Source organism: Pelobates fuscus, chromosome 5 (genome assembly GCF_036172605.1).
Source record: "Pelobates fuscus isolate aPelFus1 chromosome 5, aPelFus1.pri, whole genome shotgun sequence".
Classification (NCBI taxonomy): Eukaryota; Metazoa; Chordata; class Amphibia; order Anura; family Pelobatidae; genus Pelobates; species Pelobates fuscus.
In genome coordinates, this window is record NC_086321.1 from 136,304,517 (window position 1) to 136,371,558 (window position 67,042).

The 67,042-nt window shown below is 40.7% G+C and overlaps 1 protein-coding gene across 1 annotated transcript; it reads right to left on the minus strand.

Moving 5' to 3' along the window:
* Positions 1-25,092: 25,092 nt before the first annotated feature.
* On the minus strand, positions 25,093-60,702 carry SLC15A4 (solute carrier family 15 member 4). Its single transcript, XM_063454337.1, has 8 exons — positions 59,966-60,702; positions 48,984-49,279; positions 34,186-34,354; positions 33,834-33,905; positions 30,199-30,367; positions 29,319-29,477; positions 27,709-27,867; positions 25,093-27,082 (listed from the first exon to the last, which is right to left on the minus strand). Exons 1-8 carry the CDS (start codon positions 60,515-60,517, stop codon positions 26,949-26,951), a joined length of 1,710 nt encoding a protein of 569 aa, XP_063310407.1. The 5' UTR covers positions 60,518-60,702; the 3' UTR covers positions 25,093-26,948.
* Between the last annotated feature and the right edge of the window lie 6,340 nt (positions 60,703-67,042).

The window sequence follows — 67,042 nt, forward strand, 5'->3', positions numbered from 1 at the left end:
AGTTTTGCCATAGATCCCCCTCCGGCATGCCACAGTCCAGGTGTTAGTCCCCTTGAAACAACTTTTCCATCACTATTGTGGCCAGAAAGAGTCTCTGTGGGTTTTAAAATCCGCCTGCCTATTGAAGTCTAAGGCGGTTCGCCCGGTTCGCCCGTTCGCAAACATTTGCGGAAGTTCATGTTCGCGAACGGAAAATTTTGTTTGCGGCATCACTATTCATATATTGCTCAGCTATGTCGTCTGAGTACAACCAGGGGTGGACCGACAACTTATGGGGCCCCTGGGCAATAGGAGATCATGGGGCCCCCCGTGTACCCACCAACTTGCAAGATACACAAATATACATATTGCCCACATACATGTGTTACAGAAAGGGTTGTAATGTAGGGGGGAGGAGGGGCTTCAGTGGGGGACAGTAGTCATAGCATGTGGGACTTGGGCTGTAGTGGGAAGATAAGGGCTATAATGGGCAACAGCGGCTCTAATGGGGGAAAAGGCGCGGTAAAGTGGGTATAGGGGTTTTAATTGGAGATAGAGACTGTAGTATGAGGTTGGGTGATTAGGGGCTGTCATGGGGGATAGGGGCTGTAGTAAGGGGATAAGGTTATAACAGGAGGATTATAACATATGCAAATGGAGTGCTATATTTGTTGCATAAGTATATGGTGTAAAAAAACAAAACAAAAAAAAACAAATAAAAAACCTATGGTGTCTGGAATACAAACACATTTTAGTTCCCCAGCCCTGCTTTTCTCCCGTTATAAAGTTATTTTACTCACTTTTTTCACCTAAAGTAGAGCGGGTGCTGGTGCAAGATTTTTTATAAGTCCCCCTCGTATAGATGGAGAAAAAGGTAGATCCCCATCTTTCATACACCTACCACAATACTTTGCCAGATGGGCATCTACCATTTTCCCATCCTTGTAGGTTTGTACTTAGCCCCCAGCAGTGTTTGTATGCTTGAATGTAAGCATGTTTTGAATGGAGTATGTGTGTGTGAATGTAATGATGAATTTGAGTGTAGTGTTGGAGTTTGAATGCTGAGATGTACACACAGCTACGTACACACACACACACACATACATATCAGACACACATTGACACATACAAATACACATATAGATAAGCTAACACACATACAGATACACAGACACACACTAACACACATACAGATCACATTACATTTATTAACCACCCCCTGCTTCCATACCTTTTTGGTGCAGGAGGGTGGCTTCCCTGGTGTCAAGTGGCATCTGGCTGAATGTGATGGGAGTTTGGCTCTTTCTTCTCCGTTCCTGCCTGTTAATCTCCCTCCGCTTTCGGCTTGTTGGTAAGCAGAGATGGGTAACCTGCCTGCATCGCGGAATTACACAGTGCAGGGGCCCGGTCGCACCGAAGAGAGGTCACGGTGCCTGACCAGGCACCTGATTATTTCTATAGCGACCCGTGCAGGCAGCGCACTTCGATGCGCGTGCATGACGTCTACGTTGAGCGCTGACGCACAAAGGGATGAAATAATCCTCGGCTCCTCCGGATCCTACCTCCACTGCTGGTAACCAGTGCCGGTGTTCCACCGGGCCCAAGAACGGCGCAGCTATCGCGCGTTGCACTCGAGTGGTCGGCGCAAGTTTTGTGTCACAGACAAAGTGGCTAGGTGGTGGGACTCCTACCTCGGCCGGGCCCTCGGACCATGTCCGAAGTGCCTGACCGCTCAGTCCGCCCCCGAGTACAACAATACCCCTGTATGTACCAGGTATATGTGGATGTTGAAGCAGCACATTGAGTTTTTTTCTAACTTTGAAGTTTCACTTCGGAGTAGTTTAGCTGGTTGGTTATACAAACTTCCCCACAAACATATCCTATTTATTAAATAAAACACCCTGAATAATTAAAAAGGCATATTTTGAACCTTAGCATGGGATCATTTTTTCACTAGTTTGTTCTAGGTGTAGGAGTAATGAGCATTTTTTAATGTATTTTTTTACCTTTTAAAATTAGGTGGGGTTTTTTAATACTTTTTTTGCTTATTTTTTATTTTTTTTACTTTTTAAAACTTTTACACTTTTAACATTTTTATAAAACTTTTTTTTTTTTTTTTACCGTCAACCCCTAACTAGCAGTAAGCAGCACTAAGCATAAAATTACCAATTTTCCATAACTCACACCCACCCCAGCTAGCAAAATATATAATTTTAAAATATTTAAAATTGGTTGAAATAAATTAAACTCTGGAGGGTTAAAAAAAAAAGTTAACCCTCAGGGGTTAAAAATAAAAAAATCAGATCACAGTACAATACTGTGATCTGTATTTTGATCACAGTAGTCAGGGAAGGGGTTAATTTTTATTAAAACTGGGTAAGGGGGGGTGGGATTTTTTTTAACTTTTAAAACATTATTAAAAAACTTTTTAACTTTTACTTTTTAAAGCTTTTTTTTTTTTAAACTTTTTTTTTTTTAACGTTAACCCCTAGCTAGCCTAACACCAAATTCCCCACTAACTTCCACCCACCCCAGCTAGCTAAAAATATATTATTTTAAAATATTTAAATTAATTAATAAAATAAATTTAACCCTGTAGTCAGTGATCAATTGGCAGGGAAAGGGTTAATTTTATTAAAGCAGGGGAAAGGGGGGTTGGATTTAACTTTTACTTTATTTTTCTTTTACCCAGGAAGAAGATCAGCAGCACTTCACACTGACCGCGGAAGCACATGAAAGCGGATCAGGAGTCCCTGCAGCACATGTGCTCGCTGTGACAGCCTGTCAGAGTGATCACAACTGCATGGACAGCGCGCTCGGGTGCTACTGGTCTGCTTCGAATACCGAGGCATATCGAAGGAGCGTTAACCGTGCGATTGTGGGGATCTGGGGTTAATTTTAGCGCATGACGGCCTGGGTCCGTCGTCTGGCGTAAATGGATTAATATGCACACTAAAAAAAAATTGGCTTTTAGATGCACATTGTTTTACTTTAAAATGCCATTGTTAATACAGGAAATAAAGTAATTTAAAGAAAGTATATTAATTGTAAAAGATTCAATTTATCTATTTTGGACCACTGATCTCTCGAGTCTCAGTCTTGTGTTCAAACTGTTTTTCTTACGATACGTCATGCGTTTATAGCCACAACTGCATATTGCTTTGTGGAAAGAAATTGAAACCCTGGCATTGTAATACGTGCATGGACATGCTTATAACAAAGCTTGGTTCCTCTCCTCACATAGTTGGTCATTAGCAGGCACTTTGATGCAATGTGTCTACTAACGCTATTCTGTTAAAGTGATCACTGGATCACAAAAACATACCCGATCTCTCAGTCATAATGCAAAGTTTTTGCTTGCAAGGATAAACAGACCTAATCCACATGGTTATCCACATAAATACTCCTATGCTTTAGAGGGCTTAATTATATGATAACCATTGAGGTAATACGTTGGTTGTTCTTCCTGTAAGGGAAAGAGAGACTTGCCCTAAAAGCCTAATCATGGCTAGGACAAGCTCATATAGATAGAGGTAATGTCCTTCTAACTCTTGAAATTGAATATTGGTGGCCCAATATGGGAAATACTGTAGTTCTTCTATTTAGTAATTGTAAGCATTTGCTTATTGTTAACTAGGCCACATTACTGATGTACTGTTTATTGAAATAGTAATACCTAACGTACTTTTTGAATTACTTTATATTGGACATTTGTCAACATCTTATGGTTATAAATGTGTTTTTGTATGTGTTGATGCATGTACCAGGTTTACTTGGATATATCCTGTGCGAAGTGCAACCTCTGATACCATGTTTGGTAGTCTCTCTTCATTAGTATGCATTTGATAGTCCCAGGACCATCCACTTGGATGGTGGTCCTACAGATACTGCAAAGGAAACCCAACACTGTGCCACCACATTTGGGTTACTTTGGGAAATCAGTGCACCCAACCACCCCAACGTAGTGGAGTTGTGCAATGGAAAAATGCTGAGGCAAAATGACTATTAACCAAGTTACTAGTTGCTTGCCCCCACACAGTGGTATCTACTTATTCCTATGGTACAGATGAGCATTAACAATATACCTGATGACACAAATGGTGAGACACCATATGAAATGTTACATATTTTTCACTGACAATCATATGTATGCACCAGGGAGAGATAAGAACCATTGGTTCTATTAGAGAAATTTAGGGATTTTGTTTTTCTCCAGCCCACCTCACCAGTCACCACCACCTATTTCCTATTGTTGGCCAGTTTGTCCTGGAGAGGGTGACTCCAAGAACTTTTACTACAGAGAACAATCAGAGCCAACAGAGAACAGTAAGCTTTGATCTTTTTCAAAACTTGCTAAATACTTCCAAGATGTTCACAGAACCACTGACTGACACAATGGATGCTGTTAAAGAAGGCAAGATAAAACAGAGGACGACAGAAATGCCACCAGAACACAGCCATCAGAATCATAGCCACGTAACATACTGACATCTGAACCTGCAAATGTGAAGAAGAATGATGAACAGACAGACGTGATACATTCACAGTTAACATGGAATATATGAAAAATGAATAAACATTATTATCAGAAAGACTGAAGAAAACAGACTGTACCTGAAGCTTCTTACTTATACAGTAAGAAATAAATGCAATGATGGAAGCAAAAGGATGCTAGAAAATTGGTTATGGTGGATATATATATTTATTATACACAGTACAGATACCAACACATACAGACTCACTGACAGCATACTGACAGCCACTAGAGGCATTTCTGCAAAATAGTGAAGTAAAACTCCAATATATAATGTATACACACACACACACACACACACACACACACACACACACATACATTATATTATACAAAGTGCAGATACACAGATACCAACACATACAGACTCACTGACAGCATATGGACAGTCACACATTTCTGCAAAATAGTGAATTAAAACTCGACTATTTCTATCAGTGGGTATCAGAGTGGAAAAAAAGAGCTTTGTATTTCAATGAGCTCAGCCAAAGAGAAGGTGCTATATGCCGGACACCAGTACTATGAGGAGAAAAAAAAAAAGGCCAGTAAAACGACCCTTTTAAACCTGGCAGCGGCGGCTTGGTCACCTAAATGATCACTAGGGCACTATGGCGTTAAGAATACATATTTTAATTGCCAATGCTATAGGATTTCTTTAAACAGAAATGTTTTCTACAGCACATTAAAAGTCACAGCTTGTAACAACTTGATGCTTATAGCATCTTAAATATGAAAGTATCTAGTGGCATAACCTAATAATAAATAAATGGCAATGCCACATTATATATTATTTCAAGCAGTAATACCCTAGCATGTGACCTATGGCTTCTGAAACAGATAATACATGTCCAAACAAATAAAATCACGGGTTTAATCAACTGCCTGCTATATAAACACTCAAGAAACAAACAGCAAACAGTTTCTCAATCATGTATGAACTATGATGTATGAACATAAGTCAAGAGTAAAAAGTGATCCTGAAGAAAAAAAAAAAGGAAAAACAATTATATATATATATATATATATATATATTATAACTGATTCAAAGCAATAACAATTTCTTGGCTGCATAAACGCAGTTCAAAATGTAATTTTACTTTTTCAGCTCCCAGTGCTTATTTGGTGCACTAAATTGTCTATAGTGCCAAGACTGTCTAAAAGCGTTGAGTATTCTGCAATAGGCCCTGGAGATGGTGGGTATCTTCAACTTGCGCAAACACTGAAAATAAAATGTTGCCAGTATGTATTAACAGTGGGTGTATGAATTAATTTGCATCACAATGAAAGCAGCCTGCACTGATTCTGTCAAAGGAAATCCTGTATTGGTGCAGCACAATAGTTTAAGAGTCTATATTTTAAATAATGATTCTTTTTTACTTATATCTTTTGAGAATTAAAAAGGGTTGTAACAGGCAACACCTTGTGTTTAATTAAACGGGCCATGTATATTTTTAATACAAATTGTTTAAAGGAACACTAAAGTGTCAGGAAATTAAACATGTATTCATGACACTATACTGGTAAACTAATTATTTAGGTCCCCAGACCCCTTCAATCGCTCTGAAAAAGTGTTTAACCCCTTAAGGACCAAACTTCTGGAATAAAAGGGAATCATGACATGTCACACACGTCATGTGTCCTTAAGGGGTTAAAGTCACCTTTTCTCCCACGCTGATCATAGAAAAGCTAGCAGTCCTTGACCACTGGATAAGATTACCAGAGATCACTAAAAAACTGCCTATCCACACAGTGCTGTTGTGCATAGGCCTTAACCACCTTAGCCAGATCATCATGAAGTGGATATGAATACAGGGTCAAGAGTGGAGCTACCATCAGCCACTTACTCTACATGGATGACATCAAGCACTAAGTGGGATATTTATTTACTGATCCACCTAACTACGATATACAGCAATGACATTGGAATGTCATTCGGACTAGATAAGTGTGAATGGATGATAGTAAAAAGAGTGAAGATGATCAGGACAGATGAGGTTCAAGTGCCATGTGAGAATATTTATGTGGTGACATTAAAAATATTTTATAAAAATTATTGAAAAAATTTAAATTTCTATTATCGAAAAATCAATATTTTGGCACTGTATCCCCCTTATTAATTAAAGCTAAGAGTTACTCACTATTTTTAACTCATAGACCCTACGGCACATTTGCTAGTGATTTTACATTTCACACATCAATTCACAAAATGTATAAAAAATATAATTTATTATAAATTAATATGTAAACATGCTTGACAATAATCAGTGAAATTCAGTCCACTCAGAAATTATCTACCAGTAGGGATCAGAATACTTGGCAAGTAACAGTACAGACTTTAATACCATGAGATAATCAACTTGCTATTAGTATAACAATATTCAGCAACATAACAAATAATCAACACAGATAAGACATATTACATAAATGTTAGGGGAATTATTTTAGAGCTCAGACAGAGTACATAGCACAAAGCAATTAAGTGATGCTAGTGTTTCAGATAAAATAAACACAGTTAGTCAATTTAACTAGTTCCCTGCTGGATACATTCTCAAAGAGTAAATACAAACATTGAAAAACAGATTCAATACCCTTAAACAATTTCACACAATTAGTCACGTAAACTATTCTTTACCATCCAGTGACCAAGGAAATCTTAAGGTTTCAAAATCACGCTACTACAGTATTTAAATAACTGATGTTAACTAACTTATATTACAACAGCTTGCAATTTCTCAGTAACTAGTAACACTTAAGATTTCCTGCCTGTTCCTTCACGGTTATTATTAAGGATATGTCTAATATCTCTGGATACTGACTTGATATGCTAATCATGGCAAATTACCAGTGAATTAATATATAATTTACTCATTTCAGCTGCAGTTTGAAATCCTGAATTATATAATTTCCTGTGGCTAATTGGGATCCCAAAAATTTGGAATCTAGATCAGCATTATCCAGTGGTATTTATTTTTAGGAAAAAATAAAATAAACCATTTATATTTACCAGTCTTTTAGAGAATTATTTCGTGTCATGGAGATGTAATAATCCAATAGATACAAGAGTGGATGTGCGAGTGTGAAGTGTTCAAAGGTTTAGAGATGGAGAAATTAGGTGTAAGGGAATTCTGTAAAAAAATCCAAACATTCCTAACAAAGAAATTTTCAGAGTGTCCAAAGAATTCCAGAGGGAAAAGGCATGTCTTCAAAGAAGTGTTGAGCATTGAGAGAGACATGCAGAGCATGTATCCCCAGAGTGTATGTTGTCTTCTCCCCCAAAGTTTCTCTGTCTCCTTCAAAATAATTTTCTTAATTTTCTCAACCTTCAGTTTCACACACTACTATTTCAAATGCCCAATGGAACTGGATGGCTATGCACTGACTCTGTTTATTTGCAGATATTAAATGCCAGTGTAAGTTTGGAACTATTTAGCCATGGAATCAGCAAAATGTTGGTAACTTTTACTCACCATGCACCATAAATATTTAAAACACTTTAAACATTTTGTTAAGTGTGAAGAATAAAGAATTTATACACATTGTATTTGGCAACTTAAAATATTTCGGAAAACTCTATGAAACAGGGGTGGGGAAAAAATTGAAGACCGTAATAATTTGCTGTAATATATACAAGGAGAAGGCACACATGTGCAAGGAGACAGCCTTTAGGTGCCTCTGGAAAAGCCACACTAAAACGTAATGGTATGTAGAAAATAGAGCAGGAACTCTAACAAGAGCCATTCACAAACTTGAAAAAAGTTCTCATTGAGACTGAAAATTGAGTCCAGTAAATAGTAAAAATCCACATGGAATGAAGAGATGACCAGTTGATGTTCTATTTTTGTATGATGTATATCAAAATGCATCAATAATGCATTAATCTTCTATGATATGTGTGTGTGTGTGTGTATATATACATTACATACATACGCACGCACGCACACACACACGCCTGTCCTAACATTGCAACCTCCCTCTACAACTCCACTCTCTCCTCTCAACTAGACATCATGGCACCTACTACACTTAAAAGCACTAAGCGCCCCCAATTACAACCCTGGCACACCAAGCTCACTAGATACCTCACAAAATGTTCCAGAGCTGCTGAACGCTGCTGGAGAAAGTCTCACTCTGAATCTGACTTCCTCCACTATAAATTTATGATGCGCTCCTACAGTCTGGCTCTTTCCTCTTCACAAGAAAACTACGTAAAAACACTCAAAACCACACTTGCCTGCGAACCTACAGGACTGGTTCATGCTTTTAACTCTCTTCTTCGCCCTGTTGTGCCTCCTTCTCCTACCAACTTCACTGCCACAAACTTTGTAGAAATCTTCTCAGTGAAGTGAGTTGCAATCAGGGAAGAGATCTCTCATCTCTCTCCATCCACTACCAACTTTTCCCATAACCACACTCTCTCAAACGTCCTATGATAGAAGATAGAAAATAGTCTCTGGTGACACAAATAGCCCAGTATAAAGGGATATACCTTTAAAAAAAGTTCTCTCTTTTTAGAGGTGCCAATATTTCTGTATTGTCCCTTTAAATACAAAACATAAATATACAAATCATAGTGCAAACTGTACCATATAATTTTAATGTGAGATATAGTGCCAAGTAACAACTCACAATTTTCTGAGCTAAAACCCCCCCCCCAAAACTTAGCTCAAGTTCATGCCCTTTAGGGTCCAGTAAGAATACCCTATCCCTCCTTTGCGTCTAAATTTTTTTAGGGTTCTGTCCAAGGTGATTGGCATAGAGGAAACATATATAGTGTCAAATTGTTGATATAGGTATATATTACTAATATTAAAATGCAATTAGGTACTCACAAACCCAGAACCTTCCAATAGGTTAAATTTAAGTTGCATGTGTGGTTAAGGACCACATTCCTTCTTTATGAAAGCATAAAAAGGTAGTGCCATAAGTGTATAAAAAGTATTTACTTTATTATTCTTAAAAAACATTGAATATAAAAAAAATACACGTATTCAGCTATAGTCCAAAAAATAGAGTCTTAGTGCTCACTGTTCTCCCAGGATGCGTTTCGCCAATAGGCTTCCTCAGCTGGAAAATTCTGTGTAGGTTCTTTGGACTCCTTCCTGCTCTAAATACCCTTCTAATCAGGGAATAATGGTGTACTGGCTTTAACTTTCGCTGGCAATCTCCATGGAAACGGAGACGCCCTGTATGTCAAGCCTCCTGTTGATTCTGTTCCTTCCGTGTTGCATGCCGTTACGGTTTCGGCATATCCGTTTTTTGCAATCCATTCTGTGTTTCAGCGGCCATTAGCCTGTTCTTTTGCTGGGCGGCAGATTTTGCATAATGTTTAACAGAGGAAATACACAATATCAACATTCTTAATACTAAATATATGTCATTAAGATTGTCTTACATTATACAAGAATGGCTTGTAATTATATTTGTATTCTTACAATGCCAAATTATTTGCAAAAATACTTAATTATAAGGTAAACGTATTCTCCACACAGACTACTATTAATTATCAACCATATAAATTAAATAAAAAGCTATTAATTTATTTAATAGGATATATTTATCTCTCCAATTCACGGTGTACTAAATGTTTTTGTCTTACTGCATTTAGAGGGGAGGATTGATAGATTTACACAATTCTTGAAGCCATAAGTATACAAATTTAAAAATGTTAGTATAAAAGAAAAAGTATATAAAAAAGGAATTACATCTCTGCAAGTAGTGTTATACTGGGTAATACGTGCTTATTCTCACTGCATTTAAAGGGGTAGATTGGGAAATTTTAAAAATCCATTATACACTGCTCAAAAAAAATAAAAGGGAACACTTAAACAACACAATGTAACTCCAAGTCAATCACACTTCTGTGAAATCAAACTGTCCACTTAGGAAGCAACACTGAGTGACAATCAATTTCACATGCTGTTGTGCAAATGGGATAGACAACAGGTGGAAATTATAGGCAATTAGCAAGACACCCCTAATAAAGGAGTGGTTCTGCAGGTGGTGACCACAGACCACTTCTCAGTTCCTATGCTTCCTGGCTGATGTTTTGATCACTTTTGAATGCCGGCGGTGCTTTGCACTCTAGTGGTAGCATGAGACTGAGTCTACAACCCACACAAGTGGCTCAGGTAGTGCAGCTCATCCAGGATGGCACATCAATGCAAACTGTGGCAAGAAGGTTTGCTGTGTCTGTCAGTGTAGTGTCCAGTGCATGGAGGCACTACCAGGAGAAAGGCCAGTATATCAGGAGACATGGAGGAGGCCGTAGGAGGGCAGCAACCCAGCAGCAGGACCGCTACCTCTGCCTTTGTGCAAGGAGGAACAGGAGGAGCACTGCCAGAGCCCTGCAAAATGACCTCCAGCAGGCCACAAATGTGCATGTGTCTGCTCAAACGGTCAGAAACAGACTCCATGAGGGTGGTAGGAGTGCCCAACGTCCACAGGTGGGGGGTTGTGCTTACAGCCCAACACTGTGCAGGACGTTTGGCATTTGCCTGAGAACACCAAGATTGGCAAAATCGCCACTGGCGCCCTGTGCTCTTCACAGATGAAAGCAGGTTCACACAGAGCACATGTGACAGACGTGACGGAGTCTGGAGACGCCGTGGGGAACGTTCTGCTGCCTCCAGCATGACCGGGTAAGTGTGACTCCAAATCCAGACCTCTATGGGTTAAAAAATTTGATTTCCATTAAATGCGTGTGTGATTTTGTTGTCAGCACATTCAACTATGTAAAGAACAAAGTATTTCAGAAGAATATTTACATCATTCAGATCTAGGATGTGTTATTTTTGTGTTCTTTATTTTTTGAGCAGTGTATATAAAAAGATGAATTCATTTAAATGTATATAAAAAGGAGTATATTACTTAAAAAAAAGATTTCACATTTAAAAACGACTCATCTCAAAGTCTGAGTTTAATTCATTCATAAAGTCATTAGTGATAAGTGTGTTCAATCTGTATATCCACTCCATTTCTGTTCTGCTTAATTTTAGTTGAAAGTCCAGTCTTTAGTTATTCTATTTATCCCTTTAATTCACTTTTATGGCATTGTTTATAGTGTAAAGAGACTATGTTTCTCGAAACCTTTACGAATATTAAGGTCATGTTCTTCTATTCTTGAAGGGCTCTTGTGGTTTTACCAATATAGTTAAGACCGCACGGACACTGTATAAGAGATTACATTTTTAGAGTAACAAGTTATGAATTCTTTAATTGGGTATTCTATCCCTTCATTCGATTTAAAATTCTTTAGTTGCCATTTTTTACTTTCCGTTCTTTTACAAGCTAAACATTGACTGCAACCAAAAAATCCTTTTTCTGTATTAAAATAATAAAAAAAAAAAGGCTAGTGCTGGAATTGGGTTTTTCTTTTATAAAAGCGAAAGTGGAGGTCAGGGAATTACGTTGGTTACTTACTCCCCTATGAATGAAACAAGGTTTTTCTGGGAGGACAGTTTTAAGGGTGGGATCTTGTAAGAGAATAGGCCAATATTTAGAGACCGTTTTTCTAACTTTATAGTTATCCGAACTATAAGTGCATTTGAAAGGTACACTTATATTGTCACTTATATTGTTTTCCAATTTGACATATTTCATAATGCTTTTTTACTCTCTTTAATTTTTTGTCGCTATTTTTCGAGTCTATCTTCTTCATAGCCTTTTTCCATGAAGTCTTGTTTAATGTTTGTGGACGGTGTTTCAAATGTTTCTAGGTCTGTGCAGTTTCTTCTAATTCTTAAATATTGTCCTCTTGGAGCATTCTCTAGCCATGGTGAAAAATGGCAACTTTCCCTACCTATAAAAATATTGGCTTTCCCAGGATTACGTGTTGGAGGCGGAGCTTGAACGCTGAAGTGACTAGACGCATGCAAAGGGAGCTCTGAGCACCAAACGGCGAAAAACAAACAAATTTCCCCCCACATTTACACATACTTGCCAGCGAACACCCCAAGGCCAAATGGGGACAAAGGGGAAGAAAACGGTACCACACAAGCCCCCATCGGGTCTAACAATAGGGGAGATGTGGATGCAAGCACGCGGTGCCTCTGAAGCTAACATGGCGGCCCAACACGGCGGGTGCTCGGATTTCTCCGAGGACATATCAGATGAAGAAGGGGGATATCTACTGCCCCCAGACCCACCATGGAAGGAACAACACTGCGGCAAAGAGGCAGATGCAGAGCTGATCACGGTAGCGGTCATGAAGGCGCTCATGGCGGACCTGAAACACAGCTTCCATGAGGAAGTCAAAACGCTCCGCGCAGACCTGCAGTGCCTGACAGGCCGCATCTCCAAATTGGAGGGCTCTTCACTGTCCCACACCCAGGACGTCACCGTACTCCAACACACGGTACAAGGCCTGGAACAACAGAACCGGCAACTCGAACATCGCCTTGCGGCGCTTGAAGACGCCAGGCGGGCATCAAACATAAAAATAAGGGGAGTTCGTGAGGACATTGCCGAGGCCGACCTGCCCCAATTAATTGATCGGATGCTACTCACAATCCTACCACAAGGAAAGCACGCAACGATCACCCCAGAAGGGATCTTCAGAATCCCCAAACCACCGAACGCGCCAACCAACGCCACAAGGGATGTTATCCTGAGCCTCCGCAACAGCAGACACAGAGCGACAATTTTATCAGCCTTCCGAACCAAGACCCCCTTCCGATTCGAGAATATGGACATCTCACTCTACTCGACCCCCCAGGACACTAACGGTCACGCGGGGAAAGGACTCTCACACCATCCAGGACATCCGAGACGCCCCGGCCTTCCTCCAGCTCCTGGACTTACCTCACGAGATGCTGACCCCGGCGGAACCAGCCACTACGAACAATCGCAGCTCCCCCAACCGCACTCATGTATGGGACCCGGACAGGAGCGTCCCGTTCATCCCCCAGAGTTCCACACCGGAGACGTATGCTGCGATCACGACATAGAGACTCCGGGACTAACACGGCCTGAACCGGGCTGACCCCGCTACATAAAAGTAGCACCTAATATATCGGGCCATGGCATGTATTATTCTGCTCACCGATGGCGGGCGGTATGTTACCTTAGCATGTGCAACTTGTCCAGCTTACTATATCCTACTTTGACGGGGTACAGGATACCCAGCATGGTGCAACTTATTTTTTCCTTGTTAATGCTATACAAAATGTATGTGTTGAATTTACCGCGTAATGCAGGGCCATCACCGAACCTCACATAGTCTGGAATGTTGGCAACCAACTAGATATGAGAATTTAACGTGAGACCCAAGTATTGTTATCAGTTTTGCTGTTTATGTTAAGTTACTGTTTATTCTTGTACCTCGCTCAATGCAAATAGCTGCCTCATATTGACAATACTGACAGTTAGCATAACCGGGTCAATTAATACCAATTATTTCCCACGAGACAGATAGTAAGGTGCCCGTAAGTGACCACAGTGCATACTTATGCAGTACTTAATGCGCAAGACCCTGGTTATCGCGAGCAGTCCGCTACATATGCTAATTCAGAGAAAGAGACCTGTTTTCTGTCACGGTCCGGCCCCACAGGTTCACAGCACGAGTTACCCTCTAACACGGCTCACTCCCCTGTAACACATCGAATATTGTTATGTACTTTACTATGTGCGTTTAAATTCACATAAATGATAAAAGTCTTCCGGCCATTGGGGACAACATAAGCTCCACTACTTGAGCGAGGTTATTCCACAAGACGACCCGGTGGTCGCTGACTTTTAAAATCTCTACACTGACATGCTACACACACAGCAGACCAGCGTTCACAGTTCATAGCAATGATCTGACTGCTAACAACTTACTCCTGTTTAACCCCCCTGGTCTACACAGGCTGTAGACTTTTGATATCCTTTCTCTTAGTTAGGCTCCCTCGTAGACTCACACAGGGGACCACAGAGGGGACCAGGCTAACCTGCAGATTGCATAGGGCCAACACTGAGGGGAATTCAACTTAAACATGTATATAAGCAAATTGAAACTACTACTATTGGCCAAAACTTATGCCTGAAATATCCCACCCACAGCGGACGCAATATAACACCCTGAACACACAGCCTATACTAAACTAGTCAGCAATACAGCATCAACTGAACGAACCACGCTATAAACTTCTATATCTTAATAATTTAGTGCTACATAACTCAATGTTCAAGCTAACCAACGTACTACACTGTTGCAATTTTTTTAGGTTTTTCGTTTTAACCAAAAATGTGCCTGACCAGTGATAACCATGACTTGTGAAGTGAATGTTCCGAATTATACTCAGACGTCGCTGTTGTGGCGCACCGGGGCTTACTGTTCTTTTTGTGCACACTAAAAATAAAGAATTAAAAAAAAAAAAAAAATGATTACGTGTTTAAATAAATTAATTTTCAATATATATATATATATATATATATAGGTAAGTCTAAAAAAAATTAATGAAGATTTCCGAAGATTTAAAAGAGAAGCCGGCTGAGAAGTAGCAGCATCCACAGCTCCTGAGGAAGTCCCGAAAGGCGCGGGACGAAACGCGTTGAGCCTGTTTTTCGTTTTTACTGCAGTCCAGAGACCGCCCACTTCACCATCACGATTACACTAATAAGCAGCAAGTATATTCAGCCCATAGAGTCGCGACCTAGGGCTTTTTGGTAACATCTTTATACTTGTGAGCTAGTGGTTGGTGATTGTGGCTTTTAATATTGGTCTTGTAATTGTACTGTTTTACAATCATGAATTTTATATGAATTGTTATTAATAAATTTGTAATTTTTTTACACTATATTCTTTTTGTCCCAGTGATTAGCGCCCTCAATAGGGGAGACTGATACTCTCCCCTCCTCTATTTCCTAGTTTTTGTTTATAGGCTTTTTGGGGTGTGCCTATTATGAGTGGCAGCTTTTCTACTGTTGGATTTATCTGTAGAGCCTAGAGTCTGGATCTCCCTCTCATTTTTGTATTTGTATATGCAAACACTCCTTAGATCCAGATCTAGGTCTATCTCTTCATATATTAAGAATTGTCATATTCTCGTTACGTTCTATAGTTTTTCTAATTCATATATACTTTTTCTCTCTTTGCAATTAGAGCCAAAACCTGGATTTGGGCGTATTAATATATATCCTTTTGCTGTTCCATTAATTTTGTATATATATACTATTCCAAACCATGGCCTATTGCAGATTGATGACTACCTCTATGCGAGAAGCCAGAAACAAAAAAGCTGATAACATCTTTTTTGGAAAAAATGTGAATTCACAGTTTAACAGTACCTTCCTTTTTAATAAACTGGAAAGACTAGCCGAGAAGGAAGTTAAAAAGTGGTGGGAGGTTAAGTATTTCCAACAATATCTGAAGATAGGTATCATTCCCAGGGGATTGAGAAAAAATAAATCCCCTGCATATGGACATGAAGACAAAAGATTCATGGCTAGGTGGAATGAAATCTTAGAAAAATGTTCTTTCCAGCTAATTGAGCTACTCATAGAACATCAATCAAAAGCTCTAGCTGAGACTGAAAAGGAAATATGTACGTTAGAGGCTGATATCAATAAAGAAATCAGCGAGGAATCAGTGAGAGAGTATAATTTACAATTAAAAGCAAAGATAGAGAAATTGGAAGAATCGATCATTATTAGGAAAGACAATAAGTTAAAACGAGATAAAGAGGACTTCGAAAAGGGAGCCCATTTGGATGAAAATAAGAATCGCTTTTTTTCACATTTTCAATCCAAAAGGTTTCAATCAAATAGACCTAATGATCGTAGTCTTGATAGACGACCCCAATATAATAATTATACCAACAACCAAAGAAAACAAACTCAAAACTATAAAGAAAAGAATTTTAGAGAACAGAATATTCATAAACCTGATGACTCTTACACTACTACTTGGAGGAAAGTAGAACATGGTAAAGATAGATCTGTAAATAATAAAGTTTTTTTAGGGAAAAGAACTATACAAAAAAGTCCAACAAAATTAAGCCAGGCGAGACAACCCCCCAAATATCCAGATCCATGGGTCCGCAAAAACAGATTTGCACCCCTAGAGACACCAACCCCGATAAAAAGAAGGCGACTAATGGAACAAAGAACAGAAATAGGGGAACGAGAGGAGGGCGAAACACTGTGCTAACAAAAGAAGTTCCGAATGAAAGAGAAGTAGGAATATTTAATCTCTCAAAACATAAGCTAACAAAGGAAGAAACCAGGTTATTAGGAAAAGGCCTAAAATTTGCCCCCCAAAAAAACCCCAACCATTTTGAATTATTTATGGATATTCAGAGATTCTTTAGAAAACTGACAGTTAAACGTTTTTTTCAAAAGAAAGGGGAGGACAATACAAGGCCCAATCCTATTAGAACCAATTTGGAAAATGCTACTCTAGAGAATGTGGAGAGTGAACCTGTAATAATGAATTCCAATCTGAAAACAAAATCAAAGTTTTTTCCAAATTGGGACAAAGGGGACTATATTCCAGTTTTTTGTAGTATGGTGTTAAACGATTTTGAAAAACTCAAAAATAAAAAAGGTAAAGAAAATTTATCCCCAAATGAGAAAAAAGCAATAAAAAACCTAAAGGAGAAATTAGATATTGTCATCAAACAAGCCGATAAGGGCGGGGGGATTGTAATTATGGACAGAGAGAAATATTTAAAAGAATCGAACAAAATTTTGAGCGATATAAATACTTATAAAATTTTAAAGGAAAACCCGAGCAATATATTTAAATCAGAGTTATATGCTATATTATCCAAGGCATTAGAACATAAAGTAATTACAAAAATAGAGTTTGAATATCTTTACATCGAGTTTCCAAAATTGGCAATTTTTTATCAATTGCCTAAGATCCACAAATCCCTAGAAGATCCCCCTGGAAGGCCTATCATCAGCGGTATAGACTCCCTCACAAGCAACATCTCTGAATATGTAGACATTTATCTACAAAAATATGTAACTATGGCAGCCTCCTATGTAAAAGATTCAACCCAAATGATTAGAGAACTAGAAGGAATGGAATGGAAAGAGGACTATCTATGGGTGACTATAGACGTCACCTCATTGTATACGGTTATCGACCACACCAAAGGTATAGCTGCTGTAAAAGAGGTGTTAGATAGTGATGACAAAATGTCGGAAAAACAAAGTGATTTTATTTTACAATGTATTAATTTTATTCTGTACAAGAACTCCTTTTGGTTTGAGGGGACACATTATTTACAGGTCTGTGGTACTGCCATGGGCACCAGGTTTGCCCCAAGCTACGCGAACATCTTCGTAGCAAACTGGGAAGAACGATGCATTTGGAACAACAACCCTTTTGGGGCAAACCTGGTGCTCTGGAGAAGGTACATAGACGATGTTTTTATTATTTGGAAGGGCGATATCAGTACGTTTCACAATTTTATGTTTTATGTTAATGCAAACGACTATGGGCTAAATTTTACCCAAGAAATGGGAGAGAAACAGATCAATTTTTTGGATCTAACCTTCTTTATAGAGAAGAATAAAATTTGCAGTAAGACCTATTTCAAACCTACAGACTGCAATAGTCTGATTGAATTTTCTAGTTGCCATAACCCAACATGGCTACGTAACATCCCTAAGAGTCAACAAACTAGACTATTTAAAAATTGTACTAATCAGCAGGATTTTGACAATCAAGTTCTAGTCTTAAATAAAAGATTTTTGGATAGAAATTATCCTAAAAGACTACTTGAAAAAAGTCAAGAGGAAGTGAATTCCAAAAAAAGAGATGAGATCCTAAAAGTAAAATTAAAAACTAGTACCCAAGAAGAGAGAAATGTCTTTGATATGGCATTCATTACCAAGTATAACAATAAAGCAAATAAAATTGATAAAATTCTCAAAAAACATTGGCCGATTCTATTACAGGATATGTACCTTCATAAAACATTACCAAAAAAGCCAAAGATTGTATATAAAAAGACTGATAGTTTAAAAACTATTCTAGCCCCTAGCCTGTTGCCGAAAATTAAGTTGGAGAATAAAAAGGAGACTTTTTTAAGTAAGAGACCTATTGGTTTTCATAGGTGTGGAAATTGCAGTACCTGCAAATTCCAAAAAAGAACAACATTAAATTTCAAAAGTACAGTTACAGGTGAAAACTTTGCAATAAAACATTTTATAACTTGCAGTAGCAAGAACGTTGTTTATTTACTAGAATGTGTATGCGGAATGCAATATATAGGTCGAACTATCCGCAAATTGCATGAAAGACTCTTAGAGCACGTAAATGGTATAAAGAAAAGAAGCGAAAAACACAGTGTACCCCGACATTGTAATGTTTGTTCTGTTTTTTCTTTGAATAATTTTATCTGTATAGGTATTGACCTAGTCGTTCCACATTGGAGAGGCGGAGATACTACTAAAACTTTGGCCAGAAAAGAAACAGAGTGGATCTATAAAATGAAGTCTTCTACCCCCCTGGGTCTGAACACAGACCTAGATATTCTGGCTTTTATGTGATACACCGTACTAACAATATGATCGTTTACATTTTTTTACATTTAATTTTATTTTTATTTTTATTTATATTTATTTTTACTTCTATTTCTATTTATTTTTATTTTTTATTTTTACTTTATTTTATTTAATCACATTTTAATTTTTCATATATATTTTTTCATACACTGTTGTTTATTTTTATTTTTAATTTTCTACTTATGCATTTGTTATATGTATTCGTTATGTAAATGACGTTATTAAGATTAGTGTTTCATTAATTCACACTACGAGAAATAACCTCTCTTATAAGTACATTTATCTTTGGTCCATATTATGTTTGTGTAACCACTAAGGGGTTAACGGAATCAAAATTGTTTTATCTTACTTATTGCATCTCACAATTTGTTAGATTGATTTATGTATACCATTTCATCTAGGCTGTAAAGATTACTGCAAATGCAATATACACCCAACATCCAAATAGTCTTTGTAGTTAATGACTAAGATATTAGTCTCCCACTTTATTTGCTAAATCTATTTTATTTGTCAAATTTGTGGTAATCTCTAGGTTCCCTATAATGTTGCAAATTAGGCACACATGTGATGAGTTTAGGATCACTTGTAACTTCAGCTATGTTACATTGTGTCCGAATACTCAGTGCCAATAAAGTTTTGTGCGATCAAGATCTGCCACGCATGCGCATCGATGACTTCCCGAAAGCTACTGGTCCTCGAGGGTACCCATAGCTGAACGGAACTCCGTGTCGTTGTGCGCATGCGCGACGGCGTTTTTGGCGCGAAGATAGAAGATTTCCGAAGATTTCCGAAGATTTAAAAGAGAAGCCGGCTGAGAAGTAGCAGCATCCACAGCTCCTGAGGAAGTCCCGAAAGGCGCGGGACGAAACGCGTTGAGCCTGTTTTTCGTTTTTACTGCAGTCCAGAGACCGCCCACTTCACCATCACGATTACACTAATAAGCAGCAAGTATATTCAGCCCATAGAGTCGCGACCTAGGGCTTTTTGGTAACATCTTTATACTTGTGAGCTAGTGGTTGGTGATTGTGGCTTTTAATATTGGTCTTGTAATTGTACTGTTTTACAATCATGAATTTTATATGAATTGTTATTAATAAATTTGTAATTTTTTTACACTATATTCTTTTTGTCCCAGTGATTAGCGCCCTCAATAGGGGAGACTGATACTCTCCCCTCCTCTATTTCCTAAAAAAAATTACTTCCTGTTTACTCCAGTTGCATGTCAGCTGAATTCCCCATGTATTGGCGTTCAAGTGCTCTAGGAAGGTGGATAGATCTTTTTTTCTTCCTATATGAAGAATGTCATCTATGTATCAACCATAGGTGACCAAGTTCCCCACCCAGCCATGTCGGCCATATATAATCCACTGTTGTGTACTTTAAGTAACACCCACCGTATGTGTCCATATTAGACGATAACCTCAATAAATTAAGATAAAAGCGGGAAAGACCGGGCGCGCCCAAAATGGCGGCGGCAAGCCTACCAAGCAAGATTACATACATGAGCTGGAGGACTTCGGCGACGTACAGCAGCGCCTAAACGCAACCTTTGCCTGATTCTGAATCAAGTTCTGGAAAAGGATGCAAGCACCTCAGACAAAACCGCAAACCCTACTATACAAGGGCAAGCAGAGCCATGAGCACAGGGAGAAGAGAGAGGCATCCTTGAAGCACATAGGGGCGAAACGGCAGCATGTAGGTGAGACAACATGCGCCACCCAACACCAGGCACCCCAAGCACCACCTAGCCTCACGGAAGACCCACAGATACTCGCGCCCCAAGCAGAACCCCCGGGCTCCCCACCTGCGCACAAGCATCAGACGCCCAAACGCACAAAACAGAGCTCTCAGTCTGGGGACCTGGAAAAGACTTAACTCTGCACCGCACTTACATAAGAGCGGACAGCCGACACAACACGGAGCAATCCACGTCAGCGCCCACCTCAGAAGATCAAAGGACTTGACCCTCAATACAACCGCAACCCACAGAATGGCGGCACACACAAGCAGCAACCAGGGGCTAGAATAGAATACAGATGCCACAGCCCATATACCACGCAAGACATACACAAGAAGAACTCCCGCATCACCGGGTCGCTGACCCTCCACTCACGGGCATCGGCTGAAGGAGCCTTCCCCCAGCCATGCCTTTTTCGTTGAACTGCCTGATTTATATTTTTCTTTGGTTTGCTTCCCCCTATGTTTTGCATGTAACTACACCAACGATCAGCTAGGTCAGGGGTAGGCAACCTTCGGCTCTACAGATGTTTTGGACTACATCTCCCATAATGCTTTTACAGCCATATTGCTGGCAAAGCATCAAGGGAGATGTAGTCCACAACATCTGTAGAGCCGAAGGTTGCCTACCCCTGAGCTAGGTCCATAAAGGACTGTACCTAAACACAATCCATAGCTCAGCATAGCTAACTATACTCTAGAATCTATCCTCACCACTCCTGCTGTAGCAATATAGCACTACCTATACTGATTCATCACATCAGCACAGTGGTTCTTGCACCCCATGTATCACATACAGTTGTATTCCATAGCATTAAATCTTCCAGCTACACCTGCTGATAAAATTTGGAAGCGTCAGTTAGGCGTTATACTTTTTTAATAGCACAGTCAGTTGATAAGCCTCACAAGCATGCTAGCTTGCGCACTGACTGTCAACACACTACTGTTCATCGTCTCTTATTATAAAAACATGCACAGTTATTCATGCCATGCATATGTAATTCTTTGAATCCCAAAACTCTGGCAACTGTTATATGTACCATCTTTGCACGAAAAAATAAAGAATTTAAAAAAAATAAAAAGCGGGAGAGTGTAGAAATCCTCAGCAAAACAGAATAAATAAAATTAAGGTTGCGTCTCACCTTGTCAAGAGCCTATGACTTGGCTCTGAGTATGCAGATTAATGTGTCTTTCAGGGTGACACTACCCTTCTTTTCAGCAGCATAGATGATCCACCAGATTATATAGTAAAGTACAATTAACATTTATTTTTTTTACCCAAAATAAAAAATATTTAAATACAGACAAAATATTGCTGGTGGTGAAGTCCAAAACACGTTTCAACGATTCTGCTCAGCTTTCTCAATTGGTAATGTTCACCTGCTGATTCAAGTTTAAATAACCCAAACAGTGAGGTGATAGGTGGATGGAGATCGTGATACATCCAATCACAAGCGCTCCTATGTGGGGTACCGGCTGTTGGTAATCCATCCCTTAATAGCGACATCATGGCGCACTCCTGAACGTGCATGTGACGTCACTTCCAGGATATTGAATATTGTGCATCTCTGTAGTGGTCCTCTTTGTATTCCGGAATTAGCATGTGTGGGAATTCTTGCTTCTTCTCCCAGCATCCTTTGTGTTGCAGAACTGATGTAATGTAAAAGTCCCCACTCTCCTGTTTTCTTCCTATATGGGAGGAGTTGGCCAGTGGCAGATCTATTTTCTCCTTAGAAGTCCAGTCCTCCATTTTTCTTGCTGGTGAAGTGTTGGAAAGATCATCCCACAGTGCTAAAAGTCCATCACACAATATAAAATATTCCTAAAATGTTATGCTCAAAAATAGAGCATTAAAAGACAAAGTTGATGACACCGTGTTACTGCTCCAAATAAGGTCTTATTACAGTCAGTATACTTCTAAAGAGTGGAACAATGTTATTTCAGAAATTTAATATATTTCTCACATTGGAGTCCAGGGTTTCTAAAGTGAATTACTAAAAAAAAGGTACCAATGATGACTTAAAATAATAATTCTGTAAAAAAAAATAAAAAAATAGTATATATACATAATCTATATGTATAAAAAAATAGATTATAAGAAAACTTATGCATAAAAACCTATTAATTTTTTTTTTTTAAAAAGTTTCGGCGAATCGCGTTTTGGACTACACCACCAGCATTATTTTGTATGCATTTAAAGAAAAAAAAAAATATTTTGGTTATAAATAAATGTTAATTATACTTTACCATATAATCTGGTGGATCATCTATGCTGCTGAAAAGAAGTCACCCTGAATAAGACACATTCATCTCTAGAATGTAAGCTCATGGAGCAGGGCCCTCCACCCCTCTGTTCCTGTATGTCCAGTTGTCTGGTTCCAATTACATGTCTGTTAGTCCACCCATTGTACAGCGCTACGGAATCTGATGGCGCTATATAAATAATATAATAATAATCTGCATACTCAGAGCAAAGTCATAGGCTCTTGACATGGTGAGAAGCAACCTAGATTTTATTATTCTCTGTTTTGTTGAGGATTCCTACACCAGGGCCAGTTTCCCTGTCTCTCCCGCTTTTATTTTCATTTATTGAGGTCATCGCCTAATATGGACGCATAGGATGGGTGTCAACTAAAGTACACAACAGTACAAATCACATGAGTGCTTCCTATTTGGAATTATCGCCACTTGTTTCCACTGTATTCCACTATATTATGTTTCCATTATCCCCTCCAGTTATTTTCAACTACTTTTTCTTTACCTAACCTTTAGGGGTAAGTGTTATTTTTATTAACGCTACGCACTTTTCACGATTATCATTTATTTGTTCAATAGTGGTTTTAATTAGAGTATAGTAGGATCGGGAGTCCCTACCTATGTGTGGAAGCTGCTCTCCTATTATTAAAAAGCATTTCTACCTATCTAAGCACGTTCTAGAACAGAGCACTTTTTCCATTGTTTAGCTTTTGTATTCTGTCAAAAGAGATTATCAGTGTCCTGTTTTGTTGCAGGTACTAGGCTGGCAGGGGTATTTGTGGCTTGGAGCCCTGCTGTGGGTAACCCCTGGGCATCTTCACCCACCCCTCCCTTTTCCTCTTTTCCAGAGGATCGTAGGCATCCGTCTCGGCTTGCGCCATCGCCCCGTGCTTTGGTGTTCATTGGCGCAGCGTGCCGATGTCCTGCACTTTTTGGGGTGTGCGCACTTTTGGGTCTTTTTACCTCTCTTCTGGCTCTTCGGTCAGTGCCTGCCGGGAATCGGGTGTGAGCCAGTCTAGGTCCCACCAGGCGCGAAGGCATTTGGCATACTCCTCTGGCTGGCTGCGTGGTAGGCCTTAGTAGGCCGGCGTTTGTGTTTAGCGCCCGGTCGTTGGAAAAAAAAAAAAATCTGTGTGTGGGCCTCTCCACCTTCTGCAGCCTATACCGGCACGGCAGAAGTGTGAAAAGATCACAGATTTCTGTATGGGCTTAGCTCCAGAAATGGCGTCTGTGCTGGTCCGCCGCTAAGCCCTGCACAAATGTATTAAGTGGTGTTATATAGAGATTGGGTGTATTCATAAAGTATTCAGACTTTTTTTGTTGCAGCCTTATACCTTATACTTTGTGTGCACAAAGTAGCCCACAATGACAAATTTCTACGAAAACTAAAAAAAAAAAAAACTTCAAATATCACATTGATATAAGTATTCATACCCTTTGCAATGAAGCTTGAAATTTTGTTTAGATCCATCCCATTTCTCTAGATCAGCTTTGAAATGTTTCTATACTTTGATTGGCGTCCACCTGTAGCAAATACAATTCATTGGACATGATTTGTAAATACACCTGCCATGATCTCAAAGGAAGTATAGAGCATGGTGACCTCCATAATTCTTAAATAGAATAAGTCTAACAACCAGGACTCTTGCTCTTCCTGATAATCACTGTGGTTGAGCTGCAGAGAGTATATGTGGAGATGGGAGAAACTTGCATAAAACACAATTATCACTGAAACACTACCTCTCTGGCCTATATGACACATTGCCTTTCCTCACTATAAGACACATATAAGCCTTCTTGGAATTTTTATGAACTAGAGCCTATCCATTTTCTCAAGGAACAAGTACGCCTAATACACTTCATGCCTGAAATTAACCTTCAGGCTGGTTTCTCCATGTTGCTTATTCTTTTAAGGCATGATACATTGAAATGCAGAACCCGGGTTCAGGCCAGTGATCAGGTGGTGGCATGGATGGGTGAGCGCAGTCAGCAGCTTCCTATATATCCTGTACTGCTCTTACACCCATTGTTCACATCCAAGGGAAGGGAGGAAGGAAAGAAGAATAAAAACATAACATAAGTAATCCAAATTACAAATTAAAAAATATTTTATTTTTTGAAATGGTTACACAAGGCGAAAAGAAAAAGGTTGTTCAAAGTACAATATATTATATATCTGCAATAAAATAGGCAATCTGCAGCATTTACACTGTATGTGCAAATCATCAAGCAGGAATGCGTCAAAACACTGGCAAGATAAAAATCAATCAGCAAAATCCACAACCTGCCTAAATGATGTTAGTAAATTCATCTTCAAATTTGTTTTAGATGCGGGGTGCATGGATATAAAGTGTGGTAATTTCAGGAAAATTAGGTCCATTAAAATAAATGGAAGAGAACATATCCAGTATGGATTACAATTTGGATAGAGGGCATCTCTATAGTAACAATTTTCCAACAATCACCATATAATTATCAAAGCAGTTGATAGAGGGAAAATACTTATATAACATGAGTAGAATATAAATTATTACACAAGGAAACAAAACAATGATCACCCCCACCATACCTTCAATCGACTCAACAGTTTTTGCATATTTCATATTCAGCACAAGAGTGAGAACCAAATATGGTATTTTGGGAAATGTTTTCTATTTCAATACTGGGCAAACAGTGACACTTTAATTAGTGACCCATCAGTTTATTTTTTAATTGTAACAACATTCTGGAATTGACTGAAGGACATCACTCATCAATAAGAATATTCAGCAGATGCAAGGCCAACCATCAGAAACGGTTTATCCAAGATAGACATCATGTAGCAGTGTTAAGAAAGCAAAGAGCTTTGCTAATCAAGCCATCTCAGAGTTTGCTACTAGGAAGGTGTAAATCACTAGAGGACAAATATACCGTTGATCTTTTGTTGAACCAACATTACATATTCGTTTAGTACTGGTAACAAATGTGCTAATTATTACTCACTACACACAAGGAAATATGTGGCAAATATTTCAGTATTGCGCATTGAAGACATACTCCTTCAAGTAGTGTTTATCCAGATCGCTAATCCAGATCGCTAATGCATCACTTAACACATCTGTACTAAATAATACACAATTTGTTTAATAAATAAAAGAAAGAAAAAAAACGTTTCAAAATTCAATTTGACACACTTCTATAAACCATCAGATTATTTTCAGAATAAAAAGCAAAGCCTTAACTCCAAAAAATATTTCTGACAAATACTTGCAAAAAAAGTAACATTTTCTTAAGGCAAAACACTGTGGAAAGTATTGTTCATGAAGATGTGTGACTCTTGACTCAGTCAGCAATAATCTGTTGTGCTACGTTATGTATTTGAGAAAATATTTATATTCTGAAAATAATTATTTACCTGGAGAAAATAAAAATACATTTTGGGACAAATTTTGATCATAGGAAACATGAAGAATAAAGATGCCGAAGCCTACGAAGTCCAGGCTATGGCAGAAATATATTGTTTTAATGGGATCTGACCCACTGGCATATGATGTTAATATAAGGGAAGGACATACAAGAGTCTAATTCAGCAAATATTAAATCGAAACTATCTAGTTGTAATCTTGCTGTAATAATATTTCAACTCAGTCTAACAAACAGTTTTGTGATGTAACCTATAATAGCCAAACAGCAGCCCAAATTCAAATGAAAACATTTCTCAGACTTATAGGACTGACACATGTGGCCTGAAGGCACAGAAGCATGAAATTGTCCTGCTGGATCAAGTAATGCAATGCTTGTTACCTTCAAAACAAAAATCAAAAGATCAGCGTGCCCATTGCGTCCATTAAAAATGATGCACAATAGATTGATGCACTTAAGAATACAGATCAAGGGGAATCTATTTTTCAGGCTATCAGTAATTATACTCCTGTTTAAGAGTAAAAATGGCAGTTTTCACCAGTAGTTATATTTTTCCATTTGTTCTGGACTGTTGGCGTTCAAATTTCACAGAAATAATAAGGAAGACTATGAGTGTTACTGCTTGGATAGCAGCTAGCAAGAAGAAATAAAAGTTCAAATGGCAGTCATTAATGTTGCCTAGGAAGAAAAACAGAAGATACATAAAAGTTAAAATATGATAAATTCTACTTTACATCCAGAAATAAATTTTGTTTGCAACTATACTAAAGTAGGCTACAATGGCACATTGTAATGACATTGTTATTTGGAATGTGTAACATGTGTAACATGTCATATAAAGATGACAAAGAATACAAAGTGTCACTATACTGTATTTGCGTTACTGGTGCACTTTAAGAAGAAAATATAGCCTAGATCAGGGGTGTACAAAAGGTAGATCCCCAGATGTTGTAGAACAACAACTCCCATGGTGCTTTGCATGTCTTTAAAATGACAAAGAACCATGGAAGGTGTAGTTTTCAAACATTTGGGGATCTACCTTTTGGGCAGTCCTTGCCTAGATGGATTGTGCTTGGCAACCAAAAAAAAAAAACCAACAAAAAAACATACTAAAATAAAAAATAAAAAAAATAATCCATACGGCTCCAGAATGAATTAAATATTGAAAATTTAGACAGAAAGTATACTGCACAGTTAGAGTGGTTATTTCTAACCACAACCTCGAGCATACAATTCTAACATTATTTTAAATATGCAGATGTACTGTATGTTCAGTATTGTGGAGAATAGGCTAAAAGACTCACCTAGATCTAAGTGGCTGCTCATCCATCCAATTGCTGGTGTGGACACCAAGGCAAGAAGTCCAGAACCCACAAAAGAGCCAACACCAGAGAAGAAAAAGAAAAGGCCCATAATAGCACTTTGCATGGTTTTAGGAGCAGATGAATAGGCAAATTCCAATCCTATTGAGATACAAGAATGATAAAAATAGAATATATAGTTGCAAATAATATCTGGGTATATGAGCTACATTAGTGGCTTTAACTCCTTAAGGGCGATTAAAAAAACAAAAACAAAAAAAAAACGACTTTTCAATGAACACACAACTCAAAGCACAAGAACTACTGAGTCTTCAGTTGCAGTTCATTCATTAGTTATCAAGCTTTCAAAATATCCTCTGAGTGTGCTGGAGACAACTTAATATATGTTCAGATACTAACTAAATGCCTAAAAATATTTAGTATGAGAAGCTGCAAGCATTGGAGTATATGGCCATGCAAATTGTTGGTAACCCTTCAAGAGCCAAGGTAAAAGGCATTGAAAGAGTGAATTGGCCTCATTTTTAATGTATTGAGGAGATATGGCACAGTCAAATCCCCCTGCATCACAATGCTTACAGTTTGTCATTACAAATACCGGTATTTTAGAAGAATGAGGATGTGAATATAATCGTTGTGATGCCTCAAGAATAGCGAATGCATTTAGGGTGCAGGGGACACTGATAAAAACCAGGACTACAAAAATTTAGCATATATTACCATTATGACCACAAGGAAAGTCTAGTGTCCCTTTCACAAAGATCTAAATCACTGGTTCAGGTCATTCTCCAACATCCAGTTTTTTGCTCCATATTTTTTTTTTCTCCTAATGAATGGTCAAATTACACATGTGTACCCTATCACTGACAACGACAAATATTTGGGAAAACTACATGGACAAACCAAAACTTCCAGTAGTTTATCAACCAGGGCTTCAAATGGATGCCCAACAATATCTGGTATGCAGGAGCATATGGTGTTATTATTCTTGGAGTTCTCAGCTGTGACTAAATTAATTGATTTTAAGAAATAAAAAAAAAAAAAAAAACAATGAATTAGCTCTGCATGGCAGAATTTAAAATTGTTAGTTGCAATGCACGTATATGCAGATTTGACTGGAGGCTATGCTTTTCCTTTAAAGTTAATCTTTTGTCCGATATCAAAACTATAGATTGGAGAAAAAAAATAAAAATGTTTTTCTTTACCAGCTGTTAGTCAGTGTGAGGAGGCAAAGACTCAGGGAGAGCAGAACAGACCATCCATGGGAGGTCCTTCTTTCCTCCCAAGCATTGAACCTAAAGTTGGCTAGGGAGTATAGGAATGGAGTGACATAGCTAGTGTGCCGGCACCACCGAGGAGGAATGCCTTGCTTGTGGAAGCAACCCCAAGCAGGGCAAATCATTGAAGACAGCGCATGGCTCGGAGTTGGGATGTAAAAGAAGATTGCAGCTGTGGAATGGAGAAGTGAGTGAACCTATATATTACACAATGAATAGATCACGTATCTTGTAAAATAAGATAATGTAAGATAAGTTTGAGAGCAGATTCACTATAACTATGTGTTCCACATTAATCATCAGTGGTTAAAAATGTACCTGCTATGCTTGCAAATATTTCACTGACTCCAATAAGAAGATATTGGGGTAGCTGCCACCAAATGGCCAGATCTGCAGCAAAATAGGTCACATTCCCAATCCTCTGTGGAATTGGTTCGCTTTGTTTCACAATTGTCAATCGTTTACTTTCCAGAATACCTAAAAAATAAAAAGTCACATTAAAGTTAAAAAATTATACTTACAGACAAGTTTAAAAGCAACATTTCGAGCACCATAACTGCTGGAGTGTGTTGTAGTTATGATGCCAGGAGTGCACCTGGCACCTTCCCCAATGGAAGTAGTTAAATAATTTGTCAACGTTTTGAATTCTCACCTGGAGCCTGGCAGTGTAATGCTTCAATGATTGGCCAAGAGCAATCTGCTGATGCTGTAATCCAAAGAGCTGGTCCTGTATGATAGCGTTTAGCTCAGGAGAGCTCTTTCAGCTCTTCGTGGAGACCAAGACTGGCACCCAGTGTATTTTGGTTAATTTGTCAAACCCTTTGCAACTTACATTAGGGGTGCACAAGGGCACTCCTGGCACCATAACCATTAGTCTACTGTAGTGGGTATGGTGCTTGGCATGTTCCTCTAACCTTTTATAACACGCAGTGATACATGCATGACAACAAAACATTTCATTCATTATACACACTGCAGTTTCACAACACATTTCCATGACTGAAGATATTGGGGAACGTAAAATAAATAAGAATAATGAAACTCTGCAAAATGACAACTTTTGGACAAACTATGGTTTGATGCAAATTTCAACATAAAAGGATGTTTTTGAAAAATTAGAGCCGGATAAATCAGAAGTAGGAACAAAAAAAAAAAAAAAAAAAAAAAAAGTGAAGGCAAATGAACTCTGAATGATTACCTGCAGCTAGCACAGAACACATTACAAAAAACATTCCAACTGCAATCCTCTTTAGGGATGATGGCAAAAGGCCTTTCTTTTTCAGCACTGGATCCACTAACTTATCTTTTAATGGAATCAGGATCAATATAAGCACAGCATCAAACATGGTGAGCCACGCTGCTGGGAACTGTAATTTGTACAAAAATAGTGACATAAGAAGTAAAGTCAGTCAGTTACGACATAAAATACAGAATAAAGCCATGACATCACTTTAAATTGTTAGGGTATTTTTGTTCTTCCCCCTTTTGCATTCACCTGATAAGCTTTACTATAAATTTACTAATTCATGCAGGAAGTAGCTAGTACAAAATTTCCATCAGATTAGCTATGAGGCAACTTCTGCATAATTGCCCCGCCCACAAGGGAAATATATAATAATATATTAAGAAAAAAAAACAAAAAACCTTAACAACTCAGTAAGCTTATGGAAACTGTATTAGTACATTTCTATTCTTGTGGAGCCCATTATATGGCTTCCTTGCAATTACTGCTGTCATAAATAATCTCAGAACACATTCATAAAAAAAAAATATATATATATATATATATATATATATATATATATATTTAACCATTTTGTCTCTTGCATCTTGCTGTTCTTTAACTGAAAAGATCACAGAGTGCATTTATGCTGAAATTCTTTGTTAACTGTGGTCAGAACAGAAAAACCCTCTTTCATTAATTACCCAAAGAAGTAGTCATTTCTGAATATGATACATTCCAGTTAAAAAAAAGGAAGTGAGAATTGTATACTGTATTAAAAATGTCCTTGCTCAGCCAATCTTTGGGGAAGAAGAAGAAAAAACAAACAAACCAAAAAAAACAAACAAACAAAAACAAAACAAACACACCACACACTAAACGCCAGTTCATACAGTGCATTCAGACCCCTTTAACTGTTTATTTTTCATATCTACACTCGATACCCCATAATGACAAAACAAAAACCAAGATTTTTGCCACAACTGCAAATGTCAATGTATTAGTTCAGTTTTTTGTTTAATATAAGCATACAGAACCTTAACTCAGTACTTATTTTATGCACCTTCGGCAGCAATTACCGCCTACAGACTTTTTGGGTGTGATGCAGAACACTTTTCGCACCTGGGTTTGGGTAGTTTGTGGCATATATCTGTGCAAATGCTGTGAAGCTTGGATGGGCACTGTTGGTGGATAGCCATTTCCAGGTCTCTCAAGAACAAGTTGGACCAGGTCGTTCCAGACCAGTTTTTCATTAAGGATATCTCTGTATTTTGCTGCACTCAGCTTTTCCTCAAACTTGACCAATCGCCCAGTCTGTGTCTCAGAAAAATATCCCTCAAATGATGATACCACCACCACACATTACTGTTGGGATGTATTACTCAGACATGATGCTTTGTATTGAGGCCAAAGAGTTCAATCTTAATTTCACCAGACCAAAGAATCTTGTTTTTCACAGTTAGTATATATATTAGGCGTCTACAACGAAGGCCAAGTTGATGGAGTGTTGCTCTAATGGTTGTCCTTCTGCAGGTTTCGCCTATCTCCACACATGATCTCTGTAGCTCATCTAGAGTGAGCAGCGAGTTCTTGATTACTTCTCTTACCAATACCCTTCTACCTCCATTGCTTAGTTTGGCCTAGCGGAAAGGTCTAGGAAGAGTTCTGGTTGTTCCACGCTTCTTCTATTTAAAAGAAAGGAGGCAACTATGCTCTTCAGAAACTTCAGAGCAGTAGATATTTTTTTTGTAGCCTTCCCCAGATCTGTGCATAAACATAATGCTGTCTGAATTCTGCAGGTGGTTCCCTTGAGCTCCTGGCTTGGTTTATGCTCTGTTATGCTTTTACAAATGTGAGCCTTTCCGAATAATGTCCAATTAATTAAATTTGCCACATATGGACAATCAAAGTGTAGAAACCAAATCCAGAGAAATCGGTTGGATTTGCTCAAATTCAAGTGTCTTAGTGAAGGGTCTAAATACTTGTGTCAATGTGATATTTCAGATTTATTTATTTAATTTTTAAAGGGACACTAGGCACCCAGAACACTTCAGCTAATCAAAGTAGTCTGGGTGATGTGATCCTGTTGCACTTAGTGCTGCAATGTAAAACAATGCAGTTCCAGAGAACTGCACTGTTTAAACTGCAGCTCTAAGTCTGCCCCCTGTCGCTGCCAGACAGCCACTAGAGGGCTTCTGGAATCCAAAAAGGACTTTTGGTCCGTTAACTGACGCTGGACGTCCTCATGGAGCCCCATAGGAGCCTAAACCAGATGGGGGGAGGAGCGTGAGCGGAGCCTAAACCAGCGCTGGATTCAGGTAAGTGGCTGAGGGGGTTTTAACCCCTTCAGCCCCATGGGAGGGGGGCACTCCAGCAGCCTGTAGGGTCAGTAAAACGGGTTTGTTTCCCTGGCACTATAGGATCCCTTTAATTGAAAAAAATAAGTTTTTACTTTGTCATTATGAGGTATGGAGAGTAGCATGATGTGGGAAAAAGGAAAGGAAATGAAAAGGTGAAAACAATGAAGGAGTCTGAAGAAATACAGTGCTTTCAGCAAGTATTCAGAGGTCTAAAAACGTGGTTTTAATATTATGCACATAATGCAAATTTGTTAACTCCAAATTCTATTAAAAAGGGAACACTTACTCCTCTGAAACGAACAACTCAAATTCTTCATCCCAGCAAACAGTTTACAAATTTCTTCCAGTGTAAGAATGGGGGATTAAACAAAATGTATCCACATATGCTGGCTGTGCCAAAAGAGGCCGGCACATGATGTAAACTAATGAGAAATATTGAAAGCACAAGCAAATGTGCCAAGTTTAGAGAAAGCAAAGCCCAATTAACAAGAGATCTTGTGCTAGGCCTGCCGTACATTTCTAATGCACATCCTTACGGCTTCACATTAAGTCCTGTGTTGGGACAGACACTATAAATACTGTCTACATTAAAAAATTGCAGAGAAAAACTACTAAACGCATAATCAATGCTCAGAGCAACCAGATCGCTAAAGTGCTTAAAGTCTAAATTAAATTCTAAATGTCTCTCTGCACTTTTTTTACTGTAATGTACACAGAATGTATGCAGTACGAACATTCCACATGTTAAGTATGGCTGATACAGACACAAAAGAAAATCCCTTTTTAAATAAACACAAAATTCAAATTAGCTGGGTTTTTTTTTTTTTTTTTATTACTAATGAGTGTTTAACCCCTTAAGGACCAAACTTCTGGAATAAAAGGGAATCATGACATGTCCCACATGTCATGTGTCCTTAAGGGGTTAAACAGGGTTTTTTGTAGAAGTCAAAAAGTGATGTAGAACATAGAAAGAGGAAGAATTAGAAGGGCTGTAGCAAAAATAAAATAAATAAATAAATAAAACCACAAATTTGTCTATCAAATAAACAAATGCATAGGAAAAATAAAAATAAAATAAAAAATAAAAAAAGATGACTTGTTAGATTAAATAAAACCTTGTATTCGTAAAAATGTATTCTATATTTAAATTTATGAATTGTTTGAGATAAACATAAAACATATACCTGCATTATCTTTTCAAAAGAAAGTCTTGAAAAATATACAACATACTTATCTTTACACAATACTTACAGTATGGTCTTTACTATTAAAGAACTGTGGTATTTTCAGGTGAAGACTCTGAAGAACATAAGTAGTTTGCATCTACATATAATAAAAAATAAAAAAATATTTTAAAATCATGCAATTAGTATGCTCCCATCAATAGAAAAACAAACAAGCAGAAATGAATAAAATTAATTCAAACTGAAAACAAATAAAACTTTTCACACATCAGATATGATCCATGGGTATGCTCCTAGACATGGTGAACACAATCCAGAACGTTCTTAACTGGTTAAACCTTCCTGGTCTGGGAAAAAAAATGGTGATAACCTCCAGCCTTGAATGCCCATTTTTGGTGAGTAAATGTAATAATACAGACCTGAAAATATACAGTCCAGTAAGGAATCAATGCCAAGAAGACTGGAATAATCTTTACAAGGGCTTTTACATCTTCTACTTTATCTTCCCTAAAGGGCCCTCCATTTGATGACTTTGAAAGGTCCAGAATACTTTTATTCTTCGGCTGTTGATATGAACCATTGCTCTGGCTATTGAGTATAAGATATGAAATGAGAAATATTCAATCAACATGTTTAGGCTCACTTTTTTCATAAAACCAAAAACAAAAACATGCATGACAGCAAACTTCATTAACCCCTTAAGGACCAAACTTCTGGAATAAAAGGGAATCATGACGTGTCACACATGTCATGTGTCCTTAAGGGGTTAAAGGAATTTGTTGAATTGCCAAACTGCTACAGCTCGCTGTAGTGGTTACAGTGTCTGGAATGCCCTAGCACTCCTCCTCCCATGTAAGGAGTTAAACCATTTGAGAACAGTTTCATTTCATATGTTGGGTCCGCCAGAAGACACTCCACCAAACTTGTGATAACGGAGAACCAGAAGTTCCTAAACGATGCTTACCTCAAACAGCTTCTAGTTCTCCATCAACAGAAGCAGCAGCCACCATTGAACCCTAAGTAAGAAGTCAAACTGTTCCAAAATGGCTTAACTACTTACAATGGGGGAAGGAGTGCCAGCACTTCAGTGTGCTGTTGTGTTTATGGTGCTTGAAATGTGCCATTCATAAAATATAAATATAACAGTACCATTTTTACTTACGAGTTATTATACCTATACAAGGGACTCAAACATTTAAAATAAAGTGGCCAGGAATCTCTTATAATCACAAGTTTAGAATTACATTTAAGTCATCAAAAGTCTTTCCTACTTTTGAAACTGCCAACTTAATGCAACAGCAATCATGGATAAAGAAAACCCCCCATTATTTTTTTAGATCACCGGACGCTGCCTGTGTCCCCTTGCCTGGTATCAGCATTTATCTCAGCCAATCTAATTTTAATCAGATTTTAGCCAATCTAATTTTCATAAAAATGCACTGGGAGGTTAAAGTGCAGGCATGATGCTCAGGGCTGGTGCTACCTTGTGATGTGGAATTATTAAAAATCTTTATTGTACTTGTATTGAATTATTGTACTAACTCCATTTTAACTTTATACTGTGACTTCGTCCTCCATTTTGTCCTCCTAACCTGACTTCTTCAATCCTCCATTTTGTCCTCATGACTTAACTTGTTCATTTTAAAACTACATTACGTGACTGAACTTCTCAACCCAATTAATACAGTAGACAAAGACTGTGTTTCCTTCAAGGACAAGTACCAGGAGGTGCTGGCTACTCCTTAAGACTTGCTGGCTACTCCTTAGAGCTTGTAAGATAGTACAGTTTGAAGGCCACAGAACACAGTAGTAATGAAATGTTCTATTCATAAGAGACCTTGCACCTGGACATAAAGCCTGATATAATTGACCGTGTAAAATGACGCTTAGGACCCCCTTGTCCCCCACCCGTGTCCAGAATAATCCCACCTCTGATGGGTGGGCACGGGACTAACCTCTTAATTTTACTAACCAATAGGTAAGACACTAACTCCGTCACTTAACAATTAATCCAATTGATGATGTTTATTTGCTGATATTCTAATAATCAATGATGACGCAAAATGCCTCTTAAAAGGGCCTGCGCGCCCGCTTTTTCCTCACTTGCCAATAAACTTTCTCGAAGTTATTTTAACCTGAACATCGTGTGTCAGACTTAATTACTTCAGCGTATATACGCAATTTAATTTATTGATTTGGACAGGAACAGATAGACTTTGAACATTTTGGTTTACTTTCAAAAAGTACCATAACAACTTGGCGCCCAACGTGGGGCACCGGGCTATGTCCGGCCGGTGAGCCGTCCTAAGGAAGACAAGGGTGGACGGAGGAATCCAGGGGGAAGGAAGGGAGACTGATCACCTCCAGATACACGGTAGAGACTTCTGCAGAGCCACCGGTACGTTCCGGCCCCTTTGATTGACCCGTCCACGTGTCTGTGACTGCTTCCCGGGAGGACATCAAAGACAGGTAATATCTTGCCCGGTGTCTCGTTACTCATTTGTTTACCTGCATTTTAGTCTATCTGTTGCCTGGGTGTGTTTGAATTGTTTGCTTGTTTCCCCATTTTGAGATAAAGGGGGGGTGGACCTGCGGGGGTTTTGCCTGGGGTTCTGTCTTGCTTGTTTTCTCCTTTTTGGGATAAAGGGGGGTGGACCTGAGGGGATTTGCCTGGGTCTTCGGTTTGTCTGTTTATCTGTTTGTATTTCTCCTTTTTGGGATAAAGGGGGGTGGACCTGAGGGGATTTGCCTGGGTCTTCGGTTTGTCTGTTTATCTGTTTGTATTTTACCTCTTTTGGGATAAAGGGGGGTGGACCTGAGGGGATTTGCCTGGGTCTTCTGTTGCCTGTTTTACTCCTTTTAGGAACCACTGTGCTGTGGTTGTAGGGAAAAAGGGGGGTTGACCTGTGGATGTGTTCCTGGGGGTCATCTTTTCCTGTTTAACTCTTTTAGGAGCCTCGTGGCTGGGGCTGTAGGGAAAAAGAGGTGTGTTGGATCTGTGGAGATTGTGTAGACTCATAGTTTCCTGGGGATCCTTCTTGTGTCACTTTGATAGCCTAGCTAGCTTCTCTGTGCACGTTACTCTGCTTGCAGAGTGGTGGTACCCTCCAGCTTTGAGCGCTGAGCTGGAGCCATTCCAATTTTTATTTTGTGGTGTGTGAATTCGGGCAGGCATTGCTGTCTTCATCACCACGGAGTAGTGGGACTTATAAAGTGGGTCTTTATAGGGGCACTACAAGGGTGAGGGTAGCGCAGACACTACGAGTGGGCTGCTGTGACGAGGGAGGCATATGGATTTCGGACCGGTGTTAGCTGTTATCCTTGGCCGTTGGTAGTAAGATACTACGGGATTGAGGGAGGTGACTTTGGAGTAAGCACACGAGTAAAGGAAAGGAATTACTGTTGATTTCATTTGAATTGTGATGCATGCACTGTATTTCAACTGTATTGTTGTCTTGTTTGTTTAATAGGAGTCTCATGAACTCCTGTGTCTGTCTCTAAGGATTTTCCTTGCCTTTCATCTTTTCTGTACTTCCTATATTATTATACTATCCACTCCCATTCCTCTTGAAGGAGAAGTGATTGGTCACACACTTCTCACCTCGCTCCAATCCGTGTCTACCACCCCGGGTAGGCGGATTCAGTGACTAGTCTACGTTTTGGGAAGACGCACCTGAGAAAGTTTTGCGGTTCTCGGGTGGCAGTCGAGCATTGTAGACGTTCTTGTTCCGTTTTCCTTCTCTCTCCCTATATCTAGGACGCTGGTATAGGGGTAAAGGGATTATGGGGCAGGATTTAAGCAAGCCCAATAAGGGCTGGTTAGCATGTGATTTGGTAGAAAACAGAGAGGGTGAGGAGATGGTTAAAGGTGTTGTAAAGATTGCAAAAGTATGTAAAATTACTGTACCAACGGGTGGAAGATTGCAACCAGAAAGTTGGCGTAAGTTACTGGCAGAAATGAAAGGCAAGCTTACAGATAATGGTTTATTAAAGACTGCTGAAGCATGGTACAGAGTAGCGAAGGCTATTCAGCTAGAAGGTTGGGTTGAGGAAGAAATAAATCACAAGGGTGTGAAATTGTTTGTGTATCATCAGAATTGCGTTGCTGGGGTCTACCCTCAGCCAGCGCCCCAAAGTGGCGCCCAGGGGACGTCTATCCCCAAGGTTCAGTCAGCAGTAGGTGATAGCCAGCTGACTATGTTCCCCGCTCCCAATCCTCCTAACACTCATCCCGCCACCTCCCCTGTTTGCCCGGTCCTGAATTCTGATGGATCTTTCTTTTCCCCCTCCCCGTCCCTAACATTCCCATCATCCTCGTCCATCCCTACGCTACCTGCTGTACCTCCCACTAACATTTCATCTGCCATTCCTTCCCTACGCTCCCTCTCCGTTCATGACCCCCTCCCCTCCTCATCCGCCCAACTAACCACCTCTTCCACCCTCGCCCCGACTCCTCCCCCTCCCATCTCCACCCCAGTCCAATACCCCACCTCCTTCCCCTCCCCAGCCTGGCCCTACCCCTTCCCGTATCCCATGACTCTGCCCTATCCCGGATATCCACTACCCCTTCCCCAAGCCACTCCCCAGGTCCCGGTCATGCCCAGTCCGACACAGTCTGCCCCGGATGTGCCCTCTTCCAACATGGCCGCCGCTTCTTCCCTTAACCCTAATGTAGCACCTTCTCCGGCCACCAATATGGCGGCCCCCAGTTCGGCCCTGATGCCGGTAATCCCCGGTGACTACCTATCCCCAGGTTATGACTCACTAGCCACCCCTGCATCTGGGGCTCGTTCCCAACCACCGATCCTTTCACCTCATTCGGGCCCTGCACCACGCAAAAGAGCCAATATCATAGAATTCGATGATGACGAGATGGACAGGGTGTCCCATGTCTCATCGGAGCTTGCCGCGGGAGCCCCAACTCACCGTTCTATCGATGACCCTTTTGGCCACAAGGGTCGGGGAGAACAGGCCCCTTCTAAATATGTTGCCTTTAACCCCACTCAAGCTAGCGCATTAATGAAATCGCTCCCCGACCCAGAAAAACAGCCTATGCCTTTTTACCGAGGGATAGTTCAAATTCAAAAGACTTATTCCGCCGCATGGCGTGATCTACTCAGCATTTGTGCTATTAAAGCAGGGGATGCCTATTGGCCAAGTATGGCCCGTCACCTCAGTACAGATCTGCTTTCCAGTGATGTTGATTACCCCTCCGGGGTAACCTTTTGCACCCAATTAAGAGAATGGGCTAAGGACAAACTTGCAGATCAGGCTGCTGGCCTTACTGATGTTGTTCAAGAAAAAGGAGAATCAGTGGAAAAGTTTCATGCAAGACTGTATCAAATGTTCACAGATTTGGGGTTTGATCTTACTGACAAAATTCATTCACAAATGCTGTCAGGTGCGTTTGTCCAAGGCGTTAAAGACTCTATACGCAAGGGAATTATTGCTGCACGCCCTGAATATAAGGTTGTTCCCCTGGATACCCTGCTTTTAGTCGCTAGGGGCCTAGAATCTGCCCAGACCCCCAAAAGGCCAAGCTCTGCTCCTCTTATGGTATCACGCAGTATCCCTGTTCCCAGGGGCACCAGACCAGAGGATAGCTTCTGCTTTAATTGCAAAGCTAAAGGTCATTTTAAAAGTGATTGCCCGGAACCCAAAAGAGAGATAAGAAAGCCATCCAGACCTGCCCCGGTCACTAAGACCGAAAAAGGGGTCCCAATAGTTGAGGAACCCGATGAATAGGAAACTGGCAAGCCTGTGTCTGTAACCCCTGTAATGGCAGTGTCTACAGGGGATAAGGGGGGGCCACTTGCCACAGTGACTTTGCCCATTGAAGGCCACCCCACCACATTTCTAGTTGACACAGGTGCAGCCCGTAGTGTTCTACGAGAACAAGACTTGCCAGACCCATCTTTTCTGTCAAATATTGATGTCTCTTGTGTTGGAGTGGATGGCCAACCGAGACATAGCCCTCCAACAACTCCACTACGAGTTGGTTCTAGCCTGCTCGCTCGCTTTGTAGTATCCTCCACATGCCCAATTAACCTGTTAGGTGCTGATGTTCTCTCACGCCTGCAAGCATCCATCACCTTTACCCCGGATGGGCAGGTAGAAATGTTTACACCTCTGTCTGTATCAGACACTTCAGCCCTATGCTCTTTGCCTCTGATGCTGCATTTAGAAAAGCCCCGTGAGGAGACAGCAGAATCAAGGTCCAATTTCCCAGAGGAATTAAAAACACAGGTGCCCGCAAAGTTATGGTCCTCAGGCCCAGAGGACATAGGTCACCTAAATGTTCCCCCTGTGGTGGTAAAGCTTATTTCAGGAGCTAAATTACCAAGAAAACCACAATATCCATTAAAACCAGCACAGTCTGCTGCAATTTCTGTCCACATTAAGGCACTCTTGGAGAAGGGTGCCCTTGTCAAATGTAAATCTGAATGCAACACCCCGTTATTTCCTGTGAAAAAGAAAACTCCGAAGGGTGAGCCAGAGAAGTACAGGATGGTTCAGGATCTCCGTGCTGTTAATGAAGCTACAGTCCTGGACACCCCTCTTGTACCAAATCCTCATACTCTGCTCTCTGGAGTCCCACCATCTGCAAAATTCTTCACAGTTATTGACCTAGCAAATGCTTTTTTCAGTGTCCCACTGGACCCATCCTGCCAATATCTGTTTGCTTTCACTCATGAGATGCAACAGTATACCTGGACTGTCATGCCCCAAGGGGCACAAAATTCACCAAGTCAATTTGCAAAGGCCATGGCCACCATCCTTGACCCATGGCAAGCCGAGCACCCAGAAGTTGTTCTGCTTCAGTATGTGGATGATTTGCTGCTCTGTGGAGATGACATACCCACTACCGAAGAGTGCTCAATTAGTCTGCTTTGTTATTTGGCAGAACAAGGATGCAAAGCTTCGCTCATCAAGCTACAGTTCTGCCAACCTTCAGTAATTTTTTCCTTGGACACTGCCTATCTCAAGGTACCAGACATCTTACTCGGGACCGGGTAAGAGCTGTGCTGGATATTCCGCCTCCACGGACTTCTAAGTCTCTTCATGCCTTCCTAGGCCTCATTTCCTACTGCAGAGCATGGATCCCAGAAGCCTCTCTGCTCATGCAACCTCTCTATGACGCACTTAAGTCTGACCCTTTCTGTTTAACTAAAGAAGCTATGGACAATTTTAATGCTCTCAAACGAGCCATTGCTTCCGCTCCTGCCTTGGGCCTACCTGACTACTCCAAAACTTTCAAATTGTTTGTCTCTGAAAGACAAGGCCACGCAACAGGAGTGCTCACCCAAACTAATGACTTAAGAGGCCGCCAGAGGCCTATTGGATATTTCTCATGTCAACTGGACATTGTGGCCAGAGGGACTCCTTCCTGTCTCAGGGCTGTTTTTGCTGCGAGAGAACTCATAGAGAAGACCTCAGACCTGGTCCTTGGCCACCCTCTGGTTGTTTTGGCCCCTCATGACATCTCTGCCATCATCAACCAAGTCCAGCTCAAGCACGTGTCTCCAGCCAGACACCTGCGCTTACAGTGTCATCTTCTTTTGCCTGACAACATTTCCATCCAAAGATGTCAGGTACTTAATCCGTCCACTCTTCTTCCACTCCCTGAGGGGGGTATCTACTATGGATTTATCACGGATGAAACCTACATTCACCTGCTCTGTGGATGTATCAAGAAAGTCATGCATCCACATTTGACATTTTATGAAGGTGAAAAACCTCTCTGTGAAGGCCCAGATCACGCCTTCTGCACCACGTGGTACAAACCAAACATTACCCCTGAACCTTGCTATGAAGATGAGCTTTACCACCGGACCGATGTAAAGCTTACTGCACAAGACTTCTATTGTGACTCTGACGGCAATAGTATGGTCTTGATCCAGCTACCTCAACAACTTAACTACCTTTACCGTCATTGGGATACTGCTATCCCACATATTCCTGTTACCAAGTTGAAGACAAGGTCATGGAATGATCTTGGGCCCATGGCAAAACTATGGGCCACCATGAATGAAGAACAGCTACAGGAAAATGGTATTGTCAAATACCCAACAACTGACCTTCTAGAAGCATGGCCACGCCATTTCCTGGAAAAGGAATTTCAAGATCTGGTCATAAAGAATGATTATGACCCAGAAACACCTCATGACTGTTTTGAACAGATGAAAATGGAAACAGTGCACCTACCAACTGTGCATGAGAACCCATTACCAGATCCGGATTTTACCCTGTTTGTGGACGGATCGAGATATGCCGATGAAGGAGGAACATATCATACAGGATATGCCGTAACCACAACAGATGAAGTTATTAAATCATCATCCTTACCACCAACAATGTCTGCACAAGAAGCTGAATTACAGGCTCTGACTTCAGCATGCAAAATTTCCGAAGGAAAACGTGCCAACATCTATACAGATTCAAGATATGCTCTAGGCGTGGCACATGACTTCGGCCTAATTTGGAAGACTAGAGGATTTCTTACCACCGCCGGTACACCAGTCAAACACAGCACTGCAATCAAGGAGCTAATGGATGCCCTCCTACTCCCCAAAGAAGTGGCCGTTTTGAAAGTAAAGGCCCATGGGAAATTGGATACAGATGAAGCAAAGGGCAACCATTTGGCTGATCAGGCTGCTAAGTTAGCGGCCAGGGATTTGCAGGAAGTGGATGAAGAAGTGTCCGGACAAGAAGAAGAAGTCCCTATTTTTGCCCTGCAAACTCTTCCTACTGATTTGCGAATTTTACAAGAACAGCAAGCTGCAGTCACTCCTGAAGAAATCCAGAAATGGAAAAAGAAAGGAGCTGTCCAAAAGGACGGAATATATTACAACAACTTCAAATTTTGTCTTCCCAGAAATTTGTATCCAGCAGTTGTCCAATGGGCACATGGGCCTGCACACCTGTCAAAAGAATTGATGGCCGCCCTCATACAGAAGTATTATGAAGCACCTGGAATCACAACATTGATCAATAGCTTCTGCAAGGCCTGTGTCATTTGTGCAAAATGCAATCCAGGAAGACCAGTTAAAGTACCTGCGAAACACCTGGCAAAGCCCATGTACCCCTTCCAGCGGATTCAAATTGACCACATCCAAATGCCCAAGAGTGGGCCCCATGAATATGCACTAGTAATAGTGGACATGTTCTCAGGCTGGCCAGAAGCCTACCCAGTGGCCAATATCACTGCAAAAACAACCGCAAAGCGCCTACTTACAGATATTGTATGTAGATTCGGACTCCCAGAAGTTATTGAGAGTGATCAAGGCCCAGCCTTTACAGCAACTGTGACTAAAGAAATTTGGACTGCTCTAGGGGTGACTCTAGCCTTCCATACCCCTTACCACCCACAAAGTAGTGGTAAAGTGGAGCGCATGAATGGCACCCTAAAAACTAGAATGTTAAAAATGTCACAAGAAATAAAGATGCCCTGGCCAGAAAGCCTACCAATAGCTCTATTTAGTGTTAGGCACACACCTAGAGGGAAGCATTCACTGTCCCCATATGAGGTTCTATTTGGGACAGCACCCAGACTAGGTTGTTATTATCCGCAGCAGTTGCAACTCCAATCAGATGTTTTAGTAGACTATGTAACTGAACTTGCAAATGTCCTAAACAAAATACATGCCCAAGTTTTCTCTTCAATTCCAGATCCCGAATTGGATACAGGTTCCCATAACCTACTTCCCGGAGATTGGGTCCTGGTCAAGAAGTTTGTGCGGAAAAATACCCTGGAACCAAGATTTGACGGTCCATTCCAAGTTCTCCTGATTACCGCAACCTCCGTCAAATTGGCCGGTAGGCCAAATTGGATCCACGCTTCCCACTGCAAGAAATCTCCTGCCCCAGAGGAAGCGAATATCGCACAAACATGTATCTCTGGTACATCTTCTCCTTAATTAGCCTTATGAAGGCCCAGCAAGTAGCCATTACCAAAGACATTAGTGGGTACACCTTCTGGTATAATTCATCATGCACCCAGGTGGCTACTTATACCTTTGACTACTGTGATATTGTAGAATGCCCATTTCCCACACCACAAATCCAGAGCATCTATAGAGATATCCCTCATTCGAAAGACCCATATGTTTGTGTAGTTGACAAACAATGGGGGCACAATTGTGATCACTGGGGGGCGGCGGGATGGAATGCCGGGCCTGCCTGGGGTTACAAACCAAAAAGTGCCGTATCTAAAGTAGATGATCATGGTAGATCCCTTCTCCAGAGGATGACTTTGAGAAAGCCCGGGGGGAGTACACCAATGAAATTAATTCTTAATATTGAGCATCCAAGCCCAACGGATGCAGACCAGTATGTGATGGGGATGTATTGGAAAAAGGGTTCCTATAAAAAGTTAGGGCATTTCTACCTTAAAGATATGTGCAACTCTTCTGAGTGGCAAGGGGCCACCCATATGGTCCCTAACCCATTAAAACCTCATATCCAGACCTTTCAAGACATGATGGCCATTGCTAACCCCACTTTTGAAGATACCATGGCCGCTGAAACAGGTTTTAATGATGTAAACTTATGGTTAGAATGGATGAAATATAATGCTAATAAGCATAATAGAACTGCATGTTACGTGTGTGGCGGTGCCCGGCCTCACCTAGGTACCGTACCTTTAATCCTACCTGTAGATATAGAAGAATGTATTTTAAGCCTTTTTGCCTATCACTATAATTTTAACAGGTCCATATGTATTGCATGGACAAAGGAGTATCCTCTCCTAGCCAACGATGTCAAACCCCCTGATGGTATTACCGTATATAAAGGTAATTACACTTGCTATGCCATGTACGATGGTATTGGTAAATTTGTGGGTAACTTTTCCAAAGGTTATTGTGCTACATACAGAACTGTTCCTGTACGCTTGCTGCAACACCATACTAGGTCACTAGGAGACATTTACTGGTTGTGTGGGGATTTACAGCTGAGATCCAGAATGGACACGGAATGGTGGGGAGAGTGTACTTTGACTAAGGCCATCATGCCTATACATATTATTTCTGACACACACCTCAACACCCATGAGTTCAGCCACACTAAGGTTAAACGTGACGCCCCAGTGAAAGGAAGTTTTGATCCTCATGTATATATTGATGCCATTGGAGTGCCCAGGGGGGTGCCCAATGAGTTTAAAGCTAGGGATGAAGTTGCTGCAGGATTTGAATCAATTTTTACCATAGTTACCGCAAACAAGAATCTAAATTGGATAAATTACATTTATTATAATCAACAGCGTTTTGTCAATTACACCAGAGACGCCCTCCAGGGGTTGGCCGAACAGTTACAGGCCACATCCCAAATGACTTTTCAGAATAGGATGGCCCTAGATATGATCTTAGCCGAAAAAGGAGGGGTTTGTAAGATTTTGCCCGACACTATGACATGTTGTACCTACATCCCAGAAAACACAGGCCCTAATGGTAAAGTCACACTAGCTATAGAAAAATTAAATGACCTGTCTGAAGAGTTAAAAAGGAATTCTGGGATAAAAGATCCCTGGGAAAGATGGTTTGGTTGGATGACAGGATGGCAAAAGGCTTTAATACAGATTGGTATGGCTATACTAATTTTTCTTTTTATTTTTGCTCTTCTCTTTTGTTGTGTCCTCCCATGTCTGAGAAAATCCCTCATGAAGACTGTTGACCAAGCGGCACCCGCTTTTACCCATCTCGAAGTTGATGACCAAGAATTTCAAGACATCAACTCACCCTGTCTGCCGCTGCAAATTATCCCCTTTGTTGATAAAGTGCAGGAATTCTAGGAAGGGACTAGCTCAGGGACAGCATCTGTCAGTGAATGGTAAAGGCCCCATGTGGAGAAGTGGTGGGTTAGCTGCCATGGGATACCCTTGGGTGTGAAGCGTTCGAGAGCCATACTGACGGATGGTTAGCCTATTAGGGTCAGACCTAGGGACAGCCTTGCACTTTGCATTAACACCTAGCTAGCGGCCACGGGGTTTCTGTGCCTTTGGGTTAACACGTCTTCTGATACTAACATAATAAAGTTTTATCTCTTAGAATCTAACATTTCATAGGGGGGACTGATGTGGAATTATTAAAAATCTTTATTGTACTTGTATTGAATTATTGTACTAACTCCATTTTAACTTTATACTGTGACTTCGTCCTCCATTTTGTCCTCCTAACCTGACTTCTTCAATCCTCCATTTTGTCCTCATGACTTAACTTGTTCATTTTAAAACTACATTACGTGACTGAACTTCTCAACCCAATTAATACAGTAGACAAAGACTGTGTTTCCTTCAAGGACAAGTACCAGGAGGTGCTGGCTACTCCTTAAGACTTGCTGGCTACTCCTTAGAGCTTGTAAGATAGTACAGTTTGAAGGCCACAGAACACAGTAGTAATGAAATGTTCTATTCATAAGAGACCTTGCACCTGGACATAAAGCCTGATATAATTGACCGTGTAAAATGACGCTTAGGACCCCCTTGTCCCCCACCCGTGTCCAGAATAATCCCACCTCTGATGGGTGGGCACGGGACTAACCTCTTAATTTTACTAACCAATAGGTAAGACACTAACTCCGTCACTTAACAATTAATCCAATTGATGATGTTTATTTGCTGATATTCTAATAATCAATGATGACGCAAAATGCCTCTTAAAAGGGCCTGCGCGCCCGCTTTTTCCTCACTTGCCAATAAACTTTCTCGAAGTTATTTTAACCTGAACCTCGTGTGTCAGACTTAATTACTTCAGCGTATATACGCAATTTAATTTATTGATTTGGACAGGAACAGATAGACTTTGAACATTTTGGTTTACTTTCAAAAAGTACCATAACACCTTGTATGTAACTGTATGCCTTTATGTCTTTGTATGCATGTGTCTGTATGTCAGTATGTCTTTGACTGTGTGTCACTGTATGATTATTTCTTTGTTTGTATGACAGTGTACCTGTATGAGTTTGATGGTGTGCCTGTGGCTTGGGAGGAAAGACACACAAAGGGATCTGGGGAGGAGGGAAAAACAAAACAGACTAAGGGTAAAAAGAGCTACACAGTGACTGTGGTGGAGAAGGAGATAAAGAAAGGGGCTGGGGTAAGAATGAGTCACAGAAAGGGGCTGGAGGTAAGAGAAACAAAGAGGCTGGGGATGGGGAGCAAGACAAACTAAAGGGGTAATACATTCAAAATGGGGGGGGGGTTAAAAAAAAAAAAAAGACACACGTGAAGATGCATTTTTTTTTTTTTTTTTAAGGGGCAGCGTCACCAGGGCCAGTGCAGGGGGGGGGTGGGGGTGAGGGAGAGGGCAGCAACATGCATGTTTGCCTGTGTAGCTGAAAATCCTTGCACTGGCCCTGGTGACGCTGTGCCGACGGTCATTTCCATGAGGAAAGTTCAGATGCTCCATGCAGAGTGTGGAGTTATTACATTAAAATGCCTGCAAATGTTAAAGATCATAACAACTAGCAGGAATACATCTTAATTTTACACAGAGTGACTGAATAGTAATTTAAAAAAATAATCAACTCTAATCCACCCTGCCATAGATATATTGAAAATGCATCTGCTTCAGCATTTATTTAAAAAGGCTCTGTCTATAAGATGTAGAAAAACATGTAGAAGAGAAAATGGACATAAAATGCTTCTTTGATAATCTGAAGGCTTACAATAACAGAGTGTACAATTAAATTGATTTCACCAATGCTGAAAATGCATAAGAGTGGGAGGTGCTCTTGTCACACTATCTGTGTGGGGAGGAGGGTTCCAGTTAATTTTGTTGAAAGGAAAGATTGAGGAAGTAAGAAAGACTGGGGAAGAGGAGAAGGGGGTGGAAGGAATGCGGATGAAAACTCTTTGTACTTGCCCTGAGCCTTGGCACCTTGGCCATATGCCAACAGTAACCAGAGGGTCAAATAAAAAAGTCAAGCCATTTGCACCCATTCATGTGGGCACTCAGAAATGTATGTGATCCAAGGAGATCAGATAGCTACATTACTGTCCAACTTCTGAGTCATAGAAGCAAACAATTGTCTGGGAGAGTATTTCCTTGATTCGATATCCACATCAGGCTCACACTACAGACACCAAAGGAGTGGGACAAGCTGCTGTTAGTGTTTAACTATGGGGTTTTTTTGTACTTGCCTAGAGTGCTATTTCTTTTGGTGTTTCAAAAAGGTACTTGTCTCCTGGTTATGGTCTAAAGTTAGACACAAATGGCTCTCCAATAGTGGGCAATTAAAGGACATGACCAGCAAATGTGCAGCATGGATCCTGGTGCAATGAAACATCTCCAGCAAAGCATCGACTCCTCTGGTTTTATGACTACACACATGTCAATCATCCTATGCTGAGAAATGACTAACAGGAGAGAGGAGGAGCCAAATCTTTATATGGCATTTTCTATAGATTAAATGTATTTGCTGGCACAAAATGATTGATGTTTACTTTTCCTAAAGTAGTGTGTACCAGAACAGGTACAAGGTTGAATATGGAATAAGAAAATATTGCGAAACAAAATTTCAAAGCCATTTTTAAAGGAACAAAGATAGAAATTAGGTCAACATATATCATTTAGGTATAAACACACCCATCTTAAAAACGCTGTCATACAACTGTATGTAATTCCCTAGGCAGTCTTCTAGTTTATTATGCACTACTTACTAGAAAGAAGCTATATATTACCACAAGCTACTGACGTGGACAATCACCAGTCCCTATAGAAATCTTAAGGGCATCATGGTTTGTTAAAATTCACTGTTTTTACCCAGCTATTCACAAAAGGAACATTTTTAACTAAATGTGTCAATTTATTTGGTTGTTTGTTGAAATCAGCCAAACTAACATGGGTGATGTGACTGTTTGTTTCAATCCCCTGACAAAAAGACTAGGGAAAATGCATCTAAAAAAAATCCAAGTACGTCTAAAGAAATAAAAAAAAAAATACCCCCTTAATCTTATAAGGATACCCCAACCCTTACATTAGCAATTTGTGTCACATGAAAATTCAGATACAATTCAGTTGAGACATTTAGAAATGGATTTCACTAGAGCAACCAGTTCCAACTGAAAATAGAGATTCATTTGCCTGAATTTGGTAAGGATTCAGTTGTTTGTGAATACAGTGTACCATACCATAGTAAGATTTTAACAACAGGATGCACGCGAATTCAGCCAAATTAATGAACAGAGCCTACAGAAAAAAGACAGAGTAGTGATACATACATGCTTGTTTGGTTGCTTGTAGACCGCTTCCTGGAACAGCAGGAATACGCAATAATTTTGAACATGTCCGTGAAGGCGCTGCCATCAGCAGGCTTAGTAACAAAGAATGATTGTGCACACAAGAACACCAAAAATGAAACACCAATGCAAGTTGCAGGAATGATGTATCCTATAAGGAATCCAACATTTTGCTGAACATAGGCAATTCCACCAAGTGAGATAATTGCTCCCAAGTTAATGCTCCAATAGAACCAGTTGAAAAATCTACGTGTTGCCTCTGGTCCACGATCTTTTACCTTAAAGTAAAAAATAAAATGTAATTGTTAAAGAAGCAAAAGAAAACAAAAAGAAAACAAACAAAAAGTAAAATTATACACACATTGAATCTATACTACTTAAGTGCGATAAAAATTAAAATAAAAAAAAATACATATTTTCCACAAAATCGAGAGAGAAAGAAAACAACACACAAGAAGTAAGGCCTGCATAAGCGAGTTCACGATCTATAGGAAATGTATAGAAGAAACAGAAGGGGAAATAAGTACATGGCAGATTTTTTGATTGGAGGCTAGGAGGAAGCCTGATAGGGTATCAGGTGTGAGAAAAAGGTAGATCCCCAGAGGTTTAAAACTACAGCTTCAATTAGGTTTTGGCATTCTAAAAGGCATGCAAAACATCAAGGGAGTTTACCTTTTGGGCGCCCTGGGGTATTATTATTATTATTATTATTGCAATTTATATAGCGCCAACAGATTCCGTAGTGCTTTACAATATTATGAGAGGGGGGATTTAACTATAAATAGGACAATTACAAATAAACTTACAGGAAACAATAGGTTGAACAGGACCCTGCTCGATCGAGCTTACATTCTATAGGGTAGAGGTTTATATATGATCCACACGAAATGTGGGTACAATACAAACACAAGCAAAGGTAAGAGGTGGTGTAAATAAGAATATGTGCACTTATGATAAGAAATTATACATTGTATGGGGCGGGATTGTTAATAGACTGACATAGGTCTAAGATGAGTGAGGAATGGTGGTTAATAAAAATCAACCTGACATCAGCAACCACAATAGATTGCAAAGGGGTGATGTAGGCATTAGGGTCTCCTATGTAGAGTGAGTAGCCGTAATCAAGATAATACATTTGTAAACAATATCTTGGTAGAATTTTGGGTCCGAATAGGACAAATAAAAGCCGTTTTTGAGATCAAAATGGTAGGGTTTGTAGACAGATTTGACATGTTTGAGTGAAAAGAGTCATTGCAGTGAGCCTGTCCAGTAGGGATGACAGGAGAGCTGCAAAAAGGATACACAGAGATTGCATGGCAGCAAAGACTGACACCCCCCCCCCCCCCCCATCTAAAACTGAATTGATTTAGGGAGGTGTGGTCCGAAATTATTTGCTCATTCAGAGCATGAAACATCTTTGCAACAATATACTAAATTGTTAAGTGTGCCACAGTTTTTGTCAATCTTTCTTTTATTGAAGCATATTAGATGGGGTACAGAAACAAAGAAAGGGAAATGCAAAAACGGGTTACATTAGAGGGTAAGTACATCAGTAGCTTGAGAAATTACATTTCCTGAGTAGAGGATGCTTCATTTTTTATATATTTTTAAATCGTGTCAACATAAGCGTATAGTAATTAGTATCGATGCCTATTCTGCTAGACTAGGGTAACAATGGACTATGCAATACTTTGGCACAGTGGTATTTAGTAGAATGTGAGGTCATAGTAGTAGAGATAATAATGCGAAGTACCATAATTGAAACATCACATAAGTTAAGACGGTTACATGACAGAAGATTCAAGGCTTATGTGGTATAACTATGACATGGCAGTAGCTTCTTTCCGCATGCCTATCTAATCATGCTTGTTCGGCTAGTAGGTTTGAAGTTATTTGCTTAACTGACAATATGCTCACTGAATAGCCACTAATCAGGGGCTGTACATGCTAGGTAGTGGGAGGCAGGGTAAAATTAAAACGACAGCTAGAAGTGCTAACAAGTTGGTTGGATATCAACCTTGGCATGGTATGCACGCTTAGTAAAAACATCAAAATACAAGCTAGTACACATGTCGTATGACTACGTAACATAGGTTGGACACGTTAAGAGTATAGTGCCGCTGAGTGAACACCATAGATGCTAAAGGCTTGTAACCATAAAGCAGTAGAGACACAGGGCTAGGTTAGTGTGACACCAGGTGAATGGTAGGTATGAACTGTGGTATAATACCAAAGCTTAGTAAAACCTCTGGTGCTGCAGCTATAGCAAATGGGACCCTCTAAAGGCAACACAGGTAAGGCAGAGATAGACACGTTTAGTTTAAAGCATGGAGTATAGTCTTTTCGCCCTCATATTTCACCGGTTATTCAGCATGGTGAGTATTGGTGTGAGTCTCCCAGTGTTGTGGTGGTTCTGTATCCGTGGGCCACCGACCTTCAGGCGCTCGTGCCCTTTAGCCATTGATCCTATCAGCGGGATCGTGGGTCCTGGGTTCTGCCGGGTCACGGTTTTCCCCCGAGGATGTATGGCAGGCTACAGAGGGGTTCCTCTTGGTGAGCACCCAGCTCAGAAGAAGGGCAGGATGTCTCACGGGCAGCTCCATCCACGTGAGTACCGTGTAGTTTTGGTGCCTTAGTGCCTTGCGTCCGCTTGGACTCTGGAGTTTGGTGCCGCTTAATGGTGTGGGTTGTCAGGTGTGTGCAACCTCGTGTGCTGTGCCAGATTGTATCTGTAGTCGGCTTCACGCTTTTGTGTCCCGCTCTCGTGGCCTCCGCCATCTTGGCCGCGTGTCTGAGGCCTGCTTGGTGGTCTGCTAACGCCTCCATGCGTGGCTTGGGGCATGGACCGGGATCACCCCGCCGGTCCAGTGGGGGGGGGGGAACAGGACCGGGTCCGCCGTTGCACCTTGTGTGTTCCGGGCTCCGTTGGGCGGGATAGTGGAGCGGCGGCCGTCCACTCCACTCACCGCCAGGCAGGTACCCACTGTATGCTGCAGGGGACCCCTCCTCCGGGGGAGTAGAACTCCGGGAGCAAGCCTCTCCCCGGCTCCGGTAGCCCGTGCACTTGCGGGTCGAGGTTGGTGATCGCTGATTACAGTTACATTTACGTTTTACAGGTGAAATCGAGTATATTGTGCAGGAGCTGTGCTTTCCTGCGACTGCTAGGCTCGGCGGCCCCGCCCCGCCCCCGTGTGCCACAGTTTTATGCTTGAACGCCATCATATCTATCCATAAGGCTTTTACTTATTAAGTCAAACAAAATGAAAACTGGGTCCAATACCACAAATATTTGAACTTTTAGAAAACAAACAAATATTCATACTACATTAAACACAGCAATCCCTAAAATTGCAAAAGTCAGTAAATGCAGCAAGTAGACATGAACATTCAGATTTGGACAATTAGATAATCCTTCTGAAACATGAACCAACAAATAAACCCTGCCCCAAAATCCAGGAAAAAAAATAACATGGTGAAAGAAATTCATTCATGCAATAGGTTAATTTTTCTGAAAATTACACAATTAATAATACACTACCTATAACTTGTATTGACCTTTTTTCAGTGTAATGGTAATATACTAAATATTTAGCAAATGTCATTACAATCCAATTCAGTCCAGGGTACACACTTAAATGCTTTCTCTAAACCAAATGCCAGGTGCAAAATATACAGCTTAGGACAATGGAGCGAAGGTGAAGGCACTCAGTTGCAGGATAAAAAAAAAAAAGGAAAACAGACTAGTCCTCAATAAATAAATATATCTGAACAAGATGACTTTCTGGCATGCATACATGTACATACATCCTGCTGGTCAGAAGAGAGGCCACCAGCAGTTTGGGTGCAACAGCAGTTCTTGCAACCACTCTGCCTACAAATTAATTCCTCAATATCATATCTCGCCTGTGGTTGAGAACTAAGCACCCATACAACTTATGAATAGCTTAAACAATGAATTTGCTAGTAATTTAACACATCGTGTGGATGAAACATTATCCCATATACAGTTATTATCCAAAGTGATAGGAATACATTTATATATGTAAACCAATTAGAACTATAATGCTATATGCAATTACATAAGAACAGTAACACTGTATATGTTGCAATCTTTTACAATTTATGTAAATACACACGTTTTCTGAAATATTTCACAATTCACAAATTTGGAAAACTATTTAAAAGTTTCTGGAACAACACTGTTTCAGAACAGACAAATGACAACATCGTCTTGTGACTGAAATCCATCCTTCATGAGCCTTTAGTCAGCATCATGTGCTATGCCTTTACTGAAATAAAAATACTCAGTCGTGGCAGTGCTGAACACAACTATATATTAAAAATTAAATCCCTGTTGTGAAGTTTTCCTTCTCACAATTAAAGTAACAAATATACAACAAGATGGTGTGTCTCCAGTGCTGAATTTAAAAATTTGGCAGTTTATATGAAGAACCCCTCCCCCCCTCCCCCCCCAAACCCCCCCCCCCCCAAAAAACCACAATGACCAGCACCTAAAGACACATTTCACATAACTTAACCAATATTAAAAAGTAACAATTTGTATTATTGGTCGATGCAGCCTTACAGACATCCTACAAGCAACCATGAGTTATGGTGTATGTGTAAAAAACTAACATCTGTCAACCCCAAAGACATGTAAACTTCCAATATATGAATATAGGGCATGAAAAAAAAAAGAAGTTTCCCTTGAAAGTAGGAGCCAGGGTCAAAATTAAGAACTCTCCATTAAGCATTTTCTCCATTAACCTTTTGAGTTCCAGAAATGTACCAATGTCATTAACTTCTATTGAATTCATTACATCTCTAGAAGTCAGATGTTACACACACACACACACACACACACACACACCTAAAACAATTTTACACTACACAATCCTAATTAGACACACAGGCATGCCACTTACACATACTTAAAATTGTTTAAATTCTTACTCTCTTCCGCATGCTGCACACCTGTGTCAGCAGTGAGGGAAGAAAGAATTAAAAAAAAAGTTGCTACATTGCTTCCTAGTGTTAGTAGAGGATGAGGCTGTATCAGAGTGCTACAGCTTCTGAGGTTCTCTTGCTCTTCCATGCAACATATACTTACAGGGCAATATTTTCATAGCACAGTTAGTCAAGAGGGCACATAAAAGAGCAAAATAAACTCAAGTACTGCAATTATGGCACATAGGAACCTCCTGTTCCCCTTATAGACAACAGTAGGCAGTCTATAAGAGTTACTCCCTTGATTGTCAGAAAGGCAAATACTTATTGCCTTGTCCCATCTCTGTGAAGCCAAGGTGCCCTTATAGAATTTAGTGGGTTAAAGGGGAGGTGACAGAGCTTGTACTGAAACAGTCTACTTCCACAAGGTCAGCGACTCTGGAGCACTTCAGACCCAGTTGCTGAAGCTTGACTGTGGTCTTTGAGGACCACTTCCACAGGACCAGGCTACAGTTATTATAGCTCAGGATACCTTCTCTCTTTTAAGCAGAAACTATAGTTTTGCTACAGCTTTTCCAACACACATGAAATGAGTCTGAACGTAGAGGGTAGAATGATCTTTTATTGCACAGCACACAGCAATGTTGACTCTTCCTGCGTGTGGGTGGGTAGTTTATCCATACAATGCAGTGTAAATGTGCACTCTGGGGACATAATTACATTATTCCTAGCTAAAACAATTGGATTCCCTGCTGTGCCCTTACAGTCCTAGAAACACAGCACACAAAATTTCCACCAGAAACACCTTTTCCTGGACCATACTCCCACATAATATATATCCCCGGAAAGCTTGTTTTGAACCGCGATTGTGTTACAGCATGTTAACGTTTTACTGGGTCGCAGCTATTCTCCAATCCAGTAGGCGGTTCAAGGAGTGCGTTGACTGCAGTCTTCAAAAAGGGTCTCACGGACCTCTCGGAAGTGGAGTATTCTCAAGCCCCAGGTATCCTTCCCTGACATACCATGCAAATAGCGCTCTATTTGGAGGACGGGGGACCGAGCAATACGGTCTTAAAGATTGTTTGGACTTTGGCACAGTTACGATCAGAGGAACAGTTCCAGGGTATCTCCTGGTCAGGCACTTGATGTGTAAATACGAGACCAATGTCCTCAAGTCCAGCTGGGAAGTTTGTAAGCGTCCGTGGCCCACATAACCAGGCCCAAAGTCCGTAGGTAAGAGGTTGGCCTTCAAGCCTTTCTAAAAGTCAGTGGTATGTCAGCTTCCATCACAGAGGAACTGTTATTTCCAATGATTTGTAGTAGCATGTTTTATGGGCACCCATATTTAACAAAAAGGTATTTGTCAAGTTTGAAAAATAAAAGTTTAATAGTAGATATCTAAACATTTATCCTAAAACAGAATGCCTTCTTCATAAATCCTGTCATTGTTATAAACCCTTATCTTCATGGTCAATGGACATGGTATGTATGGGTAGAGGGACAAGGTTCTCCTAAAATGCATGATGTGCCATGGCTATGCCTGAAGTGAACTGGTTTGTGATTTAAATTTGCCAAAATATGTAATATACATTTAAGAAAGAGCATGTTAAAGGTTCTAGGTGATTTTCATTGTTTCATTCAATGCTGAAATTTCCAGGCAAATTATAGTTCTCATTTAAGGGGAGGACACGGTTGCTGCACATGAACGCAGACCAGAAGCAAACTTTGGGTTTTTGTTCTAACAGATAAAAATACAATGTAAATATTACATGTTATTCTTACCAGACTAACTCCCTAACAATTCTGAGGTTAACCCTAGGATTAAGATTAAAAATAAATAAATAAAAAACACCTGTTCAAAGAGACAAAAACAGATTATGTATTATAATTTAAATGAATGACTCTTCAGGCACGTGCAGTTATGTTAATAGTAAAGTTGTTGCACCATGCCATACTAGCTAGACACACTGAGCTGTGGATATGTAGAGTGATTCTGCACCATTCTATTTTATACAGAATGTCTTGAGTTAACCTTGCGCAGCACAAGGATATCTAATGTGATGTGCTCACCCTTCTAGAGAGGATTCTCTGGTATTCCCCGTATGGTGAGTAACACGAATCAGTGGTATTAAAAGGTTGTGAGTTTGCTCATTATAAAAGTAAAAATGCTATGATATAGTTTCTTTACATACAAGTCTACTTTCAAGTGACAGATATGGAAATTGTATATAATTGCAGCTGGGTAAATGTTGGCAAAATGATACAATGTTTAGGAGGGAAAGTCCCCCCTTTTTTTCCTATCCTTCTCCACAGGATAAAATAAATCCAGTAACGTGTATTTAAAGAGACACTGTGCACAAGAACAATTTTAGCCTAATGACGTGGACTTGGTGTATATATCATGTCCCTTCAGTATCACTGCTCAATTCACAGCCATTTAGGGGTTAAGTCACTTTGTTTATGCTACTCCTTACATACTTCCTTAATGAGTCTAGGTTTTCTTTAGCTCCCCTTTCTACAGATTGTGTTTACAATTTTGAACTTGATTCAATGCCTTCTATGGGAAGGTTCTAAAGTGCACTTGGCGATAGCCATGCATGTGCATTAGATCCTCTATCAGCATGAGGTCGCTGGAGGAGGAGACAGATCCAGCTCCGCAAAGGACCTTAGCCCTGGAATTAAAAGGACACTCCATCACCCAAATACAAAATAAAAATTGCAGTTTAGCAGATTTACCCCAAAAGAAAACATGCATTAATTTAATTATGCATTTGTCATTGGGGGTAATGTCTGTCTGTGACCTTCTCCTGTCCGCTGCTCGCACCTGTACGGCCAACTCATGCTTGCAGGACTTCTCGTGGGCGGCTCCCTTCCTGTAGAATAGCCTACCTACCGCCATCAGACTCTCCCCTAGTCTTCAATCATTTAAGAAGTGCCTTAAAACCCATCTCTTTAAGAAAGCTTATGGCCTCCCAGAGTAACCTCTACCTGTCTCTTGCGCTCTCCTAAAGGGCAGCACTCTACTCTCCTCCAGCTCTGCTTCACTCCCACCTTATTTGATTGCCATTTCCTTTCCTATTGTGTTTTACACCCCACCTCCTATAGACTGTAAGCTTGTTTGAGCAGTGTCCTCTTCAATACATCGTTCCTGTAAATTTTCTTATATTTGTCCTATTTATAGTTAAATCCCCCCTCTCATAATACTGTAAAGTGCTACGAAATCTGTTGGCGCTATAAAAATGGCGATAATAATAAAGTCTAAAAACCTCTAGCAAAACCTGCATTTCTCTTGTCCGCTGCCTTTGCAAGCTCTCACCCTGCTAAACCACACACAGACATTTTTGTGACTGTCCAATCAGACTTCCCAATGCAGCTCAATGAGAAGTCTTTGAAAAGTAGGTGCCCTGAGACATTGCTGCCTCTTGTGTTTAGCTCCACTGAGCTAATCAAACAAGGAAGTAACAAGGGTTTGTAAGCCAAAGGTGTGTATCCAGGTTAGATTTTAAAAGTGACAAATTTTATTGAAATCTGCACTTTTTGCAAAAAAAATAAAAAGACTTCATGGATAAAGCTTTTCAGCAAGCTAAAGTGCTTTAGGGTCTGGAGTGTCACTTTTACAATACCGGTAAGTGTTAAAAGGGGTTTTAACTCTTTCAACACTCGGGAAAGCGAGGAAAAGGATACTGTTTTGTATTCCTAACTCTAATATCCCTTTAAGTGGTGCAGCCAGTGTCCAGACTGTTGCAAAAATCTATATGAATTTATGAAGAATTATCGCTCGACTCCAATGTGGTTTAGTAAGGATTTATAGGAGACTACAATGTTTACCTTTGTAATCACTGCAAAAGTTGCAGCTCTTGCAAGTTACATTATAAAACAGACTTCATTATAGCCAGCCATGGGGTGTATCTTTAGTTTTTTATTTAATATATAAGTGCATACTAGATGTATTCAGTAGAAGAAAAGGAAGTGAAACCTTTTTTTCCCCCCATCACTTTAGAGACTGATATTTCTCTACTTAAATATTTTGTTTTGACTCTCATTACTGATGTTTTTAAAATCACATTCTGGTAGCTATCTTCTAGGCAAAACAAAATGCAACATAGTAGATTCTTTGGTAAACAAAAATAAATAAATAATTGGTCTTAAATGGACACTCCAGATATGAAGAGGTACCAAATCAGATAACGAATGGTTTAACTCCAAACTTTCAAAGACGGTGCAGTTCACAGTGCCTAGTTTCTACCATCAGGAAGCCTCAGACCAGGCACTTATGGAAAGCTGGGAAGACTGAAGACTAACAATTGCACTTCAGTCACCCCGATGTTCATCGTGTAATACACACAATGCGGGACAATGCAGTAGAAAGGTGGTACTTAAAGGGTCAATTAAAGCAGCATAACCACTTTGGAGGGTTGAAATTATTACCATTAAGAAATGGCATGCAGTCAGGAACACTTTGTGTCGCCTTCTATTAATACTGAACAGACAAAAAAAAAAACCTACTGCTGTACTGTTCGATTTTGCACTTTATAATAAAGCCAATGCTAGCAAATAAATCAATGTCCTTTTATCCTGATAGCTGAGTGATTCCTTGAAGAAGTGCAAGTTAAGCATAAAACGTGTAACTTGAAGATTTAGCAGATAGGGAACCTATATATGCTGCAACTTATTGTATTTATTTATTTTTACTATTTTGTATGAATAAAATAATTTATTTTAAAAAGAAAGCAGCAATGGAATTATGCAAAACCCCTTCAGTCACTTACCTGAGGCAGCGACGATGTCCCTCGTCGCTGTCTCCACCTCCGCGCCGCTCCTCCTACTGTCTCTGTCGGCCGGTGGGCGAGACTGATCCCACCCACCGGCCGAGGAGATTTAATTTGCATGCGCGGCAATGCCGCGCATGCGCATTAGCGCTCCCCATAGTTAAGCATTGAAAAAGATTTTCAATGCTTTCCTATTTGGAAATGAGCTACGCTGGAGGTCCTCACAAAGCATGAGGACGTCCAGCGACGCTCTAGTACAGATAATCTGTGCTATGGGCCAGCCACTAGAGTTGGAGATAACCCTGCAAGGTAATTATTGCAATTACACTTGCAGGGTTAAGAGTAGTGGGAGTTGGCACCCAGACCACTCCAATGAGCAGAAGTAGTCTGGGTGCCTGGAGTGTCCCTTTAATAAAATGTTCTGTAAGAAAAGTCTCATGGCTGAGCTCATATTAAAACTGAAGTTACCAAGTTAATTCCTTGTGCATAACGTGGAACCTCATGACAAAAATCTTACTTCCACTACATCAGTACCATTGACCTCTGACACAGGCGAGTTGAACCACTAACAAGAGCAATACAAAAACCACCTAATAATTAAATAGTTATACCTACACTACTAGTTTCTAAAAAAAAGGTACATAAAAATATCCAATAATGTATTCCTAAACACTACAGTGTCCCTTGACGCTGGATGTCCTCATGCATAGCATGAGGCCCAGAGATGTTTCACAGTTTGCAGGAAGTGCCTTTAGTGGCTGTCTTGGGACAGGGACACTATAGACACCCAGACCACATCAATGAGATGAAGTGGTCTTGGTGCCTATAGTGTCCCTTTAAAAGGAACACTTCATGCTCCATAACCAATACAGTGTGTTATAATAATTATGGTGTCTAGAGTGTCTTGTCCCCTTACAACAAGTAGGAAAACTATTTTGGAATAATTTTACCCAGAGTCCGCTAGGTTCCGTTTTCCACCTCCACTTCTACCAATAGAGGTTGGTAGCCAGGATTAGCACAGCCAGACAGGCCATGTTCTCTGTCGGTAGTAATGGAGGCGTCTGTTAAAATCCAGGTAATAAATAGTTAAAAATAAAAATCTGTGACCAATTACTATAGGGGGTTGCCAGGGCACCACTGTCACCATAACCACTACAGAATACCAACAATGGTTAGGGAGCTCGGTGAGTGCCTTTAACTTTAAAATAGTATTACACAAATGAAGTATTCTCAGTGCCATGTGTGTACCTGGTCTGCTCCAAAGGGAGTGATGTTTGCCTTGACTGAGCCCACACCCAGCCCCACGATTACCAATCCTACAAAAACCACCGGGGCACAGTACATGGTGCTCCTCTCCCTGCATGTCCGGGCCGTGCTGGCATTGGCAGGGGTGCTGCAGTTCCCGATGTCCTCCAGGTGGAAGTCTCCGCAGAAGCTGTCTCGGGTGGCCGGGTAGGTGATCATGGGGAAGGTGAGCATGCCGACCAGGTAGATAAGCATGCTGACCAAGATGGTATTGAACCTGCCAGCCAGGGCGTCCGCCAGCCAGCCCCCGAACGGAGACACCAGGTAGGAGATGCCCATGAAGAGCAGCAGGGCCTGGCTGGCCTGGGTGCCCTCCCAGTTGTACATGGGCCCATTGAGGAAGAGCAGCAGGTTGGAGGTGATGCCGTAGAAAGCCACTCTCTCCAGCAGCTCGGACAGCAGCACGGCGAAGCATGCCAGGCGTCGGTCAGCAAAGGCCGAGCTCTCCGACCGAGCTCCCAGCAGTGGGGTCCGCTCGCTGCCCCCGGTTTCCATGGTAACAGGGGGTTACACAGCCAGGGTCATACTGACACAGCCAGAACAGAAAGCGTGAGAGGAGGGCGGCAGGAACTCCTCAATGAGGCAGGCAGAATACACTAATATGGGAGCAAGTCTCCCAGGGGAACCGAGTACACCCAGAGAATCACACCCGGTGTTCTCCCAAACAACTCGTGACTCCAGTGAAGTAGTCATCAAATCAGCTGATTGGCTAGTTTTGGCTGTTCTCCCCTCTCCCCAGCTTCTCGTTGGTTGCTGCCGCTGCTCGTCATTGGCGGTGGCATAGGGCTTCCTGAAAATGCACACACAAGGCACACGTTGGTGGGCGGGACTAGTAACTCGCTGAGCATTGCTGTTTACAGTGCTGCCCTGCTGATTGATAGGATTGTTTACTAAAGTAAGAATTTAACCCCTTCAGGACCGGACTGTTTTGGCCATGTTGTACGTTAAAGGGGCACCCAGACCACTTCTGCCCATTGGAGTGGTCTGGGTGCCAACTCCAAGAAAAAGAAAGGTATAAACAATATACCAGCGAGTGGAGCGCCATAATTAATATAGATATAAATTGTTTTCGCAATTGTTATTGTATTCTCTGTGGGCGCCAACTCCCACTAACCTTAACCCTGCAAGGTAATTATTGCAGTTTTTTATAAACTGCAATAATTACATTGCAGGGTTAACTCCTCCTCTAGTGGCTGCCCACTAGACAGCCACTAGAGGGCACTTCCGTGTCCATAGCACAGGAAACCTGTGCTAGAGCGTCGCTGGACGTCCTCACGCTGTGTGAGGACCTCCAGCGTCGCTCAATTCCCCATAGAAAAACATTAAAAAGCATTTTCAATGCTTTCCTATGGAGAGCTCTAATGCGCATGCGTGGCATTGTCGTGCATGCACATTAGGTTTCCTCAGCCGGCTGGCGGGATCAGTCTCCCCACCGGCTGACGTAATCACTGGGAGGAGCTATGGCGAGCAGAAACCACCGCCGAGGGACATCGGCGGGGTCTCAGGTAAGATTTCACCCCTTCAGCTACCGGGGATGGGTGGTGGGAGGGAGAGGGGTCCTGCAGTGCCAGTAAAATGGATTGTTTTCCTGGCACTGGAGAGTCCCTTTAACCCTTTAAGACCGAAGGGCGTACTATTACGCCCTATTTTAAGCGTCTCTAAACGCCGCCGGGCGTAATAGTACGCCCTCCGGTTTCTTGTTACTTACCCGGTCGCCGGCAATCCCACGCTGGCGATCGCGGTTGGGGGGACTCCCAGGGAGCCCCCCGCGGCACGTCCTTCCTCCTGGGGGCCCCCGGCCATGTGAGAGTGAGGTCCTTGCGAGGACCTCACAATCACATGGCCGAGTTAGCTGGCTCAGGCATTGCCAGCAGGGGGACTGCCTGTAATGACAGGTAGTCCACCTGCTGGCTGGAAATAAAATTAATTAAAATAAGTGTAAAAAAAATAATAATATACTTAGATCATATATATACATATTATATATATGATCTAAGTATATATATACACATATACATACACAAACATACACTGTCTAGGTGTATTTTACTATTAATATATATATATATATATATATATATATATATATATATATATATATAATTATAAGAGCAGACATTAGACTGTGAGAGTAGGACCTGCCAAAGATGGGGTACATTGACGTTGTGGCAGGCTTATGCAATGTATGATCATATAATGTAACTAAATCCCCATTATTTTTTTGCCTAGATTAGGTGTTTTTAAAAAACACTTTTAAAAACTAATAAAATCTGTCAACATTGAAGTTGCTGTTTAGTATATAGGAGAGTGCGCTGGATCTTGTGTATTGTTTATTGTATAATATGGCCCCCAGCAGCACCCCATTTAAGCATGTTCAGGTGAGTGCAACTAACCCCCCATGTTTCATATATATATATATATATATATATATATATATATATATTATCAAATTACACGTAGACTGATACTGATTAAATATATATATAATTATTGTTATATATATTTATATATACCGTATATACTCGAGTATAAGCCGACCCGAATATAAGCCGAGGCCCCTAATTTTACCCCCAAAAACTGGGAAAACTTATTGACTCGAGTATAAGACTAGGGTGGGAAATGCAGCAGCTACTGGTAAATTTCTAAATAAAATTAGATCCTAAAAAAATTACATTAATTGAATTTTTATTTGCAGTGTGTGTGTATGAGTGCAGTGTGTGTGTGTGCAGTGTGTGTATGTGAATGCAGTGTGTATATGAATGCAGTGTGAGTGCAGTGCGTGTGTGTGAATGCAGTGTGTATATGAGTGCAGTGTGTGTGTGTGTGTGAATGCAGTGTGTATATGAGTGCGTGTATGAATGCAGTGTGTATATGAATGCAGTGTGAGTGCCGTGTGTGTATATGAGTGCCGTGTGTGTGTGTGAATGCAGTGTGTGTGTATGAGTGCAGTGTGTGTGTATAAATGCAGTGTGTAAATCAATGCAGTGTGAGTGCAGTGTGTATATGAGTGCAGTGTGTGTGTGTGTGTGTGAATGCAGTGTGTATATGAGTGCAGTGTGTGTGTGTGTGTGTGTGTGTGTGTGTGAATGCAGTGTGTGTGTGTGTGTGTGTGAGTGCAGTGTGTGTGTGTGTGTGAGATGCAGAGCCTTGGTGGGGGGTGGGCATTTTAATATATTTTTTATTATTATTATTTTAATTTTTTTGTTATATTATTTTTTTTATTACTATTTTTATTATTATTATTTTCATTTTTTTGGTATATTATTAATGTATTTATTTTTATTACTATTAGAAATTTTTTTGTCCCCCCTCCCTGCTTGCTAGCGTGCCAGGGAGGGGGGCTCCTTCCCTGGTGGTCCAGTGGGATTGGTAGTTCAGTGGGGGGGGAGAGGGGGGCTGTGAGAGATGTTACTTACCTCTCCTGCAGCTCCTGTCAGCTCTCTCCTCCTCTGCGCCGTCCGGTCAGCTCCTCTATCAGCTCACACTGTAAGTCTCGCGAGAGCCGCGGCTCTCGCGAGATTTACACTGGGAGCTGACCGAGGTGCTGAACGGACGGCGCGGAGAAGGAGAAAGCTGACAGGAGCTGCAGGAGAGGTAAGTAACATCCCCCACAGCCCCTGTCTGTATTATGGCAATCAGGGCCGGACTGGGATAAAAATTCGTCCCGGGCATTTTTTTATCACAGCGGCCCACTAAGAAGGGGCGGTGCAGAGAGGGCGTGTTTTGGCGTCACTAACGACAAACACGCCCCCTTCTCAAAGTGCAGGCCAGGGCAGACCATGCGCAGAGCTCTGCTAAAGAGCTCTAGCATGAGAAAAAAGCCCTGTATTTGTTCTGCACAGTGCAAGCAAATTTAATAACATGCTTGCACTGTGTTTCCTTGCAACTTGTCTCTGGTGTCTCTATAAATGGATACCAGGAGACAAAAATGCCAGGAAAGAGTATTGTGCTGTGTTTGGAGCCTGCTTGTGGGATTGTGTGTGTGTGTGTATAGAGTGAGCTGATTGTGGTGTGGTATTGTGTAATAAGGTCGGTTTTAGTCGTGTTTGTGGTGTAATGTAATGCATATGTGGCTAGGGTCTGTAAAGAATGTGTGTATAGGGGATGTAGCAAGTGTGTGCATACAGGCTATAGTGTGTGTGTGTGTATATGTGATGTAGTGTTTGTAGAGAGTGTGTGTTTAGGGGTGTAGTATGTGTTTGCTTACAAGGAATCTAGTGTGTGTATAGGGTATCCAGAGTGTGTATGTCAGGAATGTAGTGTGTGTGTGCGTGTGTGTATATATATATAATATATATATATATATATATATATATATATATTTGGAAGTATTGTGTATGTGTGTGTTGGGGAGGTTCGGTGTGTATGTGAGGGGTGCAGTATGTGTGTATGATGGATGCTGTGTGTGATGTGTGTGAGGGTGCTGTGTATGAGGGTGCTGTGTGTGATGTGTTTTGTGATAGTGCTGAGTGTGATGTGTGTGAGTCCTGAGTGTGATGTGTGTGAAAGTGCTGAGTGTGATAGTGCTGTGGATGATGTGTGTGAGTGCTGAGGGTGATGTGTGTGAGAGTGCTGTGTGTGAGAGTGCCGAGTGTGATAGTGCTGTGGATGATGTGCGTGAGTGCTGAGTGTGATGTGTGTGAGAGTGCTGTGTATGATGTGTTTTGTGATAGTGCTGAGTGTGATGTGTGTGTGAGTCCTAAATGTGATGAGTGTGATAGTGCTGTGGATGATGTGTGTGAGTGCTGAGTGTGATGTGTGTGAGAGTTCTGTGTGTGATGGGTGTGAGAGTGTGTGAAAGTGCTGTGATGGGTGTGAGAGTGTTGTGTGTGAAAGTGCTGTGATGGGTGTGAGACTGCTGTGTGTGATGGGTGTGAGAGTGATGGGTGTGAGAGTGCTGTGTGTGAAAGTGCTGTGATGGGTGTGAGAGTGCTGTGTGTGATGGGAGTGAGAGTGCTGTGTGTGATGGGAGTGAGAGTGCTGTGTGTGATGGGAGTGAGAGTGCTGTGTGTGATGGGAGTGAGAGTGCTGTGTGTGATAGTGATGTGTGTGCTGTGTGTGATGGGAGTGAGAGTGCTGTGTGTGATAGTGATGTGTGTGCTGTGTGTGAATGTTAGAAGGGATTGAGTGTTGGGGGGGTAAAATAAATAAAAAAGTATGCATTATGTCCCCCCCTCCCTTCTTACCTTTAGCCTGGGAGGGGGGGACCGGCATGCTGGTGAGTGGGTGGGGGGGACCGGCACTCCGACACCATCCCTGGTGGTCCAGTGGTGAGTGAACTCTAGCCTGAGGGCTAGAGTTCACTCTCGCGAGATCCGGTCGTTGCCATGGCAATGCGCCGGATCTCGCGAGAGGAACCCGGCGGAGCTGCAAGATAGAGCTCCGCCGGGTCCTCTACCTCCCTCCCCAGCCGCAGGTCTCTCCAAGGGGGCCGGTGAGGGAGATCTATGATCTCCTCACCGGCCCTTCATTGAAAACAGCGGGGCCGGCGCTCGGATAGTGCCGGCCCTGCATAGACCGGCAGGGGAGATCCTGGGACCTTCCCCTGCCGGCCTCGGCCCATGGCCACCGCGGCCCACCGGGCATTTGCCCGGTGTGCCCGATGGCCAGTCCGGGCCTGATGGCAATGCAAATTGCCATAATACAGACATTGACTCGAGTATAAGCCGAGTTGGGGTTTTTCAGCACAAAAAATGTGCTGAAAAACTCGGCTTATACTCGAGTATATACGGTAATATAAAAAAATATGTAAATACGTTAAAAAATAATTAAAAATAAATCATTAAAAAATATATAGATGTGTGTTATTTCGTTCTAACTGTATTGTGATATTAATATATATATATATATTTATATCAAAATACACGTAGAACGAAATTATATATATATCTATATACATAAATATATACGTATATATCACTATATATATACCTATATATAAATAAAAAATATATATATATGAAACATGGGGGATGGTTGCACTCACCTGAACATGCTTAAATGGGGTGCTGCTGGGGGCCATATTATACAATAAACAATACACAAGATCCAGCGCACTCTCCTATCTACTAAACAGCAACTTCAATGTTGACAGATTTTATTAGTTTTTAAAAGTGTTTTTAAAAACACCTAATCTAGGAAAAAAAAATAATGGGGATTTAGTTACATTATATGATCATACATTGCATAAGCCTGCCACAACATCAATGTACCCCATCTTTGGCAGGTCCTACTGATGTAGGTTAATTTAGAAATAAACAAATATGTTTAAACGTCTATCTGTTCCTGTCCAAATCTGAGATGATTAAATTGCGTATACGCAGAAGTAAGCTCACACTGACACATGGAGTTCAGGTTAAAAGCACTTCAGAAAATTTAATGCAATCTAGTTGGAAAACAGTTATGCAGACCTTTTTAAAGGCAAAATGACATCATCATTGAATATCAGATAATAACAAATAAACATCATTAATTGGATTAAATGTTATGTGACTATATCAGTGTCCACCCATCAATATTATTAATTGGATCAAAAACTAAGTGGTTAGCTTCGTGTCCACCCACCAAGAGGTGGTATTATTTTGGACACGGGTGGGGACAAGGGGGTCTTGAGCGTCATTTTACACGGTCGGTGATGTCAGATCTCGTGGTCAGGTGCAAGGTCTCTTATGAATAGAACATTTCATTACTACAGTGTTCTCATGGCCTTCAATTTATACTATGTTGCGAGTTAGGGGAATTTCAGCAGTTCCTGGGTTAGTCATATCTTTATGGAAAAATACAGTCTTTGTCTATTGTGTTAGATGTGCTGAGCAATTCTGTCATGTAATGTAGTTTTCATATGGAGAAGTCAGGTTATGAGGACAAAATGGAGGATTTGTCACAGCATCAGGTTAAAATGGAGTTAGTGCAATAATTCAATACAAGTACAATAAAGACTTTTTAATAATTCTACATCACTACTCTCACAGCCTAATGTCTGCTCTTATGAGATTAACCCACTTACTTGGAAAAAAATTC

What these genes read in the sequence shown, in the direction of transcription:
- SLC15A4 (XM_063454337.1), bottom strand. Translation starts at nt 60,517, where the DNA reads ATGGAAACCGGGGGCAGCGAGCGGACCCCACTGCTGGGAGCTCGGTCG. An exon ending in GTGTTCTGTGCTAGCTGCAG is followed by an intron (nt 29,478 to 30,198) that starts GTAATCATTCAG and finishes TTTATTTTTTAG; the next exon opens with GTATTCTGGAAAGTAAACGA. An exon ending in GAGCAGCCACTTAGATCTAG is followed by an intron (nt 27,083 to 27,708) that starts GTGAGTCTTTTA and finishes TTTTCTTCCTAG; the next exon opens with GCAACATTAATGACTGCCAT.